General features: G+C 35.7%; 3 protein-coding genes, 1 long non-coding RNA gene and 1 pseudogene across 9 annotated transcripts; 2 read left to right on the top strand and 3 right to left on the bottom strand.

The window, feature by feature from the left end:
• Positions 1-23,725: 23,725 nt before the first annotated feature.
• Positions 23,726-29,022, top strand: LOC103328172 (cinnamoyl-CoA reductase 1-like). The gene is made up of 5 exons (XM_008230569.2): positions 23,726-23,982; positions 24,232-24,386; positions 24,940-25,125; positions 26,412-26,764; positions 28,587-29,022. Exons 1-5 carry the CDS (start codon positions 23,844-23,846, stop codon positions 28,768-28,770), a joined length of 1,017 nt encoding a protein of 338 aa, XP_008228791.2. The 5' UTR covers positions 23,726-23,843; the 3' UTR covers positions 28,771-29,022.
• A 4,923-nt stretch (positions 29,023-33,945) lies between these two features.
• Positions 33,946-41,377, bottom strand: LOC103328173 (metal transporter Nramp1-like). Of its 6 annotated transcripts, none has more exons than XM_089050848.1 (15): positions 41,146-41,377; positions 40,856-40,925; positions 40,551-40,696; positions 39,429-39,507; positions 39,299-39,339; positions 38,929-39,007; positions 38,730-38,834; positions 37,944-38,053; positions 37,663-37,844; positions 37,506-37,575; positions 36,560-36,733; positions 36,351-36,455; positions 35,808-35,939; positions 34,799-34,894; positions 33,946-34,520 (listed from the first exon to the last, which is right to left on the bottom strand). In XM_089050848.1, exons 3-15 carry the CDS (start codon positions 40,668-40,670, stop codon positions 34,176-34,178), a joined length of 1,638 nt encoding a protein of 545 aa, XP_088906974.1. In that variant the 5' UTR covers positions 40,671-40,696; positions 40,856-40,925; positions 41,146-41,377; the 3' UTR covers positions 33,946-34,175. The 6 variants fall into 6 exon arrangements, with proteins under 6 accessions (XP_088906974.1, XP_016649108.2, XP_088906973.1 ...); XM_016793622.2 differs by having other exon boundaries at positions 40,551-40,693; XM_089050847.1 differs by having other exon boundaries at positions 40,856-40,922.
• A 1,668-nt stretch (positions 41,378-43,045) lies between these two features.
• On the bottom strand, positions 43,046-44,410 carry LOC148917849 (uncharacterized). Its single transcript, XR_016126248.1, has 2 exons — positions 44,102-44,410; positions 43,046-43,650 (listed from the first exon to the last, which is right to left on the bottom strand). It is a non-coding gene; the product is annotated as an uncharacterized LOC148917849 (long non-coding RNA).
• Positions 44,411-53,749: 9,339 nt separating this feature from the next.
• LOC103328200 (CBL-interacting serine/threonine-protein kinase 25 pseudogene) lies at positions 53,750-55,948 on the bottom strand (annotated as a pseudogene).
• Positions 55,949-69,311: 13,363 nt separating this feature from the next.
• WRKY40 (WRKY DNA-binding protein 40) lies at positions 69,312-71,518 on the top strand. Its single transcript, XM_008230573.3, has 5 exons — positions 69,312-69,680; positions 69,798-69,863; positions 70,119-70,466; positions 70,553-70,669; positions 70,833-71,518. The coding sequence occupies exons 1-5, from the start codon at positions 69,600-69,602 to the stop codon at positions 71,181-71,183; spliced, it is 963 nt and encodes a 320-aa protein (XP_008228795.2). The 5' UTR covers positions 69,312-69,599; the 3' UTR covers positions 71,184-71,518.
• The last annotated feature ends 571 nt before the right edge of the window (positions 71,519-72,089 follow it).

Here is a 72,089-nt window from a genome sequence, read left to right as displayed (position 1 = left end):
TATATGTATTGTATATATAATTAGGTAAATATTTCCTAGTGGATTGTGGATTTCCTAATCGGCGCCAATTTTTAGCTCCATTTCGAGGTGTGCAATATCATCTCCAAGATTTTGCAGGTCATGGTAATGACCCTCAAAATGAAAATGAATTGTTCAATCTTCGCCATGCGTCATTGAGGAATGTGATCGAGAGGATATTTGGCATTTTTAAATCACGGTTCACAATTTTTAAGTCGGCGCCTCCATTTCCATTTAAGACACAAGCAGAGCTTGTGTTAGCATGTGTAGCACTACATAACTTTCTTCGCAAAGAGTGTCGTTATGATGAATTTTCAATTGAACCAGTGGACGAATCTTCTTCATCTTCAGTATTACCAGTTAATGAAGAAGAGAATTTGGAACCTATTGTTCAAAACGAAGAGCAGCAACGAGAAAATGCTAATGCATGGAGAGCTACCATAACTTTAAATATGTGGAGAATGCTACTTAGGAGGACATGAAGCTACATCAAATTGGCTATTAAAAGATTGGGAAAACTTTATTGAATTTTACTTTTCTTTGTTAAAATTGTGTTTCTTTGTTATCTTTTTCATTGACTCTTGTAACTTTGAATGTTTGCTTTTATTTATTGTTCCATTCCATTTGATCCCGTTTATGTTATTGCTGATGCAAGTGCCCACAACTAAGTTGGTTGGTTATCGTACAAATAAAAAATTCATGTGGTCCTTTCAAATCTTATAAATTCTTATGATATAAATCTTTAAAATTCAAACATAAAAAATCCTGAGTATAAAAAATCTTTCAAAAAAATCTTATAAGTCATTACATTCTTAAATAGTCTTTTAAAATCCACTGGACTTATTTATCCATAAATAGTCTTTTAAAAGCTCAATTGAATACACCCCCCTAAGGTTCAACTATTGTTACCTTCGGAGTTACTTCCAGAACTCATACTTCCCTACGTTGGAAAAGTTCTTTATTTTCAAGAGCATAAGTCTACTCAATTATCAGCAAGCTATTCACCCTTTATGTCTTATTAAAACCACATACTATTGACACCATCATTGTACTATGGTTTGTGTCATTAACTTTGTGTTGGCGTGAGTCCTATTTTAGGTAGGAAATTAATATAAGGATTCTTGTAAATATTGTATTACTTGTTCTGTTAGGATTAGTTTTTATCTTTTCCTTGGGTAAGAAGGCATTGTACATTATAATACACCTTTTTTGAGAGAAGAAATATATCTCAGAAATTTACCATATATCCTTGTATTTGACTTGGTATCAAAGCCAGGTTATATATTCCCTAGAATAGTCAAACCCCCTACTACTACAATTTTTTTCTTTTTTGCCTATTATTTTGTTTTAATTCCTTGCAATGTTCTTTGTCTCCATGGGGGATATGCAGGATTTGTTTGATGAAGATGAACAACCCAATGAGGTACCACAAATTACCTCAAGGGGTTTTGGTCAGCCTATGTTAATTGTCAATGTTCATCATGATTCTTCCGCTCCTCTTACAATTGTCAAATTTAATGGAACAAATTATTCAGTATGGTCCCAACTGCTTGAGCTACATGTTGCTGGGAAGGGAAAATATGGGTATCTGACAGGCGCTTCTGCTGCGCCAGCTCTTGAAGCCTCCAATTACAATAAGTGGTATGCTAAAAACGCAGTTGTGAAGGGATGGTTGATTCAGTCTATGGAGCCTGATATTATGCAAATTTTCATTCCCTTCAAAACTGCCAAAGATGTATGGGAGAATGGGAAGAAAAAAAAAACTATGATGGCCAAGATCAGTCACAGATTTATGAGTTAACTAGTCGGGCATTCAAGGCGAAACAGTCTGGGCGACAACTTGTCACATACTATGAAGAATTGCAAAGTATTTGGCACGAGATTGATTATTGATGACCAAAGAAATTTACTAATTCAGCAAATATTTTGCTTCGTCAATAGGAGATTGAGATCGAGAGGGTTTATGTATTTTTAGCTGGATTATATGATGTGTTTGACAGAGTTCGTAGCAATATTCTTCGCATGGATCCGTTTATGAATTTGGAGAAAGCTTTTTCATGTGTCAGACGAGAAGACCAGCAGCGATCCACCTTGATGGTACCACCAACCTCGGTGAACACTGGAGTTACTATGGCAGTAAGGAACTCCAAGCCTACCTCTTCCTATAAACCTGCCAATTCTACAATTAATGGCCCTACAAGGCACTCTATGCATGCCTCTTCCTACAAACCTGTAGGTTCTACAACTAACGAACCTACATGTTCTAGAATACCTGGTGGTTTGCAACGAGTTAAACCTCAGAATGGCAAAAGGTGTACTCATTGCAACAGCACGAATCACTTTGTAACTGATTGCTTTAAATTACATGGCTATCCGAAATGGTGGGATGAAGTCAAGGAGCATAACAAGGCCAAAGCAGCAGCTGAACGATACGCACAAGGCAAGGTCGCACTCTGCATAGGATCTCCCGACCTTTATGTGCCACAAGCTTCCCCTATGCCATATGTCTCCTCCTTCACTGTTCCTCCAAGTTTTGCCACCGTCCCAATAGGTGATTCAGTCACTTCTTCTAATACCTTAAGCAGTGCTTTTGCTTCTGTTGCTGGCTTAGGTATTGGTTCTGGTTGGAGTATGGATTCAGGTGCTTCAAATCACATGACATTTGACCCCACAAATTTGAAGACTCGTACTACTCCTAGCCTGACTAGTATGGCAAATGCGAATGGCCAACCCTACCCTATGACTGGGGCAAGCACTGTTGATCTTTCTCCAAATTTAACTTTGGAACATATTCTTCTTCTTCCTTCTTTATCTCAGAATTTATTATCTGTAGGACAAGTGACTGAACAATTAGATTTTTTTGTATTAATCTATCCCTTGTTTTGCCTTCTTCAGGATATTCGAACCCAGAAAATAATTGGGCATGGTACTAAGAGATGGGGACTATATTATGTGGATGATGTTTGCACGGGGGAGGCTCTTATTGCTCATGACTCATCTGCAGACAAGAAGAAATAAATTTGGTTACAGCATTGGTGTTTAGGACATGCTTCTTTTGGTTATTTAAAATATTTATTTCGAGCTTTATTTTTGGATTTGGATATTTACAGTCTTCAGTGTGAAACTTGTATTCTTGCCAAGAGTCACCGTGTTTCATACCCTATTATTGGATTTGCGCTTATTTTGGACTTCTGCTCAAGCCATTGTGCTCCAAAGGGGCCACTGGCCTGGATAAGTTCTTTTCTATGCCTCAATCAAGAGGACTTCAATATTCTTTCATTTGTGTGTTGTCAGTTTGATAGATATGAACAATACCTGATCAAATAAGAGGGAAACCAGAGTCGTGGTTAATGTTACCCTATTTGGGTTTAGAAACCTATCTTAAAGCTGAATTGAACCCTAGATTGGGTCAAGGTTTCAATCGCCCAAAGATATAGTTCGGGCCTAAACTAGCCCTTATTCTCGGACTAGCAGAGCACTATTCAGGCCTAGACCTCTGTTTTGAGTCCGAATAATAGACTAGAATAATATAAAGGCAGGAAAGTAAACTACTCTATGGAAATATATGTGAGAACAGTTAAATTAGCAAATATTTGATAAAATAACTATGACAAACTTCAAGAGCTCTTTATCCAATTTTAGCTTGATAGCAAAGAAAGACAAGAGTCATAGATTTCTCCATTTAACTAACTGAAAACACTGATTACAATACAAGAAAGACTTGAGATTTCTCTATCCAGTTCGAGTAATACATAAATTCAAATTGATCATTTAAAAGAAATCATACCATGAAGATGGCATAGCAACAAAACATAAACGCATGAGTCGTCAACTGGTTATCTGAATATCAAGTAAGCTCGTTTGAAAAGATCTTGAGTTTTTTCAAGTATTTTCGAGACGTTGCGTCTAGTTTTTGGAGAGATAGAGAGAGTCCTCTTTTGCTGTTGCAGAAGCTCTACATTTTGTTTTCAATCACGTTGCATTACATATGAGCATCTCTATATTACTTAAATCTCTTGCACCCATCCTGTTATGTTCTTCTTCTTCTTCTTCTTCTCTAAATTGAGCAAATGAACCTACATGTATAAACTGGAGTTTTTTTTCTTTTGTTGGTTGTTGCATTTTTACCGAAGCTATGAAAATATAGAAACTTCTTTCTGGGTTTTGCTTTGCAAATTTTGGCCAAATTAACATACCTTCATACCCAAATTTACATCTTTCTAATGTAAAAAAATATTAAATAAATCTGAAATGTGTCATAGAGGAGAAATGGGCTACAATGGTGAGAATAAAGAGCATACACCGTCACACAACCATGGGTTAAAGAGCGAAGGAGAGTTTTCTTTGGACTGGTTTTAAGCAAATTGGTCGAAGAAAATTGAATATTGTGCATTAATTATATGCATATATAGTTTTCATCATAAGCTAAAATTCATAGTTAATCATTTCCATGGATTAAAGGAGTGACACATAGCACACAAAAAAGGGAGAAGGTAGTAGAAAGGAGAAGGTAAAGAGCCTAAGAAGGAAGGTAGATAGCATTCCTCACTAAATAAATCCAAAAACTTGGTTACATTTTCAATAAATTCAAAAAATGCCCTTACAAAAAAAAAAAACAAACATTAAGGACACCAGACAAATATCTTGGTCTCCCTGACATTTAGGGTTGATCAAGGAGAGGATGTCGGCTACATTAGATAGTGAGTCAGACAAAAGACTGAGGGATGGAAACGATGCTATTTGTCAATGGCGGGCGAAGAGGTGCTATAGTGAAAGCAGTGGCTACTGCAATTCCAGCTTATCGCCTTATCCCATGTCATGTTTCAAGCTCCCAGCTGCCACCTGCAAAGAAATCAACCGCGATTTAAGATCCACTGGAAAGCTTGGGGTAAGCTGTGCCTTCCCAAAGATCAAGGATTACGAAAATTTGCACGTTTTTATAATAAGCCAAAGTGCTTCATAGAGAAATAGTCTCAAACGAGATTTTTAAAGAAAATAATAGTGCAATAACTAATGGTAAATATATAAACTTGCATTATTTTGTAATGATACGAACCGTTTATTTTTCATGCCTTCCCTTCAATACAGAAAATCATTCAAATCAGAAACCATTTGACTATTTATTTTATTTTATTTTTGTGAATAATACCATTTGACCATTTGATTATATGGTTCATAGTGTTTTTGAGAAGCATCATATTCGATCATTTTCTTTGTCATAAAGAAGCCTTAAAGGTTTCAAATTTATCTAAGCTTCTATAATAATGATCTATGAATGAAGAAATGAAAAACAGATATGTCAGGTTGATAGAAAATGAGGTGGAGTCCCTACTTACACATAAAAGAAGAACAAGAAGAAAGAAATAAAGGTACTCACACATTTTGGATAGCTAGAATCGCCTACTTGCTTCAAATTTGCTGACTTGTCAAATAGCATTCGCCTATTGTCAACCTGCGGGCAGCACACGTGTGTTAGTTTGTAAGAGAATCTTTTGTTGTTTGGCGCCAAAACTCTTCCGAGTATTGTGGACAGTTAAGACAAATAGTACATTGATTCTCTTCAATTCATTCTCCCTTCATTTTGGCTTCTATAAGAACTGTTCCTCGAAACCACCAAAAATCCTGTACTACAAAAGTATAGTTGTCAAGAAATAACAAATCAATTAAATACTAACGTTTTCCAGTCACTACTCTTCCTATTCTCTTTCTGCCTGCTATTGTCTAGTTTTCATTTCAAGAAAGTTTCAAGTTGGATCCAAGAAAGAAGGACGAGCCCTCATTTCAATTATCTGAAGCTCTTGTGGAGGCTGCTGCCACCATACAAAAGCATGCCAAAATAATGGTCATGCTATTTACCGGAGGGATGCCCCAAAAACACCCACACCTCATTGAGTTTCTCCGTAAGTTCTGTATGTCAACTTATCCGGCCGAAAAACAAGTCGCCGAGGCGATGCTGGGCGTCACCAATAAGGATGAGCTCACCGAAGCACTTCTTCCCCTAAACCCTGTTGTTTAGTTTTCAAGAAGAATCCAAGATAGAAAGACAATCCCTCATTTGAATTGTTTGAAGCTCTTGTGAAGGCCGCTGCCACCATACGTAAGCAATTCGAAATAATTGTCATGCTACCTCCACACCCCATTGAGTTTCTCCGTAAGCCCTGTAAGACAAACTTATCCTGCTGAAAAACAGGAGGCCAAGGCTGTACTGGGCGCCACCAATAAGGATGAGCTCACCGCGCACTTCTTCACCTTCTCACATGCATTAAGAACCTAGGCCGGGAAGTAGAGAGTTACTCCATGTGATAGTCACTAGGCTGTGGCCAGCTCTACAACCATCTCGCCGCCAGGAGTATCAAAACTCGTTTCTTCAAACCTTTACTTGGAGGAATTGAAGGATGATATCGTTAGTTGCAAGGATTGATGCATGGCCGCAACTTCTGACACGGCTCCATGATGACTTCTTCCTAAAGCCAAAATAGGACAAGCGTCTTTTGTTCGGGCTCATTTTGTTCTCAAGATTGATGCATGAGTGTGCCCATCGCATTAAAGAAGGGATCCATGGAAGGGCAGATGATATTCTCGAGACTCTAATAAAGTTAATGGGCCAGGATGTGAACTTGGGCCTGAAGACTGAGATGGCGAGGGCATGCGTTCTTTTAATGTTTCAAGTTCACTTTGTTTTAGGCGATAAGAAGGTGAGGGATGCTACCAAGCTTAAACAAGCAGTGGAACTCATAGAGTCGATCATCTTTAGGAAATTAGCAGCCGATGCAAGTGGAGAGAAATTTCCGTATGACGACTTTTTTAGCCAAGACCCAATACTATAGCCCAATTCGTGACCGTGAGCAACCCGCAGGAACGGACGATGATACTATTGGGATTGTACAGCGCATCGCGTTTTCTTCCCAGCGCATCGCGTTTTCCCTAAGAGGTGCGGGGTTTCTCATTCACATGTACCCAAAGTTGATCGGACAAGTCGATTCTGATGACAGGAGGCGTAGACATGCGTTCTATATTCTACTGGTAGCGTCATATTTTAGTCATATTTCAGTTTTTGTAGCATGTAAGTAAAAGTTGTTTTGCAGGTGTGGATGAATCTGTGTGCATGCTTAGGGGAAACCAGTTTGTCGTTCCTATCTGCGATTATCCTAAGCCTAATTAAAAAGGCCACAGAAAGTGTAGGATTGAGGTTGATGAAAATCCAGTATAAAAAACAGATAATGAGAAAAAGAATAAGAAGAAATGATTGAATAAGGTATATATCTATGTACTTGCACTGTGCTCCAAAGTCTTGTGGACGCATAACCGGTAAAAGAGTTGTGGGGAGAAGAAATCAATGGGGGTTGTACATCACACTGTCAATCTTTTTGCTGAATGGGTGCTGAACCAGTCCGCTACGTCAGTTCTGGAGCTATCAAACAACATGATGCGTAACTATCTTTCAATCTTTTCTCAGGTGAAGATTAATTTTATTTGTTTTCTTACAGGGGTGGATCCACATAAGAGTAAGATGGGTCAATTGACCCCTGCAAGCCCGGAATCCTCCATTGGAGGCAAAGATGTTGACCCCTGCAAATTTCCCACAAACTGCTTGATGAAATGCTCCAGAGGGTGCAGCACAAGAGCACAGCATATTACCTTATTTCCATTTTCAATATTTAAGTAATGTTTGTCCTTTTACTTTCATTTATTTTTATATTACTCCATTTACTTAAGTTTACAATGTAAATAAGGAGGTACCCCCTATTTGAATTCAAATAAAAATACTAGAAAATTAAATTCCCATGAAAAATAGATTTTAGTGCAAAATACAATTTAGGCTAAAAATGATGGCTCATTAAGTCAATATATACTTCATACAAAAATTCCATAAAAACAAGTTTTCTTATTTGATGTGTAGGGAATAAAAACCGCCAAAAATTATCTTGAGAAAATGATTATTCCAAAAAACTATTTTTCATACTTAGCCAATATTTTTACATAAAACAATTTTTCATGTTTGATATGAATGCATAAAGAGACCTAAGGTCAATCCAGAAAGCCTAAGATGTTCAATCCACAAAGAGTTCTACAAGAATAACCTAACTCTTACATATTGAAGAAATATTTGCTTGAATGAGCTCCCCTTAAGACAGTACTCATAAAGGTCAAAGGTTTGAAAGCTAGAGCCCAAAAGAAATGCAGATAAAGCTCAAAATCAAAACGACGACAAACCTCAAAAATGACGTAAATGCCCTAAAATGAGCAGGATTGCACCAGCTTTTACGTCGAATAGGATGGAACGCCTTCAGAGGCGAAGAGGATTGCACTAATTTTTTGGTTTATTATCACATTCTTAGATATATTTCTGGTTTATTGCAGTGTATGTCTATTTTTTGAAGTTGATGCAGTTCTCTTTGCTAATGAACACGAGTATTTTGTATAGTTTTATCCATTAACTATGAATTAGAATATATCATTTCATTTCAATAGGTCTATTTTGTATAGAATTTTTTTAACCATTTACACATTGACCCCCGGAATGAAAATTCCTGGATCCGCCATTGTTTTCTTATTTGGTAGCATTGATTACTTATGGTTTTTTTTTTCTTTTCTTTTTTGTTGAGTAGATGAGATGATTGAAAAGTCTAACAATAGCTGATGTTGTGAATTTTAGACAACCTACAAAATGGTAATTATAAAGATTAGTCTAAACACAAATTATACTCGTAAGTGCACAAGGTCAATCGTAATTTAGTATGGCAAATACGAGGTCATTTTCACAAGGATTGAGTTCAACTTCCAATTAGTCTAACCTAATTTACTTACAAAATACATTAACTACTCTAATTATATAAACAATAAATTAAACACGTAAACACAAAAGGGTTTTTTGAATGAGTGATTTAATTAACAACCAAATCAAAAGACAAAACAAGTAGAAAGCCATGAAACACGAAGATGAGAAATTCAAATTGATAAAAGCACTAGGACATTGAATTCACCACTAGTAATCCGATCTAGCCTCTTATTCACCTACCTATTAACTAACCATTTGATGTCGCTGCTTAGTTTTCCTCTTTTTCATGAATTACCTATGGTATTTAGGCTAACTCATATATTCCTAAATGCAATTCGCCTATGGTATTTAGGTCAAATATCAACACGTAAAAACTCATTAAGATCAGTGAGAACCTCCAACAAGCTTGTAAATCCTAGGAGTATGGTATTTACCCTAGACGAATTACAAATCTTAATCACAAGAAACAAGCCTCAAATTAAGTATGGTATTTACTCTAATTTGCATCCAATTAACTCAATTAAAAGTTTATATGGTGATCAAGCATCAAGATAATCGACCAAGTTATTAAGCATCATGATTAAGAATCCAACATCAAACGGCAATCAATAGATAGGTAAAATAAGAAAACTAGATTATCATACTAGGGCTACATCATGCCCTAGCAAAAGAAAATTAATTACACATAATCATAGAATTTGGCATAAGCAAAAACATAAAAAAGAAATAATAAAACTTAGCCAATTGCGGTACTCTCCTGACGTCTCAAATTTCTCTAAGTCTTTACGTAACCTAAAGGAGTTGTTTCTCATACTTAAACAAAACACCACAAGTCTATTCCTAACCTAGTTGGGCTTTTACAGCAGCCTAAAAATAAAGAAAAACTAATTAAAACATAAACCCAAAAAGGGTAAGTAATTGACTTATCTTCCTACTTTGACTAGGATAACACATCATTTGCTTTGCAAGCACGTTTGGAGTCGTTTCTCCTCCAAGAAAATTCGGGAAAAATATGTAAATTGGATTTTTGTCTTATCTTTCCAACCATATATCGCACGCCTTGAGAAAAAAATCAGGAAGCCCTTCAAATTTCCTTTTTCGGACAGTAACTCAAATCTAACGGAATTGCACTTATGCTGACTTGAGTTCAAAGACTGCTCTCATTGGCTGCTATGAAAATTCTAGAAACATTCCACAATCATCTTCGGGGTCTTAGCTTCAATCTCCAACTGGCCTTACACAAAAAATCTACCAAAAAAGTCGTATTTTGTTGAAAATTAACTAACTGCTCAGGAAAGCTGAAAATGGATAAAATAAAGTAATAAGTCATTTTTAAATCTAAGTCTCCTACAAAAACGAAGTATAAATAGTACATAAATGTGTAAATTTATGGGCTTATCAGCTGACACCAAAGAACGAGTTCTTGTTCTTTTGGATGCTACCAAAGTGAAGCTTCCTCTTGGGGCATTAAGGTGTGCATAATTTTGGACAGAGCAACCAGAGTTGGGATGAGAGCACAAACACAATCTACAGTCTTCAGTCAAGGTTTAAGAGTTGAAATTGGAACCTTTGATTTATCCAAAGGGACTTACAATTCATTTAAAGTGTACGATGTACTTATAAATTTGTTACAATTTATTTTTCATTGAGGTCATGTTGTCTATTCTTAGAATTTAATTTCGAACCTCTGGTTCAATCAAAAGGGACTTAGAATTCATTTGAAGTATACCATGTAATGCTTAGAAAAATGTTGTTCTTGTCCAAGCCAGGAATCAACTTAGAATGATGAAGTATGAAGTCTTCAGCAAGGATTGAATGGTGAGGACGTTTTGTAAGGATGCCTTTAGCAGCAACTTGTATAGGGAAACGAGACAAGCATTTATCCAACCGGTGTTGTAAGGGTAAAGGTCAAAAGTCAGCAAGTATGAGGTAAGTTGTAATTTTGGCACAGTAAGAGTAAGGGTCACAAGTAGTTACCTTTTTACCTTAGCACTATTCCCCTTTTATAGAAAAAGGGAAGTGGATGTTTGCCCAAAGTTTTGATGTGGGACTTTGGGCAAATCATTGTTGTAGTGACACATGTCCCAAGGTCTAACTTCTGCAGGCTTGGCTTTCGATAATCTGTTGCCTTATTAGAGAAAGATGTCTCTTCGGTACCTTCAGTTGTGATGACGTCATCAATACTCTAAGTTAGAGGTTTTCTTGGGGTGTCTCCTTTTTGGTAGTTTGTGGGTCTGTCTCTGTACCAGTCCCCCAATGTCGAATGTGCTTGGTTGATTATGGTATAAACAATAGTCCCCCAAGTTGCGGATCGAAAAGTGGCTTCTGGGTTGGGAACTTGTAAAATGTCAAATAATCCTACCGAGTGGTTTGGCAGGCAGAAGGTAATCCTAAGTCCCCCCAAGTTTGCAATCTAGAAGTTACTTTGATATAGAGGTAACCGGAGGTGAATTAAGACATAGAGTGCTAGTCGCGCAATAGAGTCTTATACACAATCAGCATGTGTATTCCCGATTAGTAGGGAGACTACGCACATGTCGTGCGAGAATCTCCTACATGATCAACACGCATCTTATCAATCGGTTAGGAGACTACGCGCAACTCACACAAGAGAGTCTCCTACACGATCGACATGCATCGTGCCGAGAGATTCTCATACACGATCAGCATACATCTTGCCAATTGGTAGGGAGACTACGTGCAAGTCGTGCTAATGTTGAGAAAGTTCAAAGGTTGGTAATCAAATGCCTGCCACGTGGTAGAAATAGTTTGAGCAATCATATCGTAATGAAGGTCGTTAGTATTGGAAAAGAAGCCTCATTACAGGTAGTTGAGTTACAATGATGTGCATTGGCTCATGAATTGAGGTGTCAGTATGCCACAAGGGTATAAAGTCTTTGCCTAGGGTAGAAGATAAAACATTTAGCATTGGAGAGAAATATTTGAGAGGATTGTTGCACCGAATTTGAGGGTGACAAAGATGAGGGTACCGATTTTGAGTTCCTTATCGAAGATCCTATAGAAGACAATAGGGTAATCGTCTATGATGGAGGAATAAGTTAACAACCGGTATACTCAGGTGAAGCCAGGCAAGAAGCAATGCAAGTTGAGTTTGCCAACTTAGAGGAAATAGCCGAACATGTACTTGCACTTCCCTAAACTTCTGGAGTGGTGTCAAGTAATTAGGCGATAGCTTCCACCTCTAGTGACTCATTGATAGCATCAACTTCAGCAGGTATTGAGATACTAGTTGGGGTGCCCATATCAAAGAAAAATGCGATGACCGAAGCAGAAATAAAAGGCTCAGAGAAGATTTTGGCATTCAGTCTTCAATGGAGTAAAGATTGCCGACTTTCTTCTAGTCATCATTGTTTGGAATCTGGAATTTGAATTGCTAAGGTTCTTTAAAAAAAATTCATTTATTTTTTAATTGCATTCACTACTACAAAAAAGGAAAAACACGACGGGAATTCACCGTCGTGTATTCTGTTTTCAAATGGTCGTGGAATCCACCGACATCTTTTCCATAACAAAACCACGATGGTAAATAACCGTCGTTGTTAAAACAAAAAACATCATCAAAAAATAAAAATCGATGTCTTTGTACTGCAAAAAGACATAAAAAAACAGTCGAGGATGAGAATAAACGACCGACTCTAACAAAAAAACGTCGTTAAAAAGGAAACATATGACATATATTAACAGAACAAGCCTCAAGATAAACATACAACGACGAGAACTAAAACCTAACGCCGTTAAATAAATCTTTAACGACAAATAGAAATATGACGTCTTTACATACATAATAGACGACGTTATTGACACCTACTACGTCACAACATTTCCAACAACTGTCGTAAAATAAATTTTCCGCTTCGATTTTTCTATGAATTATGTCTTGGAAATATATGTCAGGGTCATTACTTACGACGCATGTATGTACAGAAACGACGTTGAAATAAATAAACAACTTCGGTCCCATTTCTTTCCACAAGTGGGACTCTGGAGCGTGCCAACACACTAATATAGGACTGCATCTCAGTATGTGCAGGGCCACATCCTTTCCCCCTTTTATTGTACTCAACAACTGGCTTGATCTTCTGCAATTTTCTCTTCACAACACGAGGCATTGTGCTCATACCTCGACCTGACTTTGAATCCTCAGAAATTGTTGTCGTGCTGGTTGGTTCTGTCTCAACAGATGAAACAAACTTCATCTTCTTCAAGGGCTTGTCTTGAGGAGTTACCATTCCAAGCTCCTTACCCCCATTTTTTTTGGAGCCAGAGTCCTTACTTTGGTCTTGAGAAACCATGGTTACAGAAAAAACAAACCTGCAAGTGAAAATATTTCAGGAAAAAAATAAGAAGACAAACGACGGTTATTTATAAGATACGACGTATGATAAGATTTTACACGACGCAATAACATAACATCAGACATAATAAATGTTTAAAACGAGAATACATAAACAACGACGAAACAATATTAAAGAAGACGTAATAAGAACTTATTACGGCAATATTTACACGACGTCGTGATATTCAAATTCACACGACGTAAATATTAATATAACGTCGTGTTATTGACATTCACATGACGTAAATAATAAGATACCGTCGTCTTTATAAGAATCCAAAAACCTTTTTCTTTCTCTGTGAATGTTTGATTGCAAGTTTAATTTCTCTGAAACATGGTTTTTGTTTTTCCTAATTTGATAAAATACAAAGAAAAAGAAAGAAAGTTTTGACATCTTTTATAGACGACGGTATCTTAGTATAACGTCGTGGTATGAACATTCACACGGCGTCAATAATAAGATACCGTCGTCTATATAAGATACCAAACCCTACTTTCTTTGTCTTTGTATTTTATCAAATTAGGAAAAACGAAAACCATGGTTCAGAGAAATCAAACCTGCAATTAAACAAGCAAATAAAAAATCGACCGTCATTTTAAAAACAACTTAGATCAATTTTAAGACGACGCTAGGACGACTGACGAACCATCGTGGTCTACATATTTAACCATGTAAATAAGAAGCTACCGTCATCTTATTTAGTTGAAGTAGTTGTGTTCAAAGTTGGAAACTTTCCCATCTTTGTCTGTGTATTTTATCAAACTTGGAAAGAATAATGATTTTCGCCAGAAAAAAGGTAAAAAGATTTTCAAAACAAAAACCGTATGAGCATGCAAAATAGCAACAAAAATAGTGAGAAATGAAAGCTTACCTTTTGCGTGCAATGAAAGCTTTCTCTCGGAGTTTGGTGTTTAAGTTCAGAGACAACGACGAAGACGAGAGGAAGACGATGAGATACTCTGACAGTGCTCGACAAGGAAAAAAGACGAAAAGTTTTCTCTGGGAGATTGAAATTTTTTCTCGGGTTTAGAAACAGTGCATGTGTAAGTCAAGTAGACGAAAAGTTGTATATATATACAAACCGTTTCATAGTAATAAGACGGCGGTTTACATAGAACGACGACGTATAAATAAACAAACTACGACGATAATTTGAACTCAAGACATGGTAAATAAATACGACAGTAGTGTTGTAGGTACTGCCGTAGTAAACTCCTAAATAAAAGTCGATAAATCAATATCTCGCGTCATGGTAGAAGTATTTAACATGACGGTTTTTTGTAATTTACCGACGTTCATTTTTATAATATACGTCGTTTTTTGTAATATACCGACGTGGTATTTATAAATAAACGGCAGTTTTGTGTAAGGACCGCCGTGGGTTTTAAAAATTTATTGTATAAATTTGTCGCTTTCTTTCAATTTCAGTTTTCATTTAGGTTTCCATGTTCTTCCTCTCTCACAGACACTCTCTCTCACATCTCGAAGACAATAATTTGGATGTCTTTCTCAAAGAGAAATGGAGCTTACTCTCCAACAAATCTATGTCCACAAGAGGAAGCTTGTCAATCCTGATAGGAGACTTAGTGCTTCTGAATACTCCTTGCTTTCCATCAAAAGAGATGCAAGCCTGGCCTCCACTCGCTGTCGAAGGAAAGTTCGCTTCTGGAAACTCGAAGATCTCTGCTCGATTTTCTTGGCTAAGAAGATCCGTCAGGTTTATTATAGAAGAAGATGGGTTATCAGCATTAGTGAAGAAGATGTTCCTTTATCCGTAGAGCTTCTGAAGAAGAAGATGGGTTTTCAAGAATGCGATAAAGAATAGAAATGGCTTCAGATGGCCTCTAAAGCCTGAGCAATCGAATCAGATGGCTTCAGCTGTCAATGCTTTGAACTATCCAAGTCCTGCAGAAAGAGAACGGTTAAAGAAATTAAAACAACGACAGTTTTCTGTTCTATCGACGTCTTTTTTTAAACTAAGACGACGCAATATTTTTTTCGCGGCGTGGATTCGTTTTTAAAACGTCTTATGTGTAATATAACCGACGTGGATTTTATTTTTATAATTATAAATAGAATTTTTTTTCCCTTGTTCTTTCAGTTTATTTTTCAAAAAAGTGCCTTATAAATAAAGTTTTTTTTCCCGAGGAAATTAATGTTCTAGAATTTGTAAAGTTTCTTTTTTGGGTGACTGATTTAAATCAAATAAGAATATAAAAACAACGACTGTTTGTTGTTATACCGTCGTCTTTTTTTAACCTAAGAAGACGCAATATTTTTTCGCGACGTGGATTCGTTTTTAAAACGTCGTTATGTGTAATATAACCGACGTGGATTTTATTTTTATAATTATAAATACAATTTTTTTCCCTTGTTCTTTCAGTTTATTTTTCAAAAACAGTGCCTTATAAATAGAGTTTTTTTTCCCGAGGAAATTAATGTTCTAGAATTTGTAAAGTTTCTTTTCTAGGTGACTGATTTAAATCAAATACGAATATAAAAACAACAACTGTTTTTTGTTATACTGTCGTCTTTTTTTGTCGTCTTAAGTAAGACTAAGACGACGTAATGTATTTGTTCCCCGACGTGGATTATTTTTGTTAAACATCGTTAGGTATAATATAACCGACGTGGATTTGGTTTTTTAATTATAAATAGAGTTTTTTTTCAAGGGTGCTTTCAGTTTTAGTATTCGATTAGGGTTTCAACTTCTTCTTGCCCCTTTCTCTGTCTCACCTCATCTCTCAGGAGGCAATTGTTTGAATGTTGGTGTGTGTGTGTGTGTATGTTTGTGTATCTGATTCACAAACATACACACATCACCAATTTTCAAAAAATTGTCTCTCTGATTGCAAATCTGTGGCTGCCGTCGTGAAGTTTTAGGAGGCAATTGTTTGGATGTTGATGTGTGTGTGCGTTTGTGTAGATACACAAACGCACACATATCATACACAACGCACACATATCATACACAAACGCACACATATCATCAACTTCCAAAAAATTGTCTCTCTGATTTCAAATCTGAGGTCGTTGTCAAATTTGAAGCAATTTTTGATGTTAATGTGTATGTGCGTTTGTGTATCTCAAAGACACAAATACATATACATCATTAACCTCTAAAATATTGTCTTTCTGGTAAGATTATGATGAGGAACAGAGTTCCATCTTGTAAGATTACCTAACCCTTGTGATCTCAGAAAAATCTGATTATGTCGGCGGTTTTCTATATAAACCGTCGTGGTTATTTCAATTCTTGTCATTAAGTATATCTACCGACGTAGGATAACAAAATCCAAGAAATAAATTGTTAAAAAAAATTCTTATTCAGACGACAGTTTAAATATAATATATGACGTATAAAGTGAATAAATATGACGTTAAATTGTATAATACGTCGTTAAATGAAAACCCCAACGTGGTGAAATTTAAAGATATCGTCGTAGAAATACGAGAAAGACGTCGTTATATTTATCTTTGCCGTAGTTGTACATTAATTTAATACGGCGGTATTTTGTATTTTACCATCGTGGATTTATTTGTAATTATACGGCATCTTATACGAAAACTTGGTCGTGTTAATTTCTAGGTAAAAACGGCGGCTTTTTTTGAAATCGTCGTCTTTACTTTCTACGTCGTTCGGTTCATAACTTCCGCTGTTATTTGTTGGCTATGATTTTACTACTTGGAAATTCTATTTCAATAAGACGTCGGTTTTTTAATTAGGTATGTCGTGTTTTAGGAACAGCCATTTGAATCTCCATTTTTTAGTTGTCTAAGGTGTTATTACACGGCGGTTTTATAAAACCGTCGTCTTTTAAAAACCAACGACGGTTTTCACTTAGACCGTCGTTTTTTTCTGGTCGTCTTTGTCACTTTTTGTAGTAGTGATTTAGGGGAGAGGGAGAACAAGAATTGAACTCTTACTGTGAACGTAGGGAGGAAACCCACATCTGAACTCAATTATAGTGCTCTTGTGCTTGGCTTGTAAGTTTAGCATTTTCATATTCTTCTTATTACAGCACCTACCATTATGGTGGCATTTGCTGTATTATTTTGCCTAGTCCTCTCTTTTTTCCATCTTATTATAAAAGATGGCACTTGAAGTTTTTTATTTATTTATTTATTTATTTTGTTTTTAGGACCTTTCTTATTGAGAAGGGCAATAATGTACTAAACTTACACACACTATATGAATACTAGGACTTGAACTCAAGACCTTGCCTGGAGGAGAGCAATTACTCCAAACTACTATATTAATGGATCCTTTACTTGGAAGTTTTGTTTAAATTGAAGGGGTATGAGACTCAATTGGCACCTAATCATATGTAATTAATATAACCATTTTAGGCCTTGAAACTATACAAAGAAGTCCCTTGTTAAGGGTTTGTAGCTCATATGATTAAAAATAGTTACCTCTACACCCGAGGTCATGTGTTTGAATTCCCCTTGTCCAATATCGTTTACAAAAGGAAGTCTGTTTCTGACTCTTGTTCTTTGTGTTGGCCGAGTTGCCCTTCTTTGTGACATCTAATCATTCTTCGTGTAGGGCACGTGGCGCTTATTGCAGAGTTGGTTGAACTTGAGACTTGAGAGTGCCTTTTGATTTTGGTTTTGGTTCTCATTCATCTGTTAGACGTTTTGAAGTGCACGAAAATTAGCTCTGGCTCTGGGGCTTTCTGCTGCAAGTATTTTTGGTCGATTTATGTGACAAAAATAAGTGGACTAAAACTAATAATAAAGCTTAATTAGAAGAGTTATTTTCATAAAAGAGAAGAGATAGCTTAATTAGAAGAGTGAAAACTGTGCCATAATCCTTTATATCATGCCACCATATCACGCAATTGACAAAGTTATACATGGATATCGGGTGATAGAGTTATAGCTTATGGTGATTTGAAAGCTTGTTTTCTTGTTCATTTGTAAAATATATGGGGGTGTTCTCTAAAATGTGGGAATTGCAAAGCCAAAAAAATTAAAACAAATCTCTAGAACAGCAGCAATGAAAAGCCAAAGAAAAGCCAAATCATGAAGTCCATATTTTTCTATTGAAAAGTTGGGGGAGGATTCGAGAACTTGGTTGGTAGACCTTTGATAATCCCCTTTTTGTCAACAATTGTGCACTCGAAGATTGTCTTGTTGGAAAATGGTTGTTGGGTCTTGTCTTGTCTTTTTTCTTAACCTTGGCTCTTTCATTATGGTCATTCTTTTTCTTAATGAAAAATCTTATACCCAGATCGAACTCTTTTATTTTCTTATTTGCTTTCTCTGCACTTCGTTGGAAAAAAAAAATCCCAAGTTCCAAACTTCTGTTGAGATTTTAATAATAAAATATCATTGTTTTCTATAGAGATAGATGGAGTTCTACGACAATTGAATTTGATTCTTTGAGCAACCGATATGTCTTTCAGTTGAAAAGATACAAACCAACCAATACATCTTTCAAGAAATTAAGGGCCAGAACCAAAATTAAAGTAAATTATACTTAGATCAAATCAGACACTGAACCTGGGTTGCGAGTGACTTAACCAGCCCCACCAAATTGATAAGAAACGTCTATGGACTTGTGTCTAATTTAAAAGACAAAATTTTCCACATCCGAATAAAATAATCACAGGAAGAATAAAATATCAATTTGTGTCAATTCTTTTCTGGTACAAATTCGTGCAGTTTCGCTCGGAGTTTATATTGTGATCAAGGTCTTAAATATCGATAGTTTCGGAAATATCGGTGGTTCAAAAATACGGAAATATCGATGGAAATATCAGGAAAATATCGATATCGATAAAAATTGAATAAAAACCACGAAAATTGTCATAAATACATGAAATTTTTTTATGAAACTTTAGAAGAAGTTTATTTAGTCAATCATCTATTATTTTGACACAAAAAATTGGAAGGAAATGCATTGCATGGTGGGTTTGAGTGATTTAAGTTGATTATATTGCGAGCTGACAAACTCTGTGACTTAGAAAATTTAGAGTAATTAATGAAAGAGAATTAAACACCCCCTAGTAATTTATTTATCATTTTTTAGTACAATATTTTACACTTTATAAATTGCATTGTAAGATACATGAGAAACCTTATTTCACAAAGGTCATTGGGGTGAACATGCTCTTATACATAAATATTTATCCTATGAATAAAATTAACAATGAAAGGTAAGGGAAAAGAAGCTTATTGGTGACCCATAGGGCCCATAGAGGATCATCACTTTGGGCTTTGCTTAACAAGAAAGCAACATAAACAAAAGGAAATGGAAGAAATTCCAAGCAGTCAAATAAAAAAACCAGAAAAACCTCGAAAATCAATCTCAATGATAAACAACAGTGAGTGGAAGTCTCTCTCTCAACTCAAAATGGACGACGGCGGTGTTTTGAAGGCAGTGGCGGTGGTGGCTTGCGCCGCCATGGCGTTGTTCTACGTTGCAATTCTCTATGCCCCGACTCTAATCCTTCGTCTTCCTCCTCCCCCTTCCTTCAAGAACTTCATGATCCGACGGTTCATATGCGCCGCTATTTCTTCCGTCTCGGCGATAATATCGAAATTTAATTCTCTGATTGTGATACATGTCATAGACGAAGATAACGCGATCTAATTTTTCTGTCGTGTCATGGAGAAGTTTCTAGGTGACATGTCATTACGTTGTTTAGAATTTACTCAATTATAACACTTATAAAATCATTAGAACTACAAATATTTTTAGACTTATTTGTTGAAATATCCCATGTGGTTTTAAATTGTCTCAGGTCGCCCTGAGAAGTGTATAATGACTCAACATCCCCTTTGAACTTCCATTCTATGACCAAGATTGTTTCATTTCGGTAGTTTGCAGATAAAACACGTGAAATCCGCTAACGTGACATGGGTATTTCGATAATTTTAACTATTAAATATAAAAAATGCTTGAAATTATTCGGAATCAAATATATAAATTAATTAAATAACATAAAATTAAAAAACAAAAAATAAATAAAAATTAACATGCCCCAAAGTTATGCATCTTTTTCAGCTCCATCGTACCACCATCCCACACACCCCAACCACATCAGAAATCGCCCACACCTCCTGCCCACAACCACCAAACTGATCTTCCCACACAAACCCATCTCTGATTTTCTAATTCTGATCTCCAGTCATTTTAACCCAACACTTACCCTTGTCTTGCGAGATCCAGTGCCCCACCCTCCATCAAAATCCCAACCCAACCACAGCTCCCATGCGAGATCCATTCAACCAAGGTGGAGCAGCATGGTTGGTAGGTTGGAATGTGGAGTGGAGGTTGTGGTTATGGAGTAGTGGGAAAGAGAGATCAGTAAGGATGGATCTAAAAAAGATCATGTCTTCTACTTCTCTTTGCAGCAGTTGTGTCGTCTCACTCTCTGCCTTTAGACCTTCCTCTGCGTCCCTCTTCCACACTCTTACTATCCAGCTCTTGCTTGCTTTCTTTTCATTTGTGGAATGTTGGGGTTGTGCTGATTTGCTTGATCATCATCGACTTTTATTTTATTCTTTTGTAGAATCATGGATTAAGAGAATTGTTTGAATTGATGAAATGGGTTGTTCATGATTTTTCATTTTCTGCTCCTTTTTTGAATTTAATGGGCAATTAGCGTGAAGTTTAGGAAGATACATGTGAAGTGTGACAAAAGCACTTCACTTTTAGAACAGATTATGAGAATCAAGTAGTCTAAGAGTTGTTTGCCATTAAGAATAGTGGGGGAAGGGGTGGGACATTGAAACAATAGAATGAGGAGGGAGAAGGTGGTTGCTAGGGGTTAAGGGTTGGGAAGGGCTGCTGGGTTTTTAAATATTTTAAAAAGTTAATTTATTTTTAAACATTTAAGCCCCAAGAATACTTCGAAAGGACAGTAGGGCCTTAGGAAACACCTTGGTTACCTTCACCAACAAAAATAACAACAGCTTACAGATGAATTCTTAGTGCTTACAGGTAGAATCTTAGCTTGGCATGAGAGGCTTGTGGCATGGGAGCAAAGTTGTCATGAGTTTAGCCTTAAAGGGAAAGAGCTTTGAGTTTCTATGAAAAACAAGGGTTCTAAGGAAAAGGATGAAAGGATTATCAGAGGTTTTGGTTGAGAAGAGGAGAGAGGCTAGGCAATGGGTAGCTTAAGTGTTTTTCAAATGAAGTTCTCAAATATCGAATGATCTGCCAAGGGGAAAAACAAGGGGGAGAAGGATGAACTGAGCACGAAATTGCTTGGTTTTGGAGGTAAGAGAGGAACTTGCTCTCTGGATGTTGTTTCTCCTTTGTTGGGTAGGAGATGCCTTATTTATAGCCTCTGGAAGCTCCTCTTTCCCAAGAAACCCTAATGGTTTGTATCCAATTTGGCTAAGCTTTCCCTTCCTTTCTCCTCTCTCCCTTTGACTTATCCTATTTTGGTGAAATCCTCTCTGCCCAATCGCACAAAAATAGGAATTTTTTAGTACTCTAGGCCTTTCCCACAGCTGGTTCAATGGGGGACTTCCATTTTCAGCCATCTCCTTTCCTTCTTTCCTTCCCTCTTCTATGGCTAGATCTGGTGGGGGGAAAGAAATAGGTATGTATGCTGGTTTAAAAGGTGTTTTGCTCAAGTATCCCTTGATTTTTCTAATGGCTGATGTTGGGATTCGTTCACCCCATGTGCTAGAGCCTCCCAGCAGCTTACACATGGATATTTTGGCTTTCATCGTGGCTTTTGTTTTCAACTAGGTACTGGAGATTTGCAGATATTTTCTTAGGTTGTTTGGTCCTTCTAGGACAATAAGTTGGTTTATCAAGTAAATGGGCTAACGTCATCAATTGTTGGGCTATTTTGGTTAAGGTGATGGACTAATTTTTCTAAGGTATTGGGCTATCTTTTCTAGAGTATTAGGCTTTTTTCTCTCCTTTATGCTCACCTATATATTTGGGCTCAAGAAATAGGCTTGAGTTTTTAGGCTCCCAAGTAGACTAAAACTTCCATTTCTCATCAATGGGCCTCATGAAACTCGTTACCATCCATACCATAACCCACTCAAGAAGCCCCGGCATTTGCGTGGCTTGGGCCCATTTAAGCTTGTAGCGTGGCTAGGTGTAATAATAATGATTTTTCGCAGCGTGCTTGAATTTCGTCGCCTTTAAAAAGGAACATGATGCTTGACGAGATAATTAGCATGGGCTTGTAAAGCCTTATTTCAACTCTTACTGTGACATATTGCATATTTATTTGGCACGGCACGTGGATCATGACTCATGTGAGCGTGAATGACGAACTTTCACGTGCTCCAAATCTGGATTTTTTGGGCCTCAACAAGGGGGAAGTTAAGTCATTATAAATTTCAGGGGGCACCTTGAGACAATTTCAAAATCATATGGGGTATTTCAACAAATAAGCCTTTTTTATTTATAAATATATATATGTACAACAGTACAAGTGATATTGATGGATGAAGCAATCAAACACATGACCTTAGATACCATAATAACTCATCTTAACCACTTGAGCTACAAGTGCAATGCAGTTTAAAATATCAACAAAAAAATTTAGGAGAAAGGGAAGTGGAAGTTGAATGGGAAGAAGAATGAAGGGATATTAGTATTAAAACAAAAAAGGGGGGTTTTTTTTAAATCACTAATGGTCCCATAACTTTCATAAGTCTTCATTTGAGTCTTTAAACTTTCAAATCAATCAATGTGGTTCTTAATCTTTTTATCCACACACAGTTTGGTCCTTCTCATAGCATTTGTCAAAATCTTTGTTAAATTTAGTCACTTAACCAACTTTGAAGGGGTATTTTCATTCAAATACAACCTATCCACCAACGACTCAAAGTAATTCTCACATATTTTACTCAATAAGGCTATTTTTTCTCCTTGATGGACTCTAGTGTAAAATCTTAATTGGTAAGATATAGCCTATGGAGCAAAAATGTGAGTATTAGGACTGAAAAGAACTACAATTAGATGACAATATCCTTTAAAGTGGCTCATGCGATGACACACAATCATTTTTTATTGAAAATTTTGTCAAAATGCAACAACAAAGACCAAATTGATGTGTCGATCCAAAGATGAAGGACCGCTTGATTGACTTGAGAGTTTGAGGACTAAAATGAAGACTTAAAAAAAGTTTAGAGATTAGTTATGATAAAAACCAAAAGAAATGTGGGAGTGTATAGATAAAAAAAGAGGGGGGGGGGGCAAAAGAAAAAGTGTGTTTAAATTATTTTCTAAAATTAATCAAAATGTCATTGAGATGATGATTGATTTGTTGTGTACTCTTATGAATAAAAGATAATAACCAAACTCGAACGTAAGAATTCATAAACCACTCATTTAAAACCCCACCAATAACACCAATTAAAATATCATTATTCTACAACGAAAAGAAAAAACTAGAAAGTCATGTGACATTTTCTCTTCCACTTGTTAGACAAAGCAATTGTTAAAGCTCAGACCCAACCAAAAAAAAAAAAGCAATTGTTAAAGCCTTACATATCTTTATCTTTTTACTCAAATATTGTTTTTTTACCGGCGGTAGGTGAGTCTGGTAGGCTCTTCCCCTCCTTATAAAGCCGCACTAGCAGCTATTCCAATACAAAACACAAACTTCAAACTTCCTCTCTTTGTCTATACTTGATCTCTTCCAATCCCACCAACCAAAAGGGCAAAACAAAAAACATTCCCCAAAAACCAAGCTATTAAGATGCCTGCCGATAGTTCTTCAGTTTCAGGCCATGGCCAAACTGTTTGTGTCACCGGAGCAGGAGGGTTCATTGCTTCCTGGATTGTCAAACTATTGCTGGAAAGAGGCTACACTGTTAGGGGAACCTTGAGAAACCCAGGTCAGTCCAAATCATTATCTTCTTGGCCTATGGGTTGTTTGTTTTGTCCTACATTCGGGTATCGACATGTTATGTAGTGAGACTGTGAATTAGAACCAGCCATCAATTCATTTGAATTATATCTGAATTTGCGGTTCTTATTCACAGTTTGACAAGGTAACACGTAACATATATGGGGATACGTAATTCTTCCTTGTATGGATATGTTTTTCCCTTTTTGGTGCTTTTCTTATTTTGGGTTGATCACAGATGACCCAAAGAACGCTCATTTGAGGGAGCTTGAAGGAGCTCGAGAGAGGTTAAGTTTGCGTAAAGCTGATCTTCTTGACTATGAGAGCCTCAAAGAAGCCATCAACGGCTGTGATGGCGTTTTTCACACGGCATCACCGGTTACGGATGACCCAGTGAGTTTTTTTTTTGTCTCTGTTTCCTTATTTTGTTTCTTCCTTTTCCTGTTTGGTTACTGAGAAAATGCCGGAAAATATGCACACTTTTTCTCTTTAGTCTTTACCAACCCCCTATAACAAACCATGGGTTCCTAATATTCCAAATCTATCTGTTTGTCAATTGTGATATTTGTGGACCTCCAAAAATTGTTCTCGGAGTCCCATAATACCCAATAAATATTATTACTCTTTAAAAGGAAAAAAACAAAAGATAAGAAGGAATATTTTGGTAACGGATAATACTTTAAAATTCATGTCCCATTTTATAAGGCCTAGAAGAAAGTTAGGCTGAGTTTACTTTTTCCGTACCATACAATAATTTCTCTAAATATAACTCGTACCAAAACCCCTGAAAGGAAAAACCAATTGTAATTTAACTCAAAATAAAATTTGCTCATGATTTTCTACTGTAACATCTCATCTCTATGCTATTAAAATATTTTGAAGGGATTGTTTTTTTTTTTTTTTAATTGACATTCTTTTAATAAGGCAATGAATGATGTGTATATAGGAACAAATGGTGGAGCCGGCGGTGAATGGAACAAAGAATGTGATTGTTGCGGCAGCAGAAGCTAAGGTCAAAAGGGTGGTGTTCACGTCGTCAATTGGTGCGGTGTACATGGACCCCACCAGGGGCCCTGATGTGGTGGTCGATGAGTCTTGCTGGAGTGATCTTGAATTCTGCAAGAACACCAAGGTCAGGACATAATATTATTTATTTTATTATTTTATCTCTCCAATTTATATAGTATGATGACTCATGATGCACTCAAAATTACATCAATTGTTTGATATGTTTATCACTCATTGTGTCTCATAATTAAATAGAATTGTTTTTTTTTATATACAAGGTTTGGTGTAAACTATTTTAAATTAATTTAATATTTATAGATAGGGGGACTGAAATTTAGGTGAAAGGAGACAAGCTCAATGCTCTCACCAACTCGATTAATTCATGTCTACCATAATTAAGAACAATTGTTTTGTCTAGTAATTAATTAGAGAATGAACCTATGGATGTCATCTCAAATCATGGTCTATTTTTTCAAGTTATATTTCAATTGGAATGACTATAAAGTTATTTTAGGAGCTCTATAGAAAATTTATATTATAATCATGATTGAAAATAATAAAAAAGTTTTTATAGAATATGTAGTTTATATAACAAGTTAAAAGATGGATTTACAATTATACCCAATATAAGAGCCCAAATTATAAAAAATAAAAACCTAATTAAATGAACTTTAGAAACACACCCAAAACTCATTTATAATATAACAAAGATGTTTTGAATTTCCTATAAATTACAAAACTACCATCAATTTCTTAAAACAAGCCTAATCCCAAAAGCTCGTTAAAAAACCCAAAACACTAAATATGACATCAAAGTAATTTAATAATCAAAATTAAAGTCAACAAGGCCACCTGTCGTTTTTTGATTTTTTTTTTTTTTTTTTTTTTGTTTGTTTATAGAAATTAAATTGTGTAGAATTTATTTATATCACTATTTCTAAGAATGACTATGTAACTAAACATTTAAAGTTAAAAACACTTTAAATGAGATGATAACATTTTAAATCAATATAACACCATAGGTGTGATCCAATACATGATTGGAAAGAGAAAATTGTTTGTTAAAATTTAAATATATATAAAGAGTTGTTAAAGGTGATCCACAAAAGTAAATGAAGGAAATTTTCACATGCATTGTGATGAAAAGTTGAAAACGACCAATTAAAACTTGGTTGTTAACATGTAATGACTAATGACAAGCCCACCTAGCTAACATCCCAAAGTAACCTATTCAGTTGACCTTTAGTTCAATTTATCAATCAAAGACGAAATCACCAAAAACAATTAAAACCCATTTCACAGAAGATCAAATAGTCTTTGAAATCCAAATAAAAATGATCAAAATCTAGTTTGTGTTTTGCAAATTATAATTAACAATGAATCTGACAAATATAAAATCGTATTATGCAGAACTGGTACTGTTATGGGAAAGCAGTGGCAGAGCAGGCAGCATGGGAAGAGGCCAAGGCGAAAGGGGTGGATTTGGTGGTGGTGAACCCAGTTTTGGTGCTTGGACCACTTCTGCAACCAACCATCAACGCCAGCATCATCCACGTCCTCAAGTACCTCACAGGCTCAGCCAAGACTTATGCCAATTCTGTGCAGGCCTATGTGCATGTTAGAGACGTGGCTCTGGCCCACATTCTGGTGTATGAAACTCCATCTGCCTCTGGAAGGTACCTTTGTGCTGAGAGTGTGCTTCATCGTGGAGATGTGGTGGAAATCCTAGCCAAGTTCTTCCCAGAGTACCCAATTCCCACCAAGTAAGTACATCATCATCATCCTCATCAATTTTGTTTTCTTTATTTATTGTCCAAATAAGATGTTTTCTGAGCTACATGATAACAACCGAGATGGGGATGGGTGTGGGGACGGGGATGATATTGCCATACCTGACTTCGAACTGGCTCGTTGTCATCCCTAACTATTTTGGTATAAGTAAAATGGTAAAAGCATTTATTCATGTACACTTGGATCACTCTCAAAGTGATTGATTGGATACGTACACGGCTCTAAGTCATTGATTTAATATCTTCTTAGTCTCTAAATTATTGATTTAGTGTCGGCTAAGTCCATGTATACTTACACAGCTCTAGGTTAGTAATCTAGTGTGGGACTTGCGGACGACTATGATTAGCAAAGCCCTTTTGGATTATTTATGGACAGTTGCAAGGACACGATTCTTATAATGAGTAGGATCACTTAGCAGATAATAGAAATTTAACCTAAGAAAACTACTTCTCAACTCTAGTGACAAACAAGTTTTTTTTTAAGTTATAGTTTCTTGAGTAAATATTAAATACATCACATTTTCAGACCATATTAATAGGTTATATCATGTGGCATTTATAGGATCGTGGAATCAGGATATGGAGCTTTTTATGCCCCAGTTGTGGGAGTATTCCCTCTCGTGCAGTGTCATGTTAAAAAAGAGATAGATACGAGAGGATAAACATCTCCGTTGCACCCAAGTTTTTCTGCTCTAGAAAAGCTCAATCTCTATCATGTTTTACTTTAACCAGTTAGCTAGACTTTCATTCTATTGAAATTTACCTCAACTTTTTTAAGGGTTTAAAAAAATGAATTGAAGGCGACAGAAGTAGTTTATATAGAGCTTTCTGTCACTAAATAAGTTCAGGATTCCTCCTCTCTAACAAAATTAAATACACGAAATGCGTGCACTTGAATTGAATATACAAGACAATAGCAATACAACTTGTGTAGGAAGTTTTCTAAATTAATTTAGGGTTAGGGAGACCAACTTTAGATACCAATTTTTAGATACCAACTTATGTACCATCTCCCTAATAGAGGTGGTTCACAAATACTGATAGGTCTCACCTCTATTAGAGAGATGGTACACAATATCTGAAGTGAATCTCCCTAGCATTTTCCTTAATTTAGTCATCAAATGATGCTGTTTATAATTATTAGTAATTAAAGATAGAGGATTCAAGTTTAGAATTTTGTGGCTAACAGTGTAGAATTTAGTCATCAAATGGTTTTTTTTTCTTTGCTTTCCAAAGTTGTATGATTTGACACCAGACTAGAATGGAACACATCATGTGTATGCTTTTGATTGCTTGTAGAAGTGGGGCAGTAGGTGCACCAACTATGACTTGTCTGTATGAAGGACTGGACGCCCCAAAAAGTTGAAACTGTAAAATGGATCAAAATACTTGTGGAGAAGATGAGTCCTTACCTACTCCAAGACTCCACCTCACCATGACATTTTTTTTAAAAAAAAAATTTTATTTCTTTTTCAACATGTCATTCTCATACTTCGAATATGTGAATTTTGACCTACCCATTGTTCCCTAGGCCTACAAGTTCATGGAGGACAGCATCTATTAGTCTTCTGCATGGAGACTAGATGGTCCTTTATTTATTTTTTATAGAATAAAGAAACATTTGGCTAATCATTCGTTTTCTTTTATATAGATTTTAAATGGTGCAGCCCTTTTTTTCTTTTTTGTGGATTTCTATTGTCAAATATTTTAATGCACATATTTGTTTTTTTTTTTTTTACTTTTTTTTTTATAATTGTTTTGGGATTATATTAATTAGTTTGCCATACATTTACAGGTGCTCAGATGAAGTCAAACCCAGAGTAAAACCATACAAGTTCTCGAACCAGAAGCTACAGGACTTGGGCTTGGAGTTCACGACAGTGAAACAGTGCCTATATGACACTGTCAAGAGCTTGCAGGAGAAGGGCCACCTTGCAGTGCCTAAACCACAAGAAGATTCCATTAAAATTCAATCTTAAATTAATCGTGTTTTGGGTGCTGCCGGCTGAAAACTATTGCATGGTGATTATAGCAATTAAGAAGAATCAAAATTTGGAAGCCCTTAACTGTTTATCCAATTATTTTGGTGCTAAAATGAATGTATTTTAATATTAAATGGAAGGTTTTCTGGGAGGAGTTATTTGCAGTTACATTTCAGATAAACCAAAATATTTTTGTAACTTGTGAAGCAGAAGTAACTTTGAATGGATTTTTATGATTTCCCTTCATAATTGCCAGCTAGTAATGGATTTGATAAAAGCATAGAAAATCTTCCCACACTGAGCAAAGGGAAAAATCAAAGTCAACGCTGTTGTGCAAAAAGTTAGATAACTTGATCCATACTGGCATTTGAGTTGGTATGCCTTGCATATATATCAAATCATGCCCCTCGTAAGAGCATCTACAGTGGAGTGTATATGGGGTGTATATTAAATATACACTCCGAAGTCATCGAAATCGTCTTTAATGGGAGATGTAAATGGATGTAAATATACATCACCACCATGGGAATGTAAAATAAAATGTATATTTACATCTATTTTTACATCCCTTATAAGCGGGATCCACCAGAGAAACGAGAAGAAAAATAAAGAAAAGTCAACATAAAAGGACCCACGACTATACCCCGAATTTACACTCCTATTGGAGCAAAAACATATTTACACCTGTAAAGGGATGTAAAGTGGCTTTACACCTCGAATTTACATTCCCCACTGTGATGCTCAACTTGGAATTTGCAAGGTGCAACTGTTAACTGTTATAGCATGTGCAGTGGGAGATCTCAAAATTGGGAGAAAAATTTGCATGAAACGGGTTTATGTAACCTCACTTTTTATCTCTCATCATGTGAATAGACAGACAGAAAAGGTAAATTTTTGTTTTTTACCCCAAAAACAGGGGTCTCAAAACCATATGAGACTCCGGTAGAATAAATGGGATTTCAAATCTTTTAATTTGGTGAAGTCTAGAAAAAGAATCTCAAATTTGGGATTGAGACAACTCCCACTTGAAATGCTCAGGCTTAAAAGTTGAGTTTTCTTTTCTTTTTCACAATTCAATTAAACATCTTAGATTCAGACAAGATAAGATTTCATCTCACACCAACAGTTGAATATAATAAAATACAATCTCTAATTTGCATAGAAGTCCAAAATTTTGACAATATAAGATTTCAACTGACAACACAGGTGAATCCAAGTGTAATGTTTTCTATATTTTCCTCTTACTATAGTCGACTTGCACATATATGCAGCTTAGGTTTTAACCTTCCCAGAGCAAAGAGAGATAAATCTAAACTCTAAAAGCTCATAAGATGATTTCATACTGTTTAGCCCTCAATTTTCCTGTGGCCAACGTATGAAATACGAATACTTTATACAAATTTTAGACGAAATGGCGTGGAGATTTGGTTCATTGGGTTGGGTCTATCTTGAGATACTGACAAGGATAAGGAATGAACTTTATCTCTATGAATTTCTTGTATATAGTTCTTTTTGGACTCAAAAGATCCCTCCTTACACGAATGGTAGGTTCTATTTATAGAGAGTTTTAACAAGATAAGTACGAGCCGGTTATCTCTGCTCGGAGCGGAGCCATTCGTGTCACACCAAGCTGTCAGGTGGAGGGCGGTCGGGGTCAGCCACGTCCTCTTCTTATGATGACTTCACGCGTCTTTACTAGGGGGCGAGTGGGAACAGAGTAGCCAGTTGCGCAACTATAGTCCCTTCTGGTCAGGTGGTGGATTAGGTGGTTTACACGTGGCTTTGGAGAGGACATGGGAGCTCTTATGAGAGGCAGTGAACCCGTTGTTAGGGGAGGTTTTGTCGTCGACGTGGCTGATTCATATCCTTTCGAGTTTCCCCAAGGTAGCTCCGAGGCCGAGGTGGAGGTGATTTGGTCATTTTCTGCCAAGTGGTACCCAAAATCTATGTATTCTGTTTTTATTGGGCAAACGGACTAGGCATATACCAAGCGTCAACACATACCATAAAGTAATCACCTATTGGCAATGGGATATCAAATGAAAAAAAAAAAAAACTTGATCAAAACAACATGGCAACCTAAAAACCTGGCGCTGGAAACTGGACGAAATCTTGAGATTTATCTACTAAGTTTTAATTACAATCCAATGAGTTTGAGTACAACCACACACCGCCATTTTGATCGTTAAATTTTGATTCAAATTCAAGTCCCTGTGACAAGCCATAGGATATATTTGAGATCAGAAAGAACTTCCATGCCTTGCTGTATAATTATCAAATTGGAGTTAGATTTGCCTCATTAATCTCAATGGTTTTACATTTTTTTAATGCAAACTTACTCAACCAACGCCTACACTGCTAAAAGAGATTACCTTAAAGCTCGACATGGTCCGTTTGGTAAAGCAATGCACATGAGAATGACTACGGTACAATCTCATATTCAGTATCAACACATGAAAATATCACGATTGTTGGATCATTATGATTAACCGAGTGATACATATTTGGGTGTAGTGTAGAACCACTTCAAGGGTCAAGTATACCACTTCCATGGAGATCCTATTTTCATGTGTGTGCATCAAGCACGAGGTTGTACAACCCAAAACAAAAAAAACAAAACAAAAAAAAGCTCCGAATTACAAATAGCCTGGATGGCACATTTTGAAACACTGTGCAAATGGTAAGATACAAGTAACCAACCGACCAAGGAGCATTTACCATATAAAAAAAGAAGAAGACCAATTGAGCAACGATGGTTGGTGATGCATGTGTCCAAACTGCCCAAAAACAATATGAAGTCAGGAAGTTTTGCGCTTAAAAGGTAGATTTACATTACACCAACCCTATTGTGATAAAAATATATTATGTTTAGAAATATTTAATTGCAAAGTTGAGCCACCCCAACTCAAAATGCCATGCGCATGTAAAGCTGTCCAGTTAGCATTGTCATAGATAACATGATAGGTGTAGAGAAAGAAACATTCTAAGATAGACTTATATGGCAAAGGGTAGGTAAAGGGGTCTGTCCACTGAATAGTGTGCATATTTTGACCATGTTGGTCCTGTACAAGGGTTCAAAATTCAGAAAGTTGTGTAGCAACTGTTGCTCAACAAACATCCCATCATTATAGAACTGGCTATTTTCTTCAAAGTTTCAACTACATGTACCCACTGCATTTATTTAAAAAATTGTGCACATAATATAGTGTAAGATAGGACAGTTGGTCAGGTCAATGAATCCGCTCCTTTGCACTAAAATTCAAATTCCTTTTCTCGTAAGTTTGCTTGTATGAAAAATAAAAATACATATATACCCTTTTGGAATAAGTTTTTCTAAGTCTCGGGATACGTAGCTCCACAGTTGAAGCCAGAGTTTCAACTTTCGTCCTTTCTCTCTCCAGACTTTAGGCTCCCTTTTTGCAACCAAAGAAAAATAATTTTCTTTTCCTTTTAATTGAAAGCAGATAAATTGGTATATCATATTAGAAAAGGGACAACCTTATATTTAGCTGCCTATATTTAGATGACCCATTAGTCATGGATCCCAGAAGAAAGCAAGTAGTGCGGTCGGTGGGTAATTAAAAGGAGATAAGTTTTGTCAATCACTTTTAATCATTTGTTATATAATAATCACTCCGCTCAAAACTGTCACGATGTTACATATTTTACAAAGGACTAAATTATTATTTTTTTAGAGCTATGATTAACTATGATGTATTCAGCAATACGCTTAAATGGAGCAATAATGTCAACAATACGGTTAAAAAGGTTGGAATGTAATGACATAAATCAGATTGATGCGTGAACCAAAAGATTAACGATTATATTGTTTGATTAAAAGTTTGAGGATTGTAATAACAATTTTTAACAAATTTAAAGATCATTTATGACAAAAATTCAAGACTAAATAAAATAAGCGAATAGAAAGTCTTACGAGAGCTGAAACGGTAGAGCCTATGTTGCATGGACACTCTACTAAGCTTTAGTGTCGGAGTGTCGAGCACTCAAACATTCTTCGAACACCTGTGTCCAACAATCACTCTACGTCAACGGTCAAGACACTCCCTATACACGGTCAAGACACTCTCTGGACACGGGTCAACTCATACTAAGGTGAACTAATGTGTTAATTCAATTATAATTCATATAAAATTAATAAACTACATCTGAAAGACTTGGAAAGTTTGACTTTCACTATATGTGGTACTGTGAATGGGAGTATGAACATCAATATTTTGTTTTTAAAAATATATATAAGTATTATTATTATAATTAAAAAAATAATTGTCGCGTCTCCTGAGATTTGCCATTTCCTTATTGCCCCTTGTCGCGTATCCATGTCGTTGTATTCATGTCCGTGTAACATAAGGTAGAGATTTCTTCAATTGACCATCCTGCTTTTGCGGACACAGATTTTGTCATGCAACTTGTCATTACAAAAGAGCCTGGTAAAAGAAAGGATGCAAAGGATGCGGTAGAGAGGTTAATACTAAACTCTGAACCATTTGACAATCTGAAACTTGGTACCGCCGCCACGCATGACTCATCAACCGCTGAAAATGCGTCACGCGTTCGCACACCTTTGACACTGGCCTTTTACTTGATCATTTTATCTTACCCAAGTACCAGAAAACATAGGTAAGCCAATCTATCCCCGTCCAAATTTTCTTTGCAAACGCATGACTAAGCACTCAAATCAATGAACACAATCAAGCTAGATATGCTTAAGCAGGGTGCCGGTCCATTGATTTTGGAGCCCCAAGGGAAAAATGAAAAATGAGGCCGTTTTTGTTTAACACTTACCACATTTTGAACAAAAAATATAATAAAAACTTATAAACTTAGTGGTAAGTAAGGTTGTTTAAGTAAAAACATGCCCATTATATGAAAGATAAAGAAAAAGGCCCAAAATTATTTAAAATAAAGCCCCAAAAGCACTAGTTTCACATATAAAAAGGCCTTTTTTGATAGTATATTTATTGGACTAGAGGTGTGTATGAGGCCCAATTTTTTTGGGGGCCGTTGCCCAGCCCGCACACCCTGTGTACCAGGCCTGTGCTTAAGAAAACTACCTCCTCCCTATTTATCCTTCTACACATCAAAATCAATATTCCATCATTATTAAAGCACTGAAAAAAGGAGTGGAAGTAGCTTATGGAGAGTGCAAACAACTTTTCTCAAGGGTAAAACATTGACAACACTAGATTTTGTGCAAAATTCTGGATTATATACAATGGGAAAACTAGAGCAGCAGACTATGAAAATAAAAACTTAAGCGTTTACTTCTTGTCTTATTTTCAAGGTACACGAGTCTCTAGAAATTAGCATCATTATTTTTCCTTTGGGGTGCCTGAATTTCCTAGAAAAGCTCTGCATTATTAATCTGCTTACACAAGTATTCATCAGTCGAAATCTTCAGTAGACCTCCTTTGAGGGAGCTGCATGCTCACGATGTCTTCTCTTGCCAGACAGTACATCGATGCATTACCCTGCTGCTCATTTGCCAGTTGTCTGCTTTCAGGTGTTGTTAAAGCCAAAAGATGCGTAGCCTCTTTATTTTTACGGAAAACCAGATATGCAATTCCAGCCAAATACAATCCCATACCTGAGAATCCTAAAATTCCAAGAAAGACAACGGCCAGAACTTTGAAGTGGCTATGAAGAAGCAACTTGATAAATCCACTAATCAAATAGTATACATTTATGGCCATGAGCAGAGAACCAATGATCCAAGTGATAGCAGAAATCTGCAATTGGAGATAGATCCAATTAATAACTAAGTGAAGAGCATACAGTAAACTTACAGTTTGGTGTACTTTACTGTATTATGTCCAATGATTTAAGTTAATTATAGGAAAAAACGATTTTCCAGAAATTCGTAAATGCTTCGTCCATGCAATGCTGAGAGTGAACATATATCCAACAATTGGCATCTCAAAAAACTTGTAACAAACAAATTAAAGGACTAGCAAACAGATTTCTTCAGTTATAATTGACTAACAACATAACTCAGTCAAAAGCTTACTGCAGTAGAGTTGGCATACGCTCCCATCTTGGTCTCGCTGCTGGTGAACTTGAGAAGCGGAATAAGAGCAAAAGGCAGCTCAAACGATAGAATCATCTGCAGAAAAAACAACAGAAGTAAGATATGATTTTTGGTTAGTGACATGACACAAGCTACTAGACACATAAACTATTTGACCTGACATAACTTTTTCAATTTTTAATAGGTTTGACGGTCTGTGTCTATGCAATAATACCATTTCCAAAAACAAACAAAAAAGAATAATAACAGTGCACAATTTCCTTAGCAATGAATTATATTACTCAAACCAGGCACAATATGAAGGTAAATGATGCAATCTAAACAATAAATCTCTAAATGAGTGTTAGACACAGACAAATGACATGTCCAATTGGCCAATATGTTGAATCATAAAGCTGTTTAGTGATTTCAGGGCACATCCAAAGGAACCTAACAGATCTAAATAAAATCAGATAATCATCAATTCATTTTCAGATTAAGACTTGACTTCATTTTGACAGAGCTTCGCCCTCTACGAAGCACATCTCCAGCACTAATATAGTTACTCAACCATTGGAGAACACGTGAAAAGAATATAAGGGCCAGAGTCAATGTATTAAGTGATTTCTGAAGGTCACCCATATCAGCATTGGATCATGTGAAGAACTTCATAAAATAATGCTAATTTCCTTGAACAATATTTGACAATATTGGTTCCATTTGCTTTAGTAGCAAGAGGAAGCAGTTCATATTATTCTGATTCCTGACATGAATATTGGTGATTTGATACTCACGATTTTGTATGTAACACTGTCATTAACTTAAAAGCACAATTTCATATGTTTTCTAAGGAAGAAGGAACTTTAAGCGCTCCAAGCATACTAATATTCTGCGCACATAAATTATACAAACCAAAAGTATGTGTTCAAAAGAAAACAAGGCAATGTTCAGAAAAAAAGAACCCATGATTTGGAAGTAAAAGTATAATTTACAGGCAACTTTATCTTACTGATGCAATAATAATCAGCTTTCCAGCCCCAGCAGAGCCACCAATAACTGCAACAATTAAACTAGGGACTATTGCCAAGCATCTTGTTAAGAAGTTCCGAAGCCATGGTTTCAGTCGTAAATCTAGAAAGCCCTTCAACAAGAAATAAAGAAACATAAAGTAAAACAAAACATGATGAGACAAGAAATATAATTGTGCTGTTTTACATTTCAACAGTGGTAGAGAAACGTTTTCCGAGATACAAAGCAGCAATAAATATGTACACCTCTATCTAGTTATTGGTGAAAAACATTAAGATGCTTTGAGCACTAATGCACAGCATACTGATATGTTGAGTTAGAAACAAATTAAACTCTTCAATAAAAACAGGAAAGTCGTCCAGGAATCAGTCATCAATATTAAAATTAGCAATATTAAAATAAAATGCTGGTACTGCAGTAAATTTAGGCTTATTTCAAAGTATATTTTGTAACATCATAATAGTTTTGTTTAAACAGTGACCGTGCTTTAAAGGGAAAGAGTTTTATTTCTCTAGCAAGATACCTGCATAATATATTGCCCTGCATATGTTCCTGTTATAGTAGAACTTTGACCTGATGCCAGCAATGCTACAGCAAAAAGTTTGGAACTCCAACTACCTAAAACATTCTGTAAATAACCATTATAACACATCAGAATGAAAGTGAATTTTCTGTGAAATTCAGGATACAATCCATTTCAGCATAGCATATGAAAACCAATGCATTACATACTCTTAGTAAAAAGGAAGCTTTATTCAAATCCAAGTCCTGGCAGTTCATCTGATCTTCTGCATTCAAATCCGCGGAATTGCAAACTGCACCACTTACAGAAATAACGGATACATTTATTAGGAAGGCCACCATGAGAGCAAAGCCACTTTCTATCATGTAAAATCTGCATGCTTCCTGCAAACAAGAAATTTTATCAGATAAAGCTCCTCAGTATGTTCAACCATATTCCAAGAACATTATGCTATGGGACAAATTGAGATCATCTTGTCTGCAAAGTCTTTGTAGAGGTGATTTCAGTAAATATCCAAGCACCAATAAATAAAGGGGAATAATAGAAGTGGCTAAGCAGCAACTGGGGATTGGAAGTCTTCTTATTAATTTTTCATTTTTAAATAAAGTATACAACAAACTTCTCACCACACTATAAATTAGAAACACTAACAGAAATAAATTTCGCTTTTCACCCAAAAACATTTGACAATTTAGACTCTACCACCAGCTACACATGATCTGGTATGACCAAGATGTAATTTGGATAACAATATGACCTTAGATAATAATTTCCAAAACAATAAAAATAACAATAATAAATAAAACGGTGCCCGCTGTCAAAGCCTTTCATCTGCACCTTAAACTTGCCAATTAAATAAAATTCTAGAAAATTATGGAGCTAAGGCAGGCTCAAGAGATAGAGGAATGTTAAAGATGGACAAATAGCAATGGACAACTTTGCCATTCATGAATCATCCACCCAGGGATATGTTCCACCAATAAACAGTTATTCATATTACTCACTTATATTGTCTTTGTGAGGAGGATAGCCAAAGAGGCAAGAGTTAAAGAATAATAGACACGAAGGAACCATTTTTCAGACATATTTACATTAAAGTTTTATTTTAGAAAAAAGACTTAGTTCAAGATTAGTTTATTGAAGAAAAATTATTACTTTGATGCCACGGACAGATCGTGGTATTTTCCTAGAGAGCACCAATGCAGAGTGGAGGAAGAGATTGTGCCTGTAACAAGTAGATAAAGTTAACAATGTGGAGCAGAAAGAATTAAATGAAATAACTCAGAAATATATGAAGCCACTAGAAACCTACGGCATAACCATAGCACCAAGAAGTGAAATTGCAAGACCGGTAGCGCCACTTCCTTTGAGTTGAGGAACAAAAAGCCCTTTCAAAACTTCAGTGCCATCAGGTTTTGCGTAGCCAAGCTCAGCAAAGAAGCATCCAGCAATTGTGAGTACAAGGAATGCAATCAAGAATTCAAGTTTCCTCACCTGTAAGTGGAAAAATCTTCGGGTAGCTCATTTTAAACTGTAGGCATGGAAACCAAAGATCTCAAAGAATCAAGGAATATATGAAACATATTGAGTTACCCCATATTGTTGTAATGCAAGAAGAAGCAATGTACTAAGTCCTGTCAGAAGAACGCCAATCCATATGGGTATGTTGAAGAGCATGTTCAATGCAAAGGCAGTTCCAATCACTGGTAAGGAAGAGCAATTAGAACAAAATGAAGAAATATGTGTCTGATCAATTCAGCACTAATATAACATAGATGTGATACCTCATTATCTTCCTATCTCGTCTTAATAATCAAAATCATTTAGAATCAAGAAAACTGTGGATTTACACATGCAGATGCACAAACATATATATTTTTCGGGTTTTTCTGTTTATAATTAGTCATCAAAATATAGATTAAAATCACGCAGCTGCAAAAGCCTGTATTTAAAATATTAAAAAACCTAGTGCAATTTGACTATAAGGTAAGTAAACACAGCACGGGCAATTGTTCAAGAAAATTATGTCTAAGAAAATTTAGGACTAGCCCTGCACGCACATAATGTATGTGCACGGGCATGTAAAATAAAATTTACCTATGGTGTATGGGAGTCCTTTTAGCACTGCAAAAGAATATTTATGTACTTCTAACAAAACCATTTATGAGCAATAGTACTACTGAGAAAAATCGATTCCTACATAAGCACTTCCAAATAGGCCTCTAGCCTCCTCACAGACAGGACAGCTAAACTTGTTGTAGCTTTAAATTTCATCAGAACCATGAGTACCAGAGAAAAGATTCTAAACATGGTTAAAAATCGTTATCTGGTTCCTTTCTGTCTGACTTTATACCAACATTTGATGAGTAAAAAACTGACCTTCAGGAATGTCACATGCAACTACAGAAATCTCAGCAAGAACCCAAAGGATGAAGTTTGTTACTCTAGGATATTCAGCTCGACAGTGCTCTGCCAAATGCTTTCCTACAAATTGAAACAACATTTGGTATGATAATGTGGAGAATAATGTTTAGTTATAAAAATTAAACAAAAGTAACTGACTTAAAAAATAACATGCCTGTGACTACCCCGAGATTGGCTGCAAGGGACTGAATGATGAGAGCAGCACATGAAGCAACTAATATTATCCAAAGTAGCTGCAAAAAGAGATTTGTCTGGAGTGTTATCACCGATTCTATGCACTATTTCATCCTCTCGTTACGAGAGAATAAATAATCCACGATAAGATTCTCTCTATAATTATCATGTAGTTGGTAGATTGATAAGGTGGATGACATAGAATGACAACACTCCAGTCCAGAAATTCAGGACATGGTACAAAACAAAATGCCATTTCATGATGCTCCAGTCCAGAGCCCTTATTTTGGAGATTCTAAAATTGTCTAATTTCAAAGGTAAAACAACTTCATTGATGATGAAATACACACCCCATACTTGTATTGTGCCCCTGACTGCAAGTCCGTCTCAACTGCAAGCCAACCACAAAAGATGAGATTGTGTTAAAGAGAACAAAATAAAAATAGAAGCAGAAAGTAAATGAATAGGTTACAATCTCACAATTTCCAGGATCTATATAAGCAATTGAAACAAGAAACCCCGGACCCATGTAGGCAAATAGGTTTTTCCAGCTTGTCTTCTGCATGAAGAAATGTTAATGGTCATCAAACAAAGAATTCCCAGAAAACATTTATTGCCCTCAAGATTCCTCACATTAGCAATAATCAAGAAAAATAAACTAATAAATAGACGGTGTTAGATAGGCATATTTTGTTCAGAGCTGAAATCCAGATGATATAGACTGACATATCATTCGTGTGTGTGTGGTGTGTGTGTGTGTGTGTGTGTGTGTGTCCCAAAGGAACACAAATCAGATTTTCCACTTTTACTTGGATTTTGTTAATACTGTGTTTCAGCTCCTGAGCTTGCCTATATCTTCTTTCTTTTTTCTTTTTCTTTTTGTGACCAACAGGGAGAGAAAATTGGAACTTGAGACCTCTTCTTCCAACATTAGGAAGAGAAATACCACTAGACAAAGAGCTAGTTGGTGGCTATATCTTTTCTTTAACCAAAAAAAAAAAATTATTCACAGAATATTTTCAGTTAATCATCCTCTTTCTATAGAATGTTTTCAGTCATCCCACCAATCTTTTGTTACCATTACAATTTCTCAGACCCTCTCCAACTTCACCCAATCTCACAGTATTATTAATTTAGGGAGAAGAAACCCCAACACCCCTGCAGCCCTCTCCACTTACAAGGTGATGTATCAATGAAAACCACCTAAGTTTGTCATTCTTACATCATTTCCAAACACAACGTGATTCCTGTTTCTGTTTTACCTAATCAAATTTCACCTTCTAGGCCTGATTTGCTCAGCATAGTTAATCATTACCCAAAAAGTACACAAGAAAACAAATTCTCAGGACAGATCATGGAATTTCTTATAAAAATATACAAAGAAGTAAATGTTTCATTTAATCCAATATGCTTATTTCAAACAATTTGAGTTTGCCTATATACCAATCTCCGCCCTAGCCTAGCCTGACTATGAGTTAAAATTGCTTTCACTTTCCACTCTGTAATTGTGGCCATATTTCCCATTGAATGGCATAAACAATGATAATATACTAAGATTGAAACAAATTGCATAAAATATGACAACTAGCACATCAAACTCACATCAGGAACAACAATTTGATCTGTATCTGTGTTCTCAATCAGCGGCGCATTTGAGAAGCTCCGGTTTCCAGTGCTTGCAATGAACTGTGGCTGCTCAGAATTCGAACTCATCACAGCCATCTTTTCCACCCTCTACTTGAGCACTGCTGAAAGACAAAAGCTTCTATTATAGTGAAGACACCTCACATTACAGTTCACCGGTACTCAAATTACAATGAGAATCTGTTTACTCATGACAGCACTTTCAAATTGGGATAACTTAACGTAAAGTATTAATTACAAAGCTGGGATATGATGGGAACTACCCTCTATTTGGTGGTACAAGGCTGAAAGAAAAGTTACCAACTTTGAATGAATTTCCAGGACAGGATTCTGCTGCAGCCCAGTCGAAAATGAAAGAAAAGAGAAATGGGTTATGCAACCGAAGCTTATTTGATGGAACAAAACTACAAATTTGGATCCCAAATAATGATAAGCCGTTAATATTCAAATCCACCTTTCTTCAAATACTTTGTGGGCAACCAAGTATAGCTAAATAGAGAAAGATGGGAAACCAAGCACAACTGAATAGACATATTGAGAAGGCCACACAAACCTAGATTGAAGTCTTTTTTCGAGAGAATGAGCAGAAAGAACAGTTGTCACATCCCTGATGGCCTCAACTTACACAAACAGAAACTCAACTCTCTCTCTCTCTCTCTGTGAAAAAATGGAGTCAGTTGCTGAATGGCTCTTCCCTCGAGTGCTCTTCTTAAAGAACGCAAGCTGGCAGCTACACCGTCTCTGTATCTCCCTCACGCAAAAAGAGTGAAGTACGTGTGTGTCTCTTTCGTTCCCAAGTTTCATTACTTTATGCTACTATTTCCATTTTTATTATCTCCAGAAAATGATTAAAAAAATAATTCTCAAAGAGAAAATTTCTAACTTCTTTTTTTTTTTGCCCCAACTAATTAACAGGTATATTCAATCATGGTTTTAATGAATCTTAAAGAAGCTTAAAATTTGAGGGGTATTCCATGTGAATGTGTATCTAATTGAAGTTTTAGGTGTATTTAATCGTAACTTTTATAAACCATACACGATTCAGGTGTATTAAAAAAGTTATTGACTTTGAAGGAAATACATAATGAATTTTAGGCCATAACAATTCCAACTTTCTTTATCAATTTGGTTTTGTAAGACACTTTTTTTAGGCCAAACTAAAATAAGAGTCTAATTTGATGACTAATTCGCCCACTCCTTTGTCAAATAAAATTTTCTTAAAGTAAACTCTATATGACATTGAATTACCCCACAAAGAGGTAACCTTTGAATATTTATACTTAGAAGTTTAACCTAAGACATCTCATACCAACTGTTTTACCTCTAAAAATCATGTGAATTTGTACCTTCCTACCCTAGTAGTATTTATACTTACAAATATTTCCTTAAATTTCTCTCTTGCACTTCGGTGAAAGAAAGAAAAAGTTTTTAGTCGTGACGTGATGTGAAGAGAAGAAAGGAAAAAGAAATGAGACAATTGTGAGAGACAGAACAAAATGAATGAACTTTTCAAAACTAAGGAAAAAAATAAATTCAACATAGTACTATGAATTTCATGGTGGTAGAAAGAATAGAATATTAGGTCAGAATTATATTATCTTCTTTTTTTAATAACATTTAAAGAATATTAAACACAATTTTCTCCTTGCTTTAGTAAAGTAGACTTTGGACTAAGAATTAATTATCCCCAAATAGATGAGAGCGCATATTTCAATTTCGTATTGCAAAAGAGAATTTTTTTGATTTTATAATTAGACAAAGACTCCACGAATCTCGACCGTCAAAAAGGTCTTTCCAAAGTGGCTCCCACGTGAATCCAACGGCCACCATTTTATGTAGTCCCCACCTGCCACTATTTGAGAAGATCTACGAGAAAGTCCCCTAGCCCGTGGCCGTCGTGCGTTTTAAGCATGGTGCGAGGCCCACGAATCGAAACGACGGGTCAGTTTTGTACGTATTTGTTTAAGCCAAAGGTCTGTTTAAAGAATAAATAAAAAAAGAATAAAATTTGGTGGGGTCTACCAAAGCATCGCCCATGTACTTTGGTTGTGCGGTTTATAACTTTAGATTAGATTTTGTGCGGGCGCAAGTTGGAGAACGAATCGGACGGCTACATCGAACGGATGGGGAGTGGAATAGCATTAGAACAATAAATCTCGAAACGAGTGTTGGACAAAGACAAACGACATGTTCAATGGGCCCATATGCTGAATCAGAAAGGTGTTCAGTGATTTCAGGGCACATCCAGATGAACCTAACAGATGTAAATAAAATCAGACAATCATCATTTCATTACTGATGCAATAGTAATCAGATTTCCAACCCCAGCAGAGCCACCAAAAACTGCAACGATTAAACTAAGGACAATTGCCGAGCTTAGTTTATTGAAGAAAAAGTATTACTTTGATCGTGGTATTTGCCTAGAGAGCACCAATGCAGAGTGGAGGAAGAGATTGTGCCTGTAACAAGTAGATAAAGTTTACAATGTGGAGCAGAAAGAATTAAACGAAATAAGTGAGAGAGAGAGAGAGAGAGAGAGAGAGATGAAGTGAGTTCAGTTAAAAATACTCAATAAAATTAGCTATTCATATAAACAGTATAGAGTACAGTAACCCATTCAGTCTATCACCCACTGCAGGTACCGTGGTGAATTATCTGCATCCCAAAGGAACACAAGATCAGATTTTCCACTTTTACTTGGATTTTGTTAGTACTGTGTGTCAGCTCCTGAGCTTGCCTATATCTTCTTTCTTTTTTCTTTCTCTTTTTGTGACCAACAGGGAGGAAAAATTCGAACTTCAAACATCTTCTTCCAACATTAGGAAGAGAAATACCACTAGATAAAGAGCTAGTTGGTGGCTATATCTTTTCTTTAACCCAAAAAAAAAATATGACAACTAGCACATCAAACTCACATCAGGAACAACAATTTGATCTGTATCTGTGTTCTCAATCAGCAGTGCATTTGAGAAGCTTCGGTTTCCAGTGCTTGCAATGAGCTGTGGCTGCTCAGAATTCGAACTCGTCACAGCCATCTTTTCCACCCTCTACTTTAGCACTGCTGAAAGACAAAAGCTTCTATTATAGTGAAGAAACCTCACATTACAGTTCACCGGTACTCAAATTACAATGAGAATCTGTCTACTCAAGACAGCACTTTCAAACTGGGATAACTTAACATAAAGTATTAATTACAAAGCTGGGATATGATGGGAACTACCCTCTATTTGGTGGTAAAAAGCTGAAAGAAAAGTAACCAACTTTTAATGAATTTCCAGGACAGGATTCTGCTGATGCCCAGTTGAAAATGAAAGAAAAAAGAATGGGTTATGCAACCAAAGCTCATTTGATGGAACAAAACTACAAATTTGGATCCCAAAAAATGATAAGCCGTTAATATTCAAATCCACCTTTCTTCAAATACTTTGTGGGCAACCAAATATAGCTAAATAGAGAAAAATGGAAAACCAAGCACAACTGAGTAGGCATATTGAGAAGGCTACACAAACCGGGACTGAAGTCTTTTTTCCAGAGAACGAACAGACACAACAGTTCACATCACATACAGCAGAACCCTGATGGCCTCAACTTACACAAACAGAAACTCAACTCTTTCTCTCTCTCTCCCTCTCTATGTCTGTGAGAAAATGGAGTCAGTTGTTGAATGGCTCTTCCCCTCGAGTGCTCTTCTTAAAGAACGCAAGCTAGTAGCTACACTATCTCTATCACGCATAGTCAGAAAGACACGTTCTCTTTTAACAAACACTGTTTTGTTTGTTTGTTTCCGATCGCACCAAAAAGAGTGAAGTACGTGTGTGTCTCTTTCGTTCCCAAGTTTCTTTACTTTATGCTACTATTTCGATTTTTATTATCTATATATATAAAACAAAAAACAGAAAATGATTAAACATTCAAAATACCAGAAAATATCATTCGTTAATTCAAATATTAAGAATTGAAATTATTAATTAAATGAGGGTAATATGATAAAACAAAATCAGATAATAGGTCCTACTTTTATGAAACACTAGCTCTTTGACACATGCTCACGCATTTGCCAATTGGTTTTATTTTTTATTTTTTATTTTATTTTTAGAATTAAGAATAGATAACATGGGTAGTTATGTTCTATAAAATTATGACCTATTATCTTATTTTGTTTTTATTTTAATTTTTTTAAATATGAAAAAAATATAAATTTACAATATTATCCTCATTTAATTAATAATTTCAATTCTTAATGTTTGAATTAACTAAGGGCATTTTCGGGTATTTTGAATGTTTCACCATTCTCTACCTTTTGCTTTATATATATAGATAACTACCTAAATTATCTTTTCTTAATTCTAAAAATAAAAAAATAAAAAAATAAAAAAGAAAACCAATTGGCACATGCATGTGCCAAGGGGCTAGTCTCCAAAAAATGATTAAAAAATAATTCTCATAAAGAAATTCTCTAACTTTTTTCTTTTTCGCACCAACTAATTAACAGTGTATTCAATAATGGTTTTAATGAATCTTAAAGAAGCTTATTTGAGGGGTATTCCATGTGAATGTGTATCCAATTGAAGTTTTAGGTGTATTTAATCGTGACTTGTATAAACCATATAAAATTCAAGTGTATTAAAAAAGTTATTGACTTTGAAGGAAATACATTGTGAATTTTAGGCCATAACAATTCCAACTTTCCTTATCGACTTGGTGGATTTCTAAGACTCTTTTTTTAGGCCAAACTTAATAAAAGTCTAATTTGATGACTAATTCATGCACTCCTTTGTCAAATAAAATTTTCTTAAAGTAAACTCCAGATGACATTGAATTACCCCACAAATGAGGTAACCTTTGAATATTTATACTTAGAAGTTTAACCTAAGACATCTCATACCAACTCTTTTATACCTCTAAAAAATCATGTGAATTTGTACCTTCCTACCCTAGTAGTATTTATACTTACAAAAAAAATTAATTAATTTCTCTCTTGCACTTTGGTAAAAGAAAGAAAAAGTTTTAGTCGTGACGTGAAGTGAAGGTAAGAAAGGAAAATAAATGAGACGATTGTGAGAGACAAAACAAGTAGCGCAAGCAAAGAAATCCTCATAAAAGTGATAGCTTAATCTATTCCTCTGTATATTATGAGTTGCTTTCTACTAGCCAAATTTGTTTGTGATGATCTTAACATGATAGTGGCTGAATTATGGTGGAATGATACCAACAACAAGAAGAAAATCCATTGGCTAGCTTGGGATAAGCTTTGTAGACCCAAAATTGAAGAAGGCTTGGGTTTCCCAAATTTATATGCCAGGCACGTTTGACACCTCTACTTGGAATGTCCCAAGACTACGTGGTCTATGTTCACCTAAAGAAGTTGAGCTTATCCGTGCCATTCCTCTAAGTAATTGAAGAACCCAAGATGTTTTGATTTGGCACTACGATTAAAAAAAGGGAGGTTGTTTTATTGCCAAGAGTGGTTACCACGTGGCCATGCTCACCCCAGCCACTCATGTCAAATCCACCTCTACCACCCACTTTATGAAGATGTTGTTGGTCCTTTTTTCCGTCCTTCGTTCCTTTTCGTCGTCTATGGGGATGGCTCTGCTCTGAAGAGCGAAGAGGATTGTGGGATCAACACCACTGCCCCAATCGGATGGTGTCTCTTGGCTCGCAAAGAGGACTCCTTCAATTTCCGAACAAAATTGAAAGTTGAATCAGTTTGCCAAAAGCGGACAAGCCCAGTCAAGGCCTTATCTATCAACTTTTTCTCAGTACTGATCCTTGTTGTTGCGTAGGCGTGCCACTATTGAGTATATAACCAGCCCAATAGATCTGGTATGGATGTTTGTGAATGACTAATGCTGAAGGAATTCACGTCTTTTTTCTAGACTTCTTACCAAGCCATTGTGCTCCAGGGGGGTACTGGCCTAGATTGATTCTTTTTTATACCTCAATTAAGAGGACTTCGATATTCTTTCCTTCGTGAACATCGACCTGATAAGTATGAGCAGTACATGTATAGGTAAGAGAAAAAGACCGAGTTCGTGGTTAGCAATACCCTGCCTAGGTTTTATTAACCTGCTTCAATATTTTCTCGTTCTCAGCTGAATTAACAGTTAATTCCGACCCAAGGGTGCAATTTCGGGCCCAACTCAACTTCCTATCCCTTTTTCTTTTACTGTTTCTTTCGGGCCCCTGTTCCATTTTGGGCCCGAATGCTAGATTTTCTGGGCTTTCAAAACTAGGGGGCAAGGGCGGGAATCCACTTTTATGTATTAGAATAATCCGTGATCCATTTTTAGATAATTAAGTGAATTTTACATGTACAGATCCTTCTGTAAATTATATTTATTCTTAGTTCAAATTAAATAATAGAAGATTCTTTAATTAATTCGCCAATTATCCTTGAATTCAGATTACAATGTAAAGAAAAAGATATCAGAGATTTCTCAATCCAGTCAAACGATTACATGAACTGAAACAAAATACTTCTTAAAAGAAAATCATACCATGGATATGGCAGAGCTACGAGAGATAAGCACAGGGGTTGTCAACTGGTTATCTAAAGAAAAAATAGGCAGATTGTTATCTTGAGAGTTTTTCAAGCATTTTTTGAGACATTGCGTCTGGTTTTGGAGAGACAGTCCCCATCTTCTGAAGTAGACTTTCTTTATTTATAGAGGTAGAGGGAGCCCATAATGATGGAAACTGCGATAAGACCTTTGGCTTGTGGTTCAAGGTCAGCTACTAGTTTGCTAATATTAACCAGTTCACAGAGGGGATGATGGAGGAATTTTGGCAGGAGCCGTTGGTTTTCTTTGTGGAGCTCTCTTGATTTGACTTCTTTGTACTTGAAAACCTGGCTGTCAATTTTGATCTTTTCTGGTTTTGGAGGCTTCAGTATGACTTGTTTTCTTGCTGGGAGATAAAGAGGTCAAGTTGTCATTAAATTTGATAATCCCCTTCGACCTCCCACGTGGGCTTAGAAAACACGCTTACCGATTTTTTAACTTGTAGTGGGAGATAAAGGCCTGAATCTTATGATTTGGGCCTTCTTATTGATTCACTCAAAGAGGCCCAGTTGGGAAAATGATGACCTCCTAAGAAAAGACAAATGCTAATGGGCCCAGCTTTATCTTTAATATATTCTCTTAAAACTTGAGACCATTTTTGGTTCGTTTACCAAAATTAGGGACAAACAGTTGTTATGGCCCCCATTTGAAAAGCCCAAGTCCCTGCGAAGGTGAGACTCTTTAGATGGCGAGTTTGACTTAATATCCTTTCCACTCATGCTAATTTGTGCTGGAAACACATTCTTATTGATCGGCAGTGCTTCTTTTTTGGAGGCGCCCACAAGTCCATCCTTCACATTCTATGTGATTGTCCCTACACCACTTGTGCCAAAACCTCATGCAAAGTCTGATGCCTTCCGTAGTAGACCACTCCCAGTTTCCACAGGACTAGGTTTTGTCTACTATAGAGGCCTTTAACTATCGAAATTGGCAACGGTCAAGATGCGTGGCTGATCCATGTGACACTCTCAGCTGGAAATGTAAAAACACCCACCCAAGTGTGACAGCTAAGCATACAAGATCACGCTTGGTGAAATTTTTGTAAGTAACTTTTAAACCAAGACAAGATCACCACCCACACCAAATCAAAAAGTGTTGCCCACCGACTACAGATCTACTTAAGCAGAATGTCGACGGAGCATGACTAGTAGACAAAGAGGTAGGGGGAGCCTGAATAGTGGTGCGTGACTCTCATGGGGCTTTTGTGGTAGGCCTTGTGGTCCAATTTGAAAATGTTTACTCAGATTTACAAGTGGAGGCACTAGCAGCCAGGGAAAGACTTGTTTTTGCGGTACAAAGGGGTTTAATAATATTTGTTTTGAGGGTGATTCTCTGCAGATCGTCTCCGCACTTGGGAAGTCAATCATGATTATGCTTAACATTTGAGTACCTTGGTTTTCTAGTTTGAGGAAACACCTAATTGAATCACTGATGTTCTTTTCGAGGATTGTAACTTATAGTTTTTACGAGTATGATTCTAAGGGGATTTTGGGGGGAGGAGGGGAGGGAGAGTGCTCTAACGGAGGCAAGGTTCCTTCTCCCGCTTGCAATTAAAAGGGTAGGCTATTTCGATAGTCCAACAACCATACGCCTATTGACCAGTGCATAATTATATATCATTTTGGACCCTTCTAACTTATGATTTGGTTATGTTTTTTTAATTAAACTTGTGCTTTTAATCTCTTTTGTCTTTGTCATTCAGTTAATTGAGATTTAGGTAGCAATGGTGGCTTTGGACAGGAAAAGGTGCAAAAATGTGCAAACTGAGCTTGAAATTTGTTTCGACCTTAAATTCTTCCTCCGACATATGGTTGGAAAGATGACATTCTAAACTTCAAGATGGATAGCTCAAAGTCATCAGTTGCTTAAGAGAAGCTCAATTCGTGAGCCTATGAAATTGCTTGTCATGCTGACCTAAGGATGAGCTGATTGTTGCTTGGTCATGATGAGTTATGAATAAGCTATGGTTTCTAGTGGGATTTGTTAGTGAAGTGTAGTAGCCAAATAAGAAAATAAACTGATTTTCAATTGCATTGGTGTGTTTGGTAAGGTTGGTGAAGTGGGTGTTGTAGGAGAAAGTCATACTCAATTCAAATTTCTCACTTCCTTCTCCCTATAAATACCACTTCCATTCCACACTAAAATGAACCACATCCTAGGATTCACACTCCCACAATTCATCCATCCTTCAGAAATCACCCTCAAACACTCTCACAACCCTAAACACTCCGACAATCAATCCAACGCTCTAAACAACCCAAAATCACCAAAACTGTCCCAGCAAGCCCCTCTTCCATTTCCCTGCGAATTTCCTCTCTCTCAGCCATCACCACTCACTCAAACTCATCTCAAATCACCTCCTTAACCTTCAAACTTCCTTCTAGATTTGGGGAAGCTCTTGGAGAAGCATTAGACGTGGAGAAGCTCTTGAAGATGCATTGGACATCACAAGAACTTTAGAAAATGGTTTTTCTACTCTTATTGCATCCATTATGTTTTCTCATTCATGTTTAAGTTTCTTTCCCATTTTGAGTAGCTAAATTCATAACTAGGGCTTCAATGTAAAGTAACATGAAATTCTGGGTTTATAAATTTCAAGTTTCAAGTTTGATTCATGATTCATACTCTTATTCATTATGCCTACTTGCCTAGATGCTAATTGGAATGCCTAGCTACCATTCAATGATTTGTGTATCTTAGTTGGAATTAAGAATAGACACCATATGCCTTAATTCGAATTGAACTATGAATAGGAAGAGTATGTACGGACATTCGACAACATGGATTAGATATATGATTGCTGTTTAAAACATTCTTCTATGCTTAATGGATTTCTAATGTTTAATTTAAGTTCGACAACAAGGACTTAATTAGAGAATTAAGAATACAAGTTTAGGACCATACACCGTGGCTTAATCATACTTTAGCTAGAATCAATCTTTGAATCTAAATTAGGCTTGTCACTTGAATCCTTATGACCTAGAATTGGATTGTTATGGTGAATCGAATGCCCTAGTCTTAAATCTGTTTTCCAACCCGTAAGACCACTCTTTGTTACACTTGTTTACTTGTTTTTGTTTGCAATTTCATTTTGTTCATTTGGTTTCATAATCACGAGCAATTTCATTTTGTTTCATTTGTTTTGAAACGCAATACCACTTTAAAATCAATTTTAGACTTAACTTCTTGTTTCTAGAATCGGATAATCTAAGAACATAATTAATATGAACTTCTCAGTTCTCGTGAGTATGACCTTGCACTTATCTTGCTATACTACTAATTGTCCCGTACAATTGCGAGTTAACACAACACCTATTTGGTGTAGAGACACTCACCTAATCCTCCAGGATACAACTTGATTTTTGTACTTGTTTCATTCATCTTCATCAATAAAAAAACTATTGCCTTCATGTAAAAAAAATGATGCTTTAGAGATTTATTAAATGCTAACCTTTATTTTTATTTTTATATGGAGAGGGATCATTTATGTTGAGTTAAAAAATGATTAAAGCATTTATGACTCTTTAAATTAGGGAGTAGAGTTGGAGTTGAAATTTTATAAAGAGCTCTTAAAATAACTTTATATATATATATATTTATTTATTTATTTATTTATTTATTTTTATTTTTTTACCAACGAGGTTTAACACTGTGGAAAAAGGTCTTAACTTGTAAACTAGAGGTCTCAAGTTCGAACCCCCATGGCCTCTTGGTTGTGTGTGTGTGGGAAAACTCATCCTTCTATAGTTTAGGCTATCACTTGTACTAAAAAAGACTTTATAATGTTTTTAGCTAAATTTTAACTAATAGAGATAACTAGGTTTTTTTGAAACGCTTTCAAACCCGAAACCAAAACCTAGCCTCCCTTCAGCGCTGCAACAAGCAGAGGATGTCGTTTATGCCTTTCCTCCCTTCTCCGCCTCCTCTCTTACCCGCTTTCCTCCTTCACCCTTTTCTTTTCTCCTCTTCCCTCTTCCCTTTTAACCTTTCTCTCTTTCTCTCTTTGAATTTCTAGGGGTTTTTTGTTTGTTGTCGCAAGTTTTTAGGTTGTAGCATTTTCTGTCGTATACCATGTCCCCACTTCGGCAGGAGCGACTACGATAGTGGTGGCAGGCCTTTAATTTTTTTTTTTCTTTTTAGGTATGCCTTCTTCCAAGTCTTAGTTGTGGGCTTGGGTTACCTTTTTTTGGGTGTGAACTGTGGTGTTGAATAAGCGCATCAACGCTTTTGAGTTTGATACTTGTTTGTGACCTTTATGTAGTATAGTTTTTTTTTTTTTGTAGTTTGCGTTGTGGGGTACTAGACTTGGTTTTTCCAAACAAACGTTTATTCCGAACTGTCCTTGGCCCTATGTGGCTTTGAGTAGAGGTATACTTCATGAGTTTGATGTTGTCAAGAAACCCTCTATATTGGTGTAACTCCTTTGTGGGTGGTGATTTTTATAGCTTTGTGTGGATAGTTGTAGTTGCTATTATATTTGTATTGCCCTCATGGTGTAATTTATGAATGCAATCTCTCTACCGTTTGATAAAAATAAAAAAATAAAAAAAATACTATATTTAAATATATATAAAAAATAGTAGCATGATTGTAGATGCTCTAATACAACTTTTAACAATGTAGAATTAATTAATATAGAAAAGTTGATATTGATCCAAATTCCTATTGAGGAGTTAGGTTTAATCCTCGAATTTGGTGACTTTGATCCAAGTCCTTTGACTTTCGTGCCACATAAAATTACATTCCTTTTTTTAATATTTTATGATGTAATTTTTTTTTAAATCATTTTTTGTTCCAATGTTACCCCTTATGATTTGAATTGGATAATAGTCATTTATGTTATATTGCCTATTGCCTACTGCATAGGTATATATATATATATATATATATGTTTTTTCATATTTTCGACAGTGTGTAATAGTATTTTATGTACCTTTTTTACCTACAATTTATTTTGTCTATTTTTTGTATCTGACTTATAGGTAGTCTTCTAATTTATGTTCCTAACTTATAGGTAACATGATTTATCACTAAGTATTTTTCACTAATAATAATACTATTTACCTGTATGTCAGGTACATAATTCAATGTGAGTGCTTGTATCGATTGGTATAATATGTGGGTCTTTACTTTTTATTGATTAAATTGTATTTTATCCATATATTAGGAATATTATCAAAGAAAGAATTTAAAATTTAAATTCTGGAATTCGATTACAAGGAAATAATACATTAAATTTAGATTTTCAATGTGTTTTCATTATTTACCTCAAAGGATAAACTTGACACAACAAAAAAAGTAATAAATGTCAAAGGACCTACATCTAAAATAAAAAACGCGAGGACTAAACCCAATGACAGCTAAACGTTTAGGACTTAGATCTAAGAAGCCCTAATTAATACAATATGTTACATGCTATTATTAATCATGTGAACTACATTGAAGCTTAAAATTATTAATCAACTAATAAGAATTATTTACACTAACACCTCTTAAGATTTTTGGTGTTTTCACAAAATCCCTTGACATTTTTGAAATTACACACTAACACCCATGAGGTCTCACATTGCTTTAAAAAAAAAAAACCCGTTTCATTAATTTTCCACCTAAAAATTGTTGATCATGTGAGTTCTAACTCTGAGTTGGGAGCTTTGATCAAGCATGTAAGTTGTAAGCAGATATTCGACCTCTCCGATTTTAATTCTACTAAATACAGTGTCCAATAATCACTATCTGGAGAAATTATTGGCCCTAATAATATATGAGGATGCTAATATCTTTCTGTTCTTTTGATAACTTTGAGAGAACAAAAATTAAAAATACAAATTTATAAATAAACCCAATCCTAAACATGTATTTATAAAAAAACTCAAGCACTATTTAAACATAGAAACACACCCAAAATCAACCACAAAGTCAACTTTTTGGGTGTGTTTATAAATGGGTTTTGAGTGTGTGTAATGATGGGTTTTGGGTGTGTTTATATGTTTAAATAGTGCTTTAAGTTTTTTTATAATTTCGACCCTCATTTTGGGTGTTTTAGTGAAACTCCCAATTAAAAATGGGTACTTAAACATGATCTAGGACTCAAGGCCCACCAAAAAAAAAAAGGCATGCAGTTGTATATAAACTTAAGTTTAGGCTGAAATTAAACTCAAGACAACTTAAATTTGGAACTTAAACTATTATAGTCACTGAATTTTTTTTCTTTTTTTTTAAAGTAATCAATTATTTCGAATGTCTTGTGCATTAGAATATAATTACTTATGACATGCATTATAGAAAGTTCCAAAATTCTTGCAGTAGAACTTACCCATATAGTTGATGACAGTTAAGCTATAAAAACAAAAGTAAAATTGTCTAAAATAACCTTTTTTCACAATTCTAAAATAGCCACTTCTTGCAATAAAGAGGCATAGGGACAATAAAGAGAAAACTATAGAGACAACAAAGAGACACTATATAGGACCGGGACTATTAGAGCATCCATAATGATGCTCTCTATCTCTTAGCTAAAATTTGGTTAAGAATATAAGAAAGCTATTGTAGGAGCTCTCTAAAAAATTTCAACTCCAACCATACTCCCTAATTTGGAGAGTCAAAAATGCTATAACTCTTTTTTAATTGGTTCATCTCTATTAAAAAAATAAAATAAAAAATGGTTAGCATTAAATAAAGGTTTGAAATACTCATTAAATAAAGCAGCATTAAATTATAGAGAGCCACTAGGAGTCCTTTTTCTTAGATAGTAAATATTTACCTCCATCTTGAACGGACTTACCCATACAGTTAATGACAGTTAAGATTTTCAACCTTTTTTAGTTCACACTCATTTTCTTCACCTTGCCAATTCCAAACAATGTCCTTAAGTGCAGGCCTCACGTCCTCCTCACAAAACTTGGTGTACTCAAGAGTGTCACCGGCCAATTTTGAGAACTTCACCACCTCCACTTCCGTTGCCACCTGAAACAACTCCGCCGACACTGCCAACTTCCCCTTCCTCCCCTCCTTTTTTCCTTGCAATTTCACCTTGAATTCCTTCTCACACACCACTCTAAAATTCAACCTCTCCGCCACCACCCGCAGCTTCGCCATGATCGCAGAGGCAGAGCACTTGGACGTGAACATCGACCCGGATTTCCTCTTGTCCTCGAACATGTTCGACAAGTCAAACCCGGATGACATGGACGATATGAATTCAAAAGCATTGAAAAATGGTGGAGATGATGATGAATATTTTGTAGTACTAGTAGTAATGCTACCAATTCTTGACCTACCCAAATTTCCAATTCTTTCATCCTTTTTGTTTTGATCGTTTTCAATGGAATTGGGAACCCCAATTGGCCTAGGAAAATTTGAACCCTTTTGAAACCAAGGATCCCTCATTATCTCCTGAAACGAAATTCTCTTTTCCGGGTCAACAACCAAAACCTTTTTTATCAACAACCTTGCCTCCCCTGAAATCCAAGGTGGAAATTCATACTCAGCTTTGAAAACCTCGAATTCGTATAAGTTCTCATCACATTCTCATCTAGAAATGGCAAGTAGCCAGCAAGAAAAACAAAGAGAACAACCCCACAAGACCATATGTCTGTCTTTGCTCCATCATACCCTTTTTTCCTCAAAATCTCAGGCGCCACATAAGCCGGCGTGCCACACTGGGTGTGAAGCATACCGTCGCTCCAATGATGCTCTGGTAACGCTGACAATCCGAAAGTACTTTCTAGCCACGTCTTCCTTGAGTTTCCCTTCGAATACCTTGTTGAACAATTCACCGCCCGTTACGTGCTCCATAACGAAGAAGATCTTGGTTTTCGTGGCCATAACTTCTTTTAATTCAACAATGTGGGGGTGGCGAACTAAGTGCATGATACAAATTTCGCGCTGTATTTGCTCCATGAGGCCTTCGTTTTCGATGTGGTCTTTGTTGATCACTTTGATGGCTACACTTTCATTTGTGATGAGGTTTCTTCCATGGTAGACTTTGGCAAAGGTGCCTAGTCCTAGAAGCCTTCCCATCTCATACTTGTCAAATAGAATGTTTCTTGGTGACTTGGGACACTGCTGTTGCCCTAACTCTTGTTCCTGCATATTTTCAAAACAAGAATTTCTTTTGGGAAGATGAGAAATTAAACAAATTTGAGAGGACTCAGTTTAGGCCAAGAAACATTCGGGCATGGTAGAGATGGCGAAGACCCAGGTCAGGAAAAAAGGAATTGATGATTTTCCTGGAAAACGGTGTGGGATGGAAAGAAAAAAAATATCTAGAATTTGAATTTGGAGAACATTTTGTTTATGGTGAAAATGGTCAAGACCCATTTTAGAAATGTACAATTTTACCTGGAAAAAAAAAAGGGGTTATTGTTGGAGATAATTGAGAACTTAGAAGGACTAAAGATGGCCATGGTCCTTCCCGGAAAAATTGTGCAACATGGTCGGAGATAATTGGGTGGTTGTTGTTGAATGATTACAAAGGGTGGTGGATGTGGACTGTGGACTATCGTTTAGGGTTTAGGGTGGAGAATTTGGTCTGAAAATAGGAAAATATTTAATAGTTGAAAATGCCAAAAATGGGCACAGAAAAACACATTGTAATAAGACCACACAAGTACTGCAGACACATATATAGTCAGTAGTATTATATGTGAATTATAAATACGCGTATATTGGTGTGAAAAGTGTATATTAGTGTCGAACTGTAATTTGCAAATAAAACGCGCATTTTCCTAATACTGTAATATAAAGTAGGACCGTATGCAAATGAAAAGTTTTATCCAGAATTTATATGAAGAAAATCCCATAATAGTAATTCCTGCATAAACTTACTTTCATGATGAAACATCCAGCTGCTAACTTTATATACAGTTTTCAATAAATAAATAAATAGAAAGAAACTTTATATGTGCACACAGGTGTTAGTTTAATAATATTCATTATTCTCGTATGAATCACAACCATCAGAAAAATCAGCATCATATTGAGAACGTGATATGCTTCACCAAGTACATTTTCGTGACCAATAAAGGCATATATGTTGTGAAACAGGTTTTTTTAAAGCATCCACACCAGCTTTTAACTCTATGGTTGTCACCATTGAAACAAATATCAAGATCAAAATATAAAATATTTGGTATTTTAGAAAAACAATTGCAATTTAAATTGAGATTGTGGAGGAAACTTAATGCCAACTGAAGGAGATTTGCTCACTTACTCGCTCACTTCTTCCGATGTTCAAACTAGATGTAAAAATTTCATTTTAATATAAAAAAGTTTATAGATGAAGGATTATCTTGTTTTATTTTTAATAAATCTTGACGGCACAAGAAGAATTTATTAATAGATGAACGAGAGATACACCTCTAGCTTCTATTCAAACTCTAAAAATTGAATAATGTGCTTCATGTTTCTAAAATGGCAACCGATCCTATTTCAGTTCATGAATTTTGATGGATCTGGTTTGTATGTGTGCAGGAAAAGACAAGGCTAGTGTTGTTTGAAGGATGTAGCAACCAACAACAATATTGGAGGAACATGTTAGTTCAGAGTCCAGTGTGGATCTACCTCCTACTGCACCACAGTGAAACGTACCACTCATAATGGTTACATTGTAGGTTCGAATCCTACTAAGCCTACCACCCCCTTCTCTGCACCTAATACAAGGCAATGGAAGTCCTCGCCACCCTGCAGATCTCAATCTAGCGATGGCACCTGGAACCAAGGTAAAATCAAGGTAAGCTGATCATTTGATTTCATGATTTATTTTGTTTGTTTATTACAATTTTGAATAGTACCATAGAATTAGAACATCCAACCTAAAGTATTAATTGACAATGTATGAAGAGACTCGGAACATCATATATCATTGGACAAAACTTTACTTTCCCAATGCGAAAAATCAACAACACACCCAAGGGAAGACGAAATTGGTGCGGGGAAATCTTTGCCAGATTATATTCAAGATTGTCCCTGTTGGACTCTATACAACCCAAAGAACAACTGCTAATAGTGGCGGGAGTAGTGCATCGGGCTGGCTTGTCAAAATAAGTGCATTACATTTTATAGACCTCCAAGACAAACCGAGAAATCAATTGATGGCCGATGGAAATTGTCATAACATTCCACTGCACATTCATAAAAGCATGTCATGTTAAACGTTTCAAGGCTTGGAGATGACGGTTTGATGGTTGATTTTAAGGGTGGGTTCGGTTTGGGTTGGACCGATTTTTGCCTCAAATTAGAACCGATCTGATACTATTCATCCAATTTGGTTCAGTTCGGTTTTAATATAAAAAAATTCAAAAATTGTCTGGTTCAGTTGAATCGATTTCGATCGGTTCTGTCATTCGGCTTTAAACCGGATTATAAAAATTATTTTTTAATACAATTCTCAACTGAAGTATTATTATTTTTCCTTGAAAATTAACAAATTATTCAATTTCATATAAAAATAAATATTAAAGTTAGAAAAGAGAGATTTTGAAATTAAACTTGGATAAATATTAGTTTTTTTTTTGTTGTTAAATTAAAAATATAGCATTAAATATAAATATATATTGAAATTATATATATTTTTAATTTGACCGGTTCAGTTCATCCCGGTTCGATTTTTGAAGACATGGAACCGGATCCAAAACTGGTCCAAACCAGCCCGGTTCGGTGTTTGACCAGTTGTTGACTTTTTGGTCAACTCAGTTTTTTTTCCAGTTTAGTTCGGTGCGGTTTGGCTCGGATTTCCGGTTCGCCGGTTTGAGTGCCCACCCCTAGTTGACTTCTCCATTGGCTTGCATGGAAAAATATTGCTACAAATATAATCTTCAATATCTTGTCTTCAACGCAAGTCTGCTTATCATAATTAATTAAAAAACTTTCTCTAGAAAGTTGGGTGCAAACTATCCAAGTTATCCTTGAGATATATGCTTATGATAAGGAAGCTTTTTCGAAGGATTTAAAACGAATGGTATTTTGTTTTAAGGAAAGAGCATACCTTATTTATGAAATAAGGAAGCTTTTTTTTAATTAGTTCGGGAACTTAAATTTGTTGTTATCATAAAATGTCCAAAAGGCTCGTAGCATTTGTTGTGTTTTTTTTCTGTCTCTTGGAAAATATTGGAGACTATGTATTAAAAGTTAATAATTTTTTTTATGAGAAGAATTAGAGTTTTAAAAGGTAGCTATCAAAACAGAACAGTCTCTTTGGAAAGAGTCAGATTCTGAAATTTACCATTTCATTAAAACATAAAGATGCCATGAACCAAGATTATTAGTTGAAGTACTTTTTTATTAGTAGGTAAATTTAAGTTGTTTGATTGCCCAATGTGATCATTACCTCTACATTCCTATTGCCTCAAAAATCAAGCATGGCAACTGAAGTGCAAAGCAAGTTAGGAAGTTAGAACTGTATGTGGGCCAAAAATTTATGGATGCAATAATAGCGGGCTCTAAGGGTTAAGAAAATTAGAGAAAGGTACTTCTTAAAGTGCCTCCACTTTTGAAGTAGTCAATATTGTCTCATTTGGGAGAATTTGTGTAAGGTTCCCGGTCTATAAGGTAACAATTAAGTTTAAGTAATCGCTTAGCGTCGTGTATAATATTCTCTATCTCTTTCCTCACGTGATCAAAGAATACGACCAAGGACGGTTTGGTGTAAATGATATGATTCATACTTCATAGTGGACAACTTGTCCTTAAACGGAATAAAGTTTGGGGGATGGCTTGATAGAACCAAGCAAAATCCAACCAACCTCAGATTAAAATGATGAGTTCTAAAACAGATATAAGCTCTTTCATGGGCTTTTTGAACTTTTAAAATGAGAGAAGGCACAACGCTTTTTTTTTTTTTTTTGGTCAATAAGGCACAACGCTTTAGGTTTCAACAAAAGTCCACATTTTATTTCAGTGGGCTGCTGGGTTTGTGACTGAAAATAATTAGTCCATCATCATTGGGCTGAAAAGACGTAAGAATTTTATCATATAGTGTATTTTATTTACAAACATACGATATAATTTTATTAGATCAACATGGAAAAAAACAAAACAAAAGACGACTTTAAAGGAGCCGTCTCATTATCAATATGGCATACATGAGTAAAAACTTTTCCAATAACTTGAGCCGACTCTAAATAAAATCGGGTCTAATAAAAGAAAAATGAGAAAGTCAAAAGCCCTGATTATCTTCCAGGCAATATATATAGACAGAGATAAGAGGAGCCATGTATATCAATCATTTTATAGTTTTCGCATGTTGACGAGAATAGTCTCCAGTCATTTCCCAGTCCAATCTGATATTTATGTCTTTTGGAATTAAACAATTACCACCATAATAACCAAACAAATTAATATTTAATTGTCATTTTCAGGAAAATTTGGAAAATTATCTGGTCTAGCTAATCAAGCGAGAAGAATTCTCGAATTCTCAGTCTCACACACGTGCAAAGAAGGAAGACCAAATCATTAATTTGGTTTGTATATGTTCTTCTTCTCTCTCATAGATTAGTATTTGTAAATTTGGTGGTATATATAATCTAATTCAACGCAGATATGAAAGAAAAAAACAAGAACCAGTTCATGGAATGAGAACATGGAAGACTAACGTTTACAGGTTCAATGGATATATTGACCGTCACGTGCCACGTTTCCTATGTTTATACTGATCTGGTCACCATGGCCCATCGCCATACCCAAGTTTTCTTCTTCTTGAATTCCGTGTTTTGCTATGTTTAACTTTTTTTGGGTTTTCTGGTACCAAGCAGATTTAGTCTACGCATATGCATATGTAACGACACAAACATGACCCACTTGCAATTCAACCTACATTTTAATCAAACTTTGCACTTGATCAACCTACTAAATGCACTGGATTCGAGGTTTAGAATCAATATTTCTCCTATGTGCATACAATTGCGTGGTTGGATTGCCAACGTTTTGTTTTTAAATTTCGAAAGACTAGCCTGTGTTAAAAATAAATATCATGCAAAAGACCTACTAGTGTAGTGGTTTGAGGCAATTGTTCATCCGAGAAGATTCATAGGTTTGAGTTCGAAAGGTCCTAAAAAAAGAAGAAGATAAACAGGGTGTAATTTATTCATGTTTTATAATACAAGTTGATATTTATTGATATTAATCTCTAAAAGAGGGAAATATCAACTATGTCGTACACCCATGTTATAACATGTATACAAACACTGTATTTACAGCAAAATTTTGACTTTTCGTCTTCTGTCTCCCTTCCCTATAAATCAAACTAAAAAAAGTACATTGCACGTTTTAAACTTGACCCAACCAAAGTCATTAAGGCAAAGTCTTTCAAGCCCCCACCCAGTTAGTGGCGGTTCCATGATTCGAAAGCCGACCGGGCAAAACTTATATAATAAACTTGACGAAAAGAGTGAATTTCATTAATAAACATTAAAAAAATTACATAGTGAGGGAAGAAGTAATAAGCCTTGCCCTCAAATGCATCTATATCTACAAATACAAAAACTAAAATAAAAACCAAAATTAAAATTAAAATAAAAAAAATAAAAAAAAATTATTTCACATTAAAAAGAAAGATAAAATAGGGGACTACATTAATTTGAAAAAAAGCCAGGTTTATATCGGGAGAAATGGGAAGGAAGAAAATTGGCAGAGCTATGTTTTTTTTTTTTTTTAACGAGTTGTGACCTCATTTCTCCTTGTTTCCTTTTATAAACATCTATTATGACATACGTTTTTGACTTTCCACTCAAGCTACATAGCCCTATCAATTATGTTCCGTAATTTCTGAAATAGCTATCTTTGTGTGAGACAAAAAAAATTTAATAATCATAAGTAATGTAGGTAATATTTTTCTAGAAAAAGAGAGAAGGAAAAGGAAGAAATAAGAAATAAGAAAGGGAGAGAAGATAGAAGAAAAAGAGAGGAGGGATGAGAGAAGGAAAAGAAAGAAGAAAACAAAAAAAACAAAAAAAAGGGGAGAGGAGAGAAGGAAAAGAAAGAAAAAAATGAAGAGAGGGAGAGAATAGAGAAGGAAAAGAACGAAAGAAGAGAGATAGAGAGGAGATAGGAGAGTGTAGGTAATATTTTTTTTAACAAAAATTTGGGCTGGGCAAAAGAAGAGAGAGAAGAGAGAAGAGTGTGGGTAATATTTTTTTTTAACACAAATTTCTACGGGGCATGAGCCCAGCCTGCCATAGGCTGGAACCGCCACCGGTTGACCCGGTTGGTATTGTTTTAATTGCATGAATCTGGAGGGGGTAAGGGGCTGGATTCATAGTCGAAAAAAGTGACCCGTCTTGACGTGGTTGACTAATTTGACCCAGTTTCGCCCACCCCACCTTCTTTGCAATTAATTGTCTCACTTTCCTCATTGAACTATTTTGCGTAATTGCTAAAATCCAGTTAATCAGTCCACGTAGGTTTGGGGTTGAAGTCTTCCTTGAAATTCCTCTTTTTGTATGCTTGAGTACAAATATACAAATTTTTAATTGCATTCAAGCCCTTCATTCATTTTAACCACTTGGATTTAGTAATATTTGATACTTGCAACAATTCTAAAATTCTTCTAAGATAAATTTTTTTTGGAAACAGTATACAATTATTCTCAAAATTTAGTCAATAAATGGAGATGTATTTCGTCCAAAAATGAAAGGGCATTTGTTCCAAACATATCTATTTTCTATTACATTTTTTTTAGAATAAGCGATAGTTTTTTATTGATAATCAAACAAAAGTACAATGTAACGATGTGCCGAATATGGGTAAATCTTCTTCAGTGACCAAAACGCAACAACACGTTGAATTGATCTGGAGAGACTCATACATAACCCAAAGATGACTAAAATCCTTGATTAATCAACTAGAAGCACATGTATTCAAACCTGCAATACAAGTTTTCACCTAAACCCTAAATCATACAATATAATTTTATTAGATTGCATATAAACTATGTGCTTCAGGAGTGGGCTTATTTTAAATAGAGGGCTTATTTCTACTTTCCCAGCATTTCCAAATGTGGAAAATGAATCTTTCATTTCAGTCCCTTAGGAAATGACATGAGAAATGATTTCCCCTCAAATTCATTCCGTGGATCAAACAGAGCCTAAGGATTTAAGTATCCACGCTATATGACTAATAAGCCGAATTTAGTGGCTAGGGTTATTTATCAATTCCAATAATCCCCATAAAATATCATGTAACTATTCAATTTAATCCAAACGTGACCTTTACTCCATGTGCATTTGTACCAACAATAGTCTAAATTCCATCTCTAACAACAAGTGTAGGTAAAGTCAAACCCAAACGTGTACATGTGATTCATTGTCAATCCACTTGAAAACTTGTGTTCCACGTATTCAAGGTGTGCGTGCAGTTGATTTACGACACACTCCAAAAGTCTTCAGTCAACTCCTACTTGGAAGACCGTGGCAATTTCATATTTAATTTCTTTTCTTTTTTTCTCGTCTTTCTTGGAGAAAATTAAACAATTTTGTAGCTCACTGCAGGCACTGTTCCTATTTCGGCTGCAGTATAATACACGAGCCATTGAAATCAAGTTTTGTAATTAAAATGCTTCGGAATTGAAGCTTGTTTCAGTTGTGAGTAAAGAAAGATTGAAGAAAAGGACACGCGTGACTGACTTTGTATTTTCATGAAAAGTGAAAAGAATATTTTTCAAATCATACCACAATAAACAAAAAAATATTATGGAAATAAAACGTGGTTTTTGTAGTTTTATTTGGAAAAATTGACAAATTTGGGACCACATGATTGTGACTTGGCAAATCCATGCATCTCCAAATGAAAGCTGACCTCATTCATGGCGTCTAAAGGCAACTTGTCATTTGAAACTTCTGATATATATATATATATATATTTGATTTTACTTTCTTACATGTTATTTTTTATTTTGTGATATTTACGAATTAACGAGTTTTAATGTGATTTTTGTCTTTTTTAATTTTGATTAACATGTTAGTTTGTTGCTTTCTTGAAATGAGTATTTTAGATATTACGTTGATGTCTTCGGTTGTACTGTTGAAGTTTATCTAATAAAAATTTATAATTGATAAAAAGAGAAAAAAGAATTAACGAGTTTAAAACGATAAAACCCACGAGGTACAGTAAAAGAAAAAAAAAACATGCAAAATACTGAATTACTAATAGATTAGAAAAAGGAGCTTCTTACTAAATGAGGAATTTAAAGAAGAAGAAGAAAAATGTCATTTTTCAGGTTCATTGTCATAGGCCGACACAAGTGGGTGACAATAGTACAACATTCTCCATAGTCAGTGTCAAGGTCAAACTCTCTGTATGCTTCTTTGTCTCTTTCTTTCTTATTATAATTTTTATTTCTTTTTTTAGAAGAAAAGGTAATGCATTCAACCTAAATATAACGTTACATAGTAAGAATGAACATATTAATAGCGGCCTCGTTAAAAATATTCCCCGAGGTTTTTTCTTTGGTCTTTTACTCAACTTTCTTTCTTGCTTCGAACAAAAACAAGAAAAAAAATAAGCTCTGTTTATAATTGGTGGGGTCCTATGTACTTTAAGTAGTTGAGCCTCCCCAATCAATCTTGCAAGTTGAACTGGGGGAGTTCATTAGTCTCAAACATGTGGTTTGAAGCAAGACCACGGCATTTGAATTCCAATATTAAAAGTCTTGAAATTAAATGGATATGGACGTACGTGAAAAAAAATAAACCCATTCATGAATGAGAACGTGCGTGGACAATTTGTAAAGGTTCTAATTCAATGGACTGAGAGAGAAATGTTATACTATTAGTCTACAGTGAAATTTCCTTTAATAATTTGGTCATGGTCTCCATGGAACTTGAGTCTTGTTGTACTTCTTAAGGATTAGGTATTTGACTTTTTGTGCCCAATCTGATGAAGCTCATGACCTCATTGTCTGACGTACTCCACCGTCCAATTCATCAAACTATACAATGTGAAAGTCTAACTTTAACCACTTTTGATCTAAATTATTCGCCCCAATCAACCAGTTTAAATCCACTTTGAATACTTCATTTGATTTTTTTTTTATTTTATACAAATGATATTATACATTAATGTAGTATGAGGGAGTTTCGAATTCGGGTGCAGAGTGGGGAGTAAATTTGCTCTAACAAACTTTTTTTTTGTTTTGATCAAATTGCTCTAGCCACTTTGGCTAAGCTCATGTCTAATAAATAAAAATGAACCAGTTAGTGCACCCACAATATGGTTATTTATCATGTCAAAGATGCATGTTTACTTTTCACGAATGGGTGAAGTCATGAATCAGAGAACTTAAATAGGGACATCAAGGATTTGGAATTGAATTGGATCAACTACTCCTCCTTATTGATCCCATTCTTGATTTTAAGGGTTTTAAATTACGAATTTTAACGTGAAACCCATATAATTTTGGATTCATTATGTGTTAGTAAAAAAGGTAGAAGTCAGGAATTGAAATCATTCAAATACTCATTTCTGGTGAGTAAACAAGTGCATGTTAAGAAAGGATACCCCCCTCCCAAAAAAAAAAAAAAACACTAAGAGAGAAAACCATAAGGTGAGTTGTCGCCCCCAGTGGGGGTCAGTGGCATCCATCCCTCTACTCCTCCCCTTCTCCCCTCTCCTCTCCTCCCCTTCCCTCCTCTTCCCTTCTATCCCTTCCCCTCCCTTCCAGCCCTATGCCCCTTGCCCATCCCCTCGAGCCCTTAAAAACCACACAAAGAAAAGAGTGCATAAACTACAACTACAATTACCACTTTAAACTCTCACAACTAAAACCTACAAGTATAGACTACAAACATGCATCAAACTTAAAAAGATTTGATGCACTTATTACAACTCAAAAAACTGCAATACACAACAAGAAAAAAAAACCAATTTCTTTCCACATCAATTTATATACTGTAGAACCCATAACACATGACTTAATTGCCAACTTATATGTATATACATAATAGTAATACTGAAGTATAAAACTCTAGACCAATAACAGTAAGTACCCAGAGGAAAGTAATGGCCAAACATGTGTGGAGTAATCTTGATACATGTACGAGAAAAACTAATCATACATGTGCAGACGGCCCACACAAGGAAAAATAATAACATCACCATATCTGAAGGCAATTGGGGCAAGGGCAAAAAACTGGCCGTATACATGCGCAAACAAAGTGAACAGGTAAGCAGGGGAAAATTCTGGCAACCACACATGCAGGCAAATATATTAACACGTGCAAAGGAGGCTCGATGAATGTACATGCAAAACTAGTCATAAACTTGTGTGAAACACATACGTTGGTCATGCACTTATGTGAAACACATTCCACAAGAAGAGCATGGATATGCAGATCATACATATGTGTGAAACACATTCACAAAAGCAAAGTAGAGAATTGTAGGTCTACACTTGTGTGAAACATATACACACAAGCAGCGCTGAATCTGTTCTTTATGACAAAGACTAACTATACTGTAATCGCTGTTCTGATTTGGGAAGGGTACTTATGGTGGTTTTAAAACCATTTCTCCAAACTCAACATAAGTACATAAAAACCCAATGGCAAATCCTTTTATAAACCCTTTAACACATTTTTCTAATCCTACCCACATCTCAACACATAAGTTATAAATCCATTTCATTGAGAGATTCATCAAATAATTTTATTTGAGGGATACCCTTTTAGGTATTTCACGACTTTTTTTCAACGATCCAAATAGTTTATTTTTCAAGTCTTTGTTCATAGATCATCCTTACAAAAAATCAGACAAATTGAAAATTATTAAGGCATTTAATTGAAACCAACAAAATCAATAGACACAGTACTTCAATAAAATACTTAACTTTCAATAATTTAATTGAATGATCAAATAATTTCGAATTTAAGTAAATTTTATTAGAGATGATCTTTGAATGAATATCTACAAAACAGAAGGTTTGGATCAGTGAAATGTAATATAGAGTGGGCCCTACAAGGGTGTCCCTCAATTAAGTTTATTTAAGAAATCCTTCAAAAGCTTTCCATGCATATATCGAGAATGCACTCTCATAATGATGAACCTTAGTAAGCTTTTCAAAGCATTCTCAAACTAACTCATACTTAGAGAAATCACCAATAGAAACAATGAAATGTTATCACATAAATATCAAAGAATTTTCACTTAAAAACAAGGAAATCTCAATAGTCATGAAATGCAAACATTCATATACAACTCATATTGGTAGAACCTCATTTAGAAAACAGAGTCTGCTCGACCATCTGCTACCAATTACTAGAATGAGAACTCTAAATACTTAACATGTCTTCAGTTAGAGTATACTAGGTATTTTTCATAGGTTTCCATCTGTCCACAAGATGTCATAAGACGTACTCTAAGGTTAAGGAGGCCTCGGATGACATCCGGTCAACCAAGCCAGTGGGGCCCATCATTTAGTTATGACCTATGATTTTCGATCTGAAAGTTCCTAAAAGTTCTGATTGGTCAACTAAACACATTCAAGAGGTTTGGTCACGATCCAAATGTTAGATCGTCATTGATCGCACAATTGGGTGGCGATCGATTAACCTAATCTTAGAATCGTCAATTCTGAAGATTTGATCTTTGATTCTAGATCCATAAGTTCCTACACACTCATGGAAATATGAGGAGCAATATATCTCATAATGGGATCCATGCAACGGTCTAATCGTTCCAGATCAAACAATACATTATAGCAAAACCTCCAATTGTCGATCAAGCGATAAAATCTTACCAATCGATCGCCACACGATCAGCACCACACGTTCAGCACCGTAAGGGACTGAGGTGGTCGGGTCCTTGGTTTGCGCTGAGCATGTCTTACCGGTCTTGTGGTCCATGGTGATTGTTCTTGTAACTGGACGTGTGGTGCTTATTTTGAAGTGTTAATAATATCTCTATTTAATAATAATAATAATAAATAACCATACATAAAATAATGTCACTTTATTATTGTCCCCTATCGTTAGGTGAAATTAGATTTTAGCCTAGATAGCAAGTCAATTGAAGCCTTGAAAATTTATAAAGGGGGAAGGAGAGAAGGGAATAATCTCATTTGTGAAGTCCTACCATCTCTTTGCAAACATGAGTTTTGAGTTGAGCTAGCAGCCAACTTTGACATTAACTTTTTAACCTTAAAAGTATTTATTATACATCTTAATACGATTAATAAATCATTTTATAAAAGGATGTGATGACTAAAATGGCATGTAATGTCACCAGGGAAACTTTTATATGTTAACACTAGCCGCCATGCATCGCATGAGCACGTACAAGTTAGGGAATTTACTATAGGAAGAGAAAAAGAGTGTGGGAGAGAAATATTTATGTGCATAAATGTCAAAATGGTCATGGTGTATTTTTCCTCTGTTAGCTTACGCTGGAAGTCATAGTGTGTTTTTCCTCCATTAGCTTATGTTGGACATTCCGTACAATCATATTTTAAAATGTCATAAATTTTTATAAAATTAACAATAATAATTTTTTTTTTTTTTTTTTTTTTTAAATTTAGGAGGAGATATGCGGCGTTAGGAGGTAGAAAGAATAAGTGATCTGATAGTTGGGGATCGAATCGGAGAGGGTGGAGAGGAGATCACATTGTTGCAACGAGGGGCGCTATTGGGAAGGTAGGTAGCTACTGGGTGGGGGCGGCGGTAAAGGTGGGTGGGAGCGGCGGTAAAGGTGGGTGGGCCTCGTGTGAAGGGATCGGTCGGGTTGGGTAGGCAGATGGTGGTTTTTTTTTTTTTTTAAATGAAAAAAAAATCATTTATTTTATTTTAAAAATTTTGCAATGGAATTTTTAGTCGCAATTAGAAATGTGTATTAATTTTAAAATGAACTTTAGATTTTTTGAACATTAACTATATGTAATAATAAACAACACATAGTTACCATACGACTAGTCAACAAGAAGTCATAGACTCAAGAACGCCACTACACAATAATCATATCTCCAATCAAACAATCAATTTAATTTGCAAGTCTAGAAGAATTCTAAGTGACAATCTAGATATTCAAAAGGATATGTCAATTCAGGACGCCCGAGCGCTAGAAACAACTACATTATGCAAGTTGTGTGCATTCATTCAATATCACCAAACAAGCAGAGAATGAAGAACACTACAAACACAGTCAACACCAGAAAAAAGTTTACCCATAAATCCACCATGGGGAAAAATTGGGGATCATTAGTCCAACCAATAAATCCAGTAAATTGGAGGAGACTTGACTAGTCGACCAAACTAATCAACCAGGTACCAAAAAAAAAGCCCTGAATATTCAAACACATGATGCCATGCAATATTTGCGAGTGATTTACCTTTGTTGATCATGAATTGCAGCTAAGCCCATGGTGAAATACATCGTCGATGAATGAACCTTCTCTGATCTTCAACTTAACTAGAACCTAACAAGTGGGGCAAGGAAAGCCAAAACTTAACTAGAACCTAACAATTTTCCCTTTTAATGAATATAATACTGTTAATCAAGTACCGTGTAATTTACTAATATTTCTCTTTTCAATGTTAAAAACATATCCGTCGTCGAAATGGCATGATAAAAATCATCCCCAGAAAGAAAGTACTGTAAATCCAATACATCTAATGTAGTGATGAATGTAATTCGTATCTGTCATATCATTCATCTGGGAATTCTTCAGCCGCGTTGACAGCTTTGGACTTGGGAAACAAAACATAGAATATACATTGTTATCCAAAGTAAAAATAATACATGGTTTTCATTTCATGGAACGTGGAAAATGTTTCAAACTTGAAAACGTGACAGAAAAATAAAGCAAAGGCCCCTTCCCCGCCCAACAATTACCCCACTATAATTTTATAAAAAAAAAAACATATAATATAATAAATACACATGACAGAGACAGCATCGGGTCAATATAGAACTTCTATGTTCCCCATTCTATTCTTTCATTTGCTGAAAAATAAATTAAATCCATAACACAATTCAAATGATTTTATTTATTTAATTTGATATGGCGTGCTTGACTTTGCACATCTTCTACCCCAGAAATTCAACCCTCACGACCGACATGTCGTACTACTTGCAGTCTTTATAATATTCCTCTATATACAAACAGCACTATATTATTATTATAATAAATATATATTAGTATATATATGGAACTCAAGGCTCGTGCCAGCTCTTCACTGAGACTACTCGTTTATATCTTTATCTTTCATTCTCTTTCTTCCCAGCTTCCTTTCTGGTTCTATATATTTGCTTCATCCACCCAAGTTTACACAACTTGGTCAAGATTTTGGTGAAGGAGTCTTCTGCCTTGTGATTTTATTATTTCTTCTTCTTCTTCTTCTTCTTCTTCTTCAAAGTCAAATTCAGGAGGTATATATAGAATATACTTGGGGGCGAGAGATTTGCCTGCTTCCTGTTGAGGATTTCTGGAAAAGAAGAATTCAAGTGCTGTTTTCATAAGGATATGGACTACTCATCTGCTGCATATGATGATACTTCTTTGGATCTTAATACCAAGCCTCTCCGACTTTTCGATGATACTCCGGTAGGTGCAAACTTTATGCATCTGAACTTTTAGTAGAGATCTAAGCTCTCTCTCTCTCTCTCTCTCTCTACTAGCTAGTTATCTTTGAACTTACAGAAGTTGATTGGTTGTTCTCAGATCAAGAAAGAGGCGCAAAGCAAAATATTGATTGGCTTTGGGAGGCAGCTTTCACCAGATGAAGAGGTTTGTTTTCAATTCTTTCTCCACCTTAGCTTCTCTATCTTCTGTTTTGTGGCTATATCTTCTGTTTTGTGTCTAGGATTTAATGTGTCTAGGAGCATATTTTTCAAGCTATTATCATATTGGATCAAAGGCGCGTAAATCTTAGACAGACTTCTTACAAATTAGGATGATTAAAGTACTAAATATGAAACATGAAATATCAAATGATTTATTAACTATTGGATTGCATGTCTAAAGAGTTTGTTTTGTTCTCAGAGTGGTGCTCTATTGGAGGAATTGCAACGGGTGAGTGCAGAGAACAAGAAGCTAACCGAAATGTTGACGGTGATGGGTGAGAGCTACAATGGTTTAAGAAACCAGTTGCTGGATTACATGAGCAAGAACCCAGAGAAGGAGCTTAGCCCAATTTCAAAGAAAAGAAAGTCTGAAAGCAGTAACAACAACAACACCAACAGCAACAATAACATCAATGGAGCAGTGAATGGAAACTCTGAGAGCAGCTCCAGTGATGGAGAATCTTGCAAGAAACCAAGGGAAGAGAACATCAAGGCAAAGATTTCAAGGGCTTATGTTCGTACCGAAGCATCAGATACAACAAGCCTGGTAAGTAATCAGTCCTTGAGGAATGTTCTTGTTGGTTTAGTTAATAATTTAAGGTTTGTATTGAGAAATTTTATGTGTATTTATAGGTTGTGAAGGATGGATATCAATGGAGGAAATATGGCCAAAAAGTTACTAGAGATAATCCTTGTCCTAGAGCTTACTTCAAATGCTCTTTTGCTCCAAGCTGCCCTGTCAAAAAGAAGGTGAGCCCAAATTCAAAACTTTCCCCACCTTAATGCTTCAAAACTTATTATGTATACAGAAGAATTAATTGGTTTTAAGAGCAGGATTTCTGTTCAGTTTTTTCCCCCTTTTAAGTGCCATATCAATTAAAGGTGCTTCTTGTCCATGGTTTTTGCTCTTCAGGTGCAGAGAAGTGTTGAAGATCAATCTATTCTGGTGGCAACTTATGAAGGTGAACACAATCATTCCCACCCTTCTCAAATTGAAGCAACATCAGGCTCAAACCGCTGCATGACCTTAGGATCAGTCCCCTGCTCAACCTCCCTTGCCTCATCCGGACCTACCATCACTCTTGACTTGACCAAATCCAAGTCCAGTGCTGACACCAAAAGTACGAAAACAAGAACCGAAACACCGGAAGTTCGAAAGTTTTTGGTGGAGCAGATGGCTTCTTCCTTGACAAAAGATCCCGATTTCACGAAAGCACTAGCAGCAGCCATTTCAGGAAGAATACTTCAACATAATTCTTACTGAAAAGGAATGGTGGAAGTCAATTAAGAGAATTGGTTTTCACTTGGTCAGACGGGTTTTTGAAGATTAGGTGTGTGTAAATACAACATTAGGACACAACTTTTGAATTCGCTTCGATGAGGGCCTAGATTTCTTCCATTCTTGGATTCCAAGTTTCAGCTTATATAAACTGGAGTGCCTGGCTATCGATTCAGCTAGGCATTGATCTGGAAACCGGCCTTTGATTTCAGCCAAACCGGCTTTTGTAGCTTCCATCATTTCATTCTTGCTTCAAGCATGGCCAAGAAAATGTATTAGACAACTCCTAGATCATTGTGACACACTGTATTATGTACTTATTTAAGCTGCAATATAGAACAGTTTTTCTCTAAAAAAATTATTGCAAATGCTGTGCTTCTCTTTTACATGTCCTACCAAATTTGGCATCCACTCTAAAGAGGATGCTCAGTTGCCAAAAAGGAATTGAGTGTAGATAGTTGATGTGCGACTAAGCTCATAAAGGTTCTTTTTCGACCAAAAAAGCAAAAAGCTGATAAAGGATCTCAACTACTGTGAGATTCTTTTGCCCATTGAAATCTACGACAGTCGGTGTTTGTTTCTCGGTCAATGTTAGACAGAGGAGGCTTTCAAAGAGAACATTGTCTTTGATAGAACCTACCATTGCGTTGAGTCAAAAAGAAAAAGGGAAAACAATGAGGCAGTTGAGCGAAACTGGGAAAAAAAGAGAGGAAGGAAACAAAATCAACTGCATTAATAAATTGTGAGCAAACAAAACTGACCCAAATATATATTTTCTATAGGGAACAAGAGCTAGCCCAGTCTAATGGAGTAATTTACATGTAAATGACCTCATTAGTTATCGTTGTGAAAAACAAGTTATTCATAGATTTCTAGTCCTAAGTTGGATCC

Source organism: Prunus mume, linkage group LG4, assembly GCF_029339155.1.
Source record: "Prunus mume cultivar Tortuosa linkage group LG4, ASM2933915v1, whole genome shotgun sequence".
NCBI lineage: Eukaryota > Viridiplantae > Streptophyta > Magnoliopsida > Rosales > Rosaceae > Prunus > Prunus mume.
This window is presented reverse-complemented; position numbering and strand designations above follow the sequence as displayed.

What these genes read in the sequence shown, in the direction of transcription:
- LOC103328172 (XM_008230569.2), top strand. Translation starts at nt 23,844, where the DNA reads ATGCCTGCCGATAGTTCTTCAGTTTCAGGCCATGGCCAAACTGTTTGT. An exon ending in CACCGGTTACGGATGACCCA is followed by an intron (nt 24,387 to 24,939) that starts GTGAGTTTTTTT and finishes ATGTGTATATAG; the next exon opens with GAACAAATGGTGGAGCCGGC. An exon ending in GAGTACCCAATTCCCACCAA is followed by an intron (nt 26,765 to 28,586) that starts GTAAGTACATCA and finishes ATACATTTACAG; the next exon opens with GTGCTCAGATGAAGTCAAAC.
- WRKY40 (XM_008230573.3), top strand. Translation starts at nt 69,600, where the DNA reads ATGGACTACTCATCTGCTGCATATGATGATACTTCTTTGGATCTTAAT. An exon ending in GACTTTTCGATGATACTCCG is followed by an intron (nt 69,681 to 69,797) that starts GTAGGTGCAAAC and finishes GGTTGTTCTCAG; the next exon opens with ATCAAGAAAGAGGCGCAAAG. An exon ending in GCTGCCCTGTCAAAAAGAAG is followed by an intron (nt 70,670 to 70,832) that starts GTGAGCCCAAAT and finishes TTTGCTCTTCAG; the next exon opens with GTGCAGAGAAGTGTTGAAGA.
- LOC103328173 (XM_089050848.1), bottom strand. Translation starts at nt 40,670, where the DNA reads ATGGCTGTGATGAGTTCGAATTCTGAGCAGCCACAGTTCATTGCAAGC. An exon ending in GATCTGTCCGTGGCATCAAA is followed by an intron (nt 36,734 to 37,505) that starts GTAATAATTTTT and finishes TCTTGTTTGCAG; the next exon opens with GAAGCATGCAGATTTTACAT. An exon ending in CGTATGCCAACTCTACTGCA is followed by an intron (nt 34,521 to 34,798) that starts GTAAGCTTTTGA and finishes CTCCAATTGCAG; the next exon opens with ATTTCTGCTATCACTTGGAT.